This window comes from Nymphaea colorata, chromosome 9 (genome assembly GCF_008831285.2).
Source record: "Nymphaea colorata isolate Beijing-Zhang1983 chromosome 9, ASM883128v2, whole genome shotgun sequence".
Lineage (NCBI taxonomy): Eukaryota > Viridiplantae > Streptophyta > Magnoliopsida > Nymphaeales > Nymphaeaceae > Nymphaea > Nymphaea colorata.
Window position 1 is genome coordinate 22,068,523 of NC_045146.1, and position 66,915 is coordinate 22,135,437.

Sequence of the window (66,915 nt, forward strand, 5' to 3'; positions counted from 1 at the left end):
CATGTGGTGAGGCTGGTGAGCTTGGCCGAGCAGTTCTGCGATTGGACTCCCCGTGCCATATGCAACCAAATAGCCAAGAAGAGGACACCAGAGATGAAAGTAGACAAGGATCCGTGCCTCCCTGGTGCAGCCATTGCTCCCTTGCTCCACCTTTCTTTATCTTCGCTTCATTTATAGGATTAGTTCTATCATTTCTCGGCCAATTTTGCATGATCTACCTAATCGTGGGTTTAGTGTCCCACAAAAGCGACACCTCTCTATGATGACGCCGACGCCGATGATGATGATGATGATTACCATAAGCTGGTCTGTCAAGTACATACACTAAGACATACATTGACATTCATAAATGTGAGGTGTTGTCAAATGGGCAGCTGGTCATTGGTTCAAATCTCATTGTGACCCCTAACCACCAGTAAAGTCGAGCCCCTGATCGAACTTGGTTGGATTAAAGTTTTTGAAATGATCGAAAAATTTGACCCACTTAAGCCTCTCAAGGGTTTCATCCACAATCACATTCTAGTTTGGTCAACAAGTAGATACACTGCCAGAGGCCAAACATGCATTATACAAGAAGAACGTGGAACGACACTTGAAATTATGCGCCAAGATCTACGTACACAAATTAACACAAACAACAAATTACACCAACTTTATCAAGCTGACTATTTAGAGAATCTTAATTTTGGTGCATCTGGAACATAATGCCTCGAAACGGGATCTACAATCTACTTATCTCGAGACATAGTATCAAGTATAATGTGCATTTTGAGATACTTCATTCTGCTTTTCAAACACACCTTTTAAGTCACCAGTCGAGTGAGTGGTCATTGAAGGAGATTGAATGCTCGGCACGCGTGATCCAATTAAAGCGGCCCTTGGGTAACGTTGCATCCTAGCCATCATCAAACAGTCCTTACTACGTGTAGACACACACTGTCCTGAATGTAAAGCGTCACAAAAAAGTGTTCATTCTAAGTTGTGGTTGAAGTTGTATGAAACATCCCTAGAGATTTATCTCACCTTCTACAGAGAATTTCATGGCCATTAAATGGGTCCCAAGTGAAGAACGTATTCTTTCTTTTCACTTTGCTAAAATTAATTATAAAATCCAAATATGAGAGAGAAAGAGGGGGAGAGGACACTACATAAAAGGATGAAACCCAGCCCACCCCATCCAGAACGAACCGAACAAGGAGGCATTGGCGGGAAACTGAGGCGGGGATGGGAAACGAAATCAAACAATAAAAAATCAGTGCGAGGGCTTCTCTCTCTCTCTTTCTTTTGTTGGGCCGGGCGGAAAGGCGCGCGTCGCTCCGGCGGGAGCATGTTCCTTGAGCTCCAGTGGTATTTTCTTCTTCGTGCTCTTTCGTGTTCCTTTCTTTTCTCCGGTGTTGGTTTCTATAGTTTCGGGGGACGCGACGGCCGCGCGGCCAAGTCTCAGAAGGAGGATCCTTGGGAGAGGGGCGCGGGCGCGGTCCAGTATGTCTTTCGGGCGATGAGGAGCTTCTCTCGGAGGAGGGGTCCGTCCTCGTGATCGACGATCTGGCTCTCCCATTGCATTCCGTCCACCGCCGACTTCACCTTTACGATGACGTCCACGTCGTCCCTCAACACAACTGCCCCTCCGGCCGCAGGATCCGATCCATCTCCAGCACTATGTCCTCCATTCTGCACCTGCGATTCATCAGAGAGAGAGAGAGAGAGAGAGATGTTCATGAGTCCCAGAAATGGGGAAAATCGCATACGATGATAGGGTAAAATGCCGAATCGTCCGATCGTTTGGTATTGCGGCATCGAGGCCGTCAATTTGGTCGTCTATGACCTGCTGATATAATGAATCGCTAGATCACCGGTGTGCAGGCGTCGAAACCGTCCATTCCTTTTTGACAAACGGGAGGGTAATCCCTGAGCTACTGTCACCACGTGCGACGCTATTCCTACGTTCATCTCTTGAATGCATGATGACGATGATGTAAAAAGCCCACAAGGCTGGTGATTCTACATAATCACCTTCTTTCTTCGACGACTAGCTTAGATTCCTCATGGAAGACGAACGGCTGTAAAAGCTTAGTACCTATGTCGAGGCAACAAGGAAATGACTAATGGCGTTTTGTTAGAGGGAATTCCGGTGAGAATAAACAGCTGTTCGCCATTAAGCTCGACGCAAGCTTAGAACTCTGGAACGCTTACGAGTCTCTGTACGTTGCAGTTAAGATTGAGAGAGAAATACAGGGGCCTGGTTTGAACACAGGGATCTAAGGAGGTCAGTGGGAGGTAGACTGGAGACATGAATTATGGCGCAGTAACTGAGATTCACAACATCAGCAGTCCACAAACAAAAGAAGATTGGAAAGGTTGCTAAGAATTTCCAATTTCTGAGGAATTTTAGGAGACAGGAATGAGCAACAGATGGTGAAAGACTTCAAAGGTCAGTAATTGGACCAGATATGAGGAATCAACAGGTCTGGTTTCTGTAGAGCCTACGTTTTTTAATTGATAGGAGCTCGAATCAGATGATAGCTCAAACCCTTTGGGGCTCTGCATCTCCTCAAGCGGGGAGAGGTGGCTGAACTAATTGAGAAACATGAGGTGTTTTGCTTGGTTTTCCAGGTATCGCTTAATGCGTTACAAACGCAGTAAGCTTGCTTTACTTGGCAGAAAGGAGAAGCAAACAACTTCTTTTGTACCTGTCTTTGTATAAAGAAAACACTGAATCTGCATGTATGAAATCATACGTCCTGGGATATGTAGACATTGCTTCACACCTGAAACGTTTCAACCAAAAAGAAGATAGAGAAACTCATGTTGGTGTATAATTTTGAGAATTCAAGAGAAAACATGCAGTTATGACAAAATTCTTTAATGTGAGCTCGAGAACTCGATGAGCTGCTTAGCTACATAACTTACCAGCTCATATAAGTTCCAATCAACCCTCTCTCGTAGATTACTCCCAATGTATCAACTTTAGCCTCCACGGGGACAACATTCATAACCCATAGAGGATCTTGAATCAGAGCAGCTGCGAATCCACCAAGGTGAGCATTCATATCCAATATATTCCTGTATCTCCCCTTCTCTTCGAGCTGGTTTATCACTGCTCTGTAGTGACCAATTCTCTTCTTCCACAGGGCTGTATCTGCTCTGTAAACATCCTCTGTAATCCCCTGCACGCTGCCACTGCTGATCCTAGGTGGCAATGCTGTTAACCTATCCGGCCATTTCTTCAGCTCTCCTCCAGCAACCTCCTGTATCCCGCTGACGTTGGGAAGTGGCGTTATGCATGTCTCCATATTTTTGTACCTACAAGGGGGAAAGCGCTGCCAGCTTAAGCCGGAGGTACAAATAAATTTCCTGCATCACTCTTGGAACATTAGGGGAAAAAATTCCTCACCATGCAGAGTCAGGATCCTGCCCTTCACAAAAGACTGGTCTCTTGAAGACTTTCCTGTTGAGGTTGCAGTGGACGTGGTTGGTGGGTTTCTGCCAGATCGCGATGTCGTTCCTCTCCTTTATCTTCTTCCAGCAGAGACTCCTGGCGACTGCTTCGATTGCAGACTGTTCTGCACTCAAGTCCTGCTTAGTCCTCTCCCATCCTTTCCAATGGTTCTTCCAGTTGATGGGAGGGCCAGAAAGAATCCAGTAACCACCAGGCCGAAGAATTCGGTCCACTTCGATCAAATACTGGCCATCTGCATCAAGAATTACAATCAGAACACTCGTCAACAGGTTGATAACCTTTGGTTTCTTACAGTAAATAAAAATCTGAATGGTATTATTCATAATGAGATTCCTCTTATTAGTGAGATTTCTCTTTTCCTTACCATACTGGTGCCAGGGAATCAAGCAACGGGAGCAATGCGCCATGTCAAAAGCTCGAGCTGGGTAAGGGAGCCTCTTGGACGCCATGACTCCGATCATCGCCGGAACGCCGCGTTCTAGTGCGAACTGAACCTGAGCTTCGTGGGTGTCTCGCGGAGCAAACGACATAGCCAGAATATCCCTGGACAGGAGGTACGCTCCCCAACTCGCTACCTGGGTTTGAGAAAAATGGAATCAGCAAATGCATGCATCTAGTTAACTGCCAATATGCCAAATCGCTAGCCTAAATGGAAATGCATCACCTTGATTTTCCATTTCAGGAAAGTATGTCAAGGACCAAGGCACCCACCAAGCACATCACTAAGTAGGAAATGGAAAGGAACAAGGACAAGACCAACCATTTTTTCGCATGAATATTCGGACTTGGGTAGTCCAGTTAGGAAAGAAGACAGCGAAATCCTGTTTTCTCGGCAAAAAATTCAGCCCAAAATCTCGCGATTAAAAAAACACGACGTTACAAAATCGAAACAACGAAGACCACGCAAGCATGACACTGAAAATGAATACCATAGTTGTTCAGATTCATTGACAACAAATTGGCAAAATTCCTATACCTAAAACTGCAATGTACTTGTAACCCAAATGCAAAGAATAAAGTTTTGCTGCCACGATCATTATATTTAACAGTAACACATGGAAGGTAAAGAAAGAAACTAAATGACAGAAAAGAGGTTACCCCACAACCGGTGTCAATGGCGGTTCTGATCGATCCATCGCGGAGAGGAATCAGTCTCTCTATGTCATCGATGTACGCGTCTGCTCCACGGGGAAACATGGTGCCGCCGCCAGGAAACCGGAACCGATCGTCCTCCACACGTATCCAGTTCTGAACGGCCTTCTCGACAGTCAACTCCCGGTGGGGCACGTTGGCGAACCAGGCCCAGTCCCTGCTCTCCGGCCACCGGAACGGCATCCTGTACCCGTAGGGCGCCGGTATCCGGCACTTGAGGAGCTCGTTCGGTTCGGGGCAGTGGCGCTCCCGGTAGATGAGGCGGTCGCGGTCGAAGCGCAGAGAGCGATCGCGGTCCTCGCATGGGGTGTATTCGCTGTAGCGAGCGTCGCAGGGAGGGACGGAATGGGGTTGATCGCCGGCGCCATCGGGATTAGTGGAATGGTTCGGTTGGTGGTGCGCGGCAAAGTCGAGCTCCACAGACCGGTGCCCCGAAATGTTGAAGCTTGCTGGGAGAGTTGTGCAGGAGATGTCGGAGACGATGGAGGCGCCGCCGGTTCCGTGCTGGTAGAGGCCCAGGAGGTAAAACAGGGAGCAGAGGCCGGCGACGAGCACGACGGAAAGGAGGTTGGCCTTTTTCTTCCAGTATGGCTGGAAGATTCTGGACAGAGGTGACGACGCCATCTTCATGGCCACTGAAGGAAACGAAAAATTTTCTGCTATATTGGCTTGACGAAAGATGAAGAGATTTTTCGGTATTGACGAAATCGATTCAGAGAGGATGTCACCCGTCTGACGAGGAGCCGTTTGATTTCTCTATTACACTGGTTGGCTGTTGACTCCCTCCCACACGATGATTGTGCGAGGGAGGAAGGGATAGGGCGGCTAGACTCTAGAGTGGGGAAGCCTGAACCCACCCTCTTTGGAGCCTTTACGTATTTATAAGTGTCTCTCATTCGTTTCCTTCACATGATGGCCATGCGAGAGGAGAGCGAGTAACAAAGCTACGCTAGTCATTATCTCGGGTTTAAATGTCTATGAGTAAGAGGGAAAGGGAGAGTCGAAAGCAGGGGAAGAATCGGTAGCGGCAGAGTCATTTGATGCTGCATTAACGGCCTGTGAGCCTTGGTTGTTATGGGGTGGACTAGATAACTATGCTAATTAATATGCGCCAGCTATTGCTCAGATGTTTCCTTACAGGGCAGAAGTTGCCTGATCTGGAAAACGTCTTCTTTGCTGAGGGACCAAACTCGAGTCGATTAACTCTATTCTCCGATTCCCGGTCTGTCCACCGTTCGTTCATCTCTTTGCATCTAATCTAGGAAAAGTGTTCATGCGGCCATTTATCTTATCGGATTCTATCCTAACTTGGACTTCTTGTATTCTTTGAAAAAATTTAGGAGGCGGTGTAAATCTCTTATTCGAGTATGGACATAACTAATATGGTTAAAGGGATCTTGTGCTCAGACTCGGACTTGTGCTTCTTACGCCGGATCTGATTTCGATGCCTATTAAAATTGGATATCCGTCCAACTAAAAAAGAGGCATATATATTAATTCCAAATCAGACTGTTAATTATTGGATGAGTAAATTCTCTATCCAATCTAGATGAATTCAATTTTGAATACCGTAAATAATTATATTCGAGCGTTGGCATTCCTGCTATTTGTGGTGCACCTCCTTGATTTCTGGTTTTGCGCGTATTTCATCCGCCACTGCCACCGGTCAGCTAATAAATGTAAGCTTTATGTGTCGACACCTTGTAATTGTTTGTATCGGTAGTGGGGGCCGAGACTGTTGTTCAGGTTTGGTAGGATTTGCTCGGACTTGTTTGCTTTGATTGCGATCCAGAACCATCTTGTTGGATTGGCGTGGTGATGACTGCTAGACTAAAGTGCTCTTGGATAATGCTCAGTTGCTCGCAAACAAATTCCCATTACTCATATTTTAAGTTACTTCTTAACGGCTTGACATTTAAGTAGGACCCTTTTACTGTGTGCTTGGGACCAACGATGTCCCAGGCCCTGCCTGGTTTCCACTGTTTGTTAATATGGAGATTAGAAAAAAAAGAGAAAGAGAGCAATCTGGTGCGCTGTCAAGCCAGATTGCTTGCCTGCCCGGTTACTCCTGGCCAGGGTTTAGGTTCCTTTCTTTCTTTTGGGTCGGAATCGATCAAGGGGTGAGGGCCCAGAAATGTGTTTATTTTCCACTCTCTTTTTGGATCTTTTTCTATATTTTTATAGTAGTCTTTTTCCTTTTCCTCCTTTCTCTCACCCAACTTTAGGTATATTTTAAAGTTGAATACCTTGCTGTTCTCGCAAGCTTACGGCGTCTAACTGCGTGTTCACGACTCTTCCCTTGTCCCAAGAGTCTAGCCTGAGGGCCTGCAATAAAATGCTCGTTATCTGCTTTCCCTTCCAACGCCCCATTGACCTTAGGGTTTGCTGTTCCATAAACAGAGTAAGCAGATCACATAATCGTGGTACGGTATTTTAAGGTCAAACGATCACTGTAAACTGCAATACTAGCAATAATATGCTCGTTGGTGGTCGGGCTTCACCCTCAATTAAAAAATATAGTAGCATGTTTGTTCGTGAGATCCAAGTCAGCTTGGGGTCGAGGACCCCCACCCCCATGGATTTTCTAAAAATAATTTTGCTTGTTAAAATTTTAAAAATTTTATTTTGATGGCATAAATATTTTGAAAAATACAGTAGGCTCACGTGATAGTTGGCTCCTGAAGCCTTTGGCTTTTCTATAAAAATCCTAGCTCCGTCCTTCTATTACTTGTTTAACATTGAAAAGCATGCCACAGGATTTTGTTAGCGTGCTTGATTATTTACGTTTCCTAATAGACAACTTTTGAAACGCTCTCAATAGTCTTCGCTTTCATTTTTGTATTGCAGTAATATCCGGAAAACCTGCCAGCAATAGAACTACAGTCAAATATGTTTCCACTTCAACCACCCAAACTCTTTGGTGCCTTGATGTTGCACGTATCAAAGAACATTGCACTAGTTTCGAATAAAAAATAAATATCCAAAAAACCTTAGTCAAGTTACTCTGCTTAGGAAAATGACATGCCTCTCCCTCTCCCTTTTCCCCCCACCACCTCTCTCTCTCTCTCTTTCTCATCCTACCTTATTAACGACCAAGCTTTGACACTTCCATTCTTCTCTTCTCATTTTCTTTCCATCGTGCCGCCGTCGCACTCTTTCGCGCGGGTATCTTGTCCTTATTCCTTGTCTGTTCAACCCTTTTCATCTTTCCCTTTGTAGGGGAAGATCTTTCCCAGTTGCTCTTAAACCTAGCACGTATTCTAGCAGGGACTATGAGTGCATCTTCAACACAGGAAAATTCAAATGACTAGTCTTCCTCAACTCCACCTCAGGATTTCGAGGATTTCTCAATTGGTACATGCTTTGTGCACTTCAACCCTCGGGTTGGACATTCCCTTGCTCAATAAAATACTCGCCACACATGTGAACATTGGCCGTGTTTTCTGAACTCGTAGTTAGATGATGGAAGCTCACTTTCATTTTGAAGTTGCGGCAACTATTCGTACATTTTTTACAATAGTTTATTGCGTATCCAATGGGGTTCTGGTTTTCAGCGAGAGGAAGTGAGAAGCCAAAGCTACTTGAAGCCAAAGCCCCTTTTGTTCCTCTGTCTCTCATGTTTAGAATTGCTTTGGCACTCATGTAGTTATATAGTAAACCCTTCAATTCAAGTGTTGTGCGAAGAATTGTACCTATGAGAATCAAACTAAGGACACATTGACAGCCTTTATTTTTTATCCAAACGTATATGCAGAAAACTTAAATGGATGCTTTCTGCAATTGACACCTGGCTTTAGGTGCGACAAGTAGCAAAATTCTCATTGCTCCAGGCATGGAATGCCAAACTTGGGGGAACAAACATGCCCTTATGGGGCATAATTGAAACTCTTTGTCGTCCCGTCCAACATTCGGAATCTCAATTGTTAGCGCCACGGGGATGTCAGGATGAGCTTTCCTTCTTAAGTAGGGATTGAAGAATGCATGAAATGGAATGAAGGGAAAGATCCAACATTGCGTCTTCAACTCGGTAATGGAAATAGTTCATTTTTCCACCAAATGACTTAGGAAAACACTGTCATTTTCCACCATGTTTCCTACCATATTTTGCCGTTTCTCAAGATGCAGCAAAACTACTGTGGTTCTTTTCTAATCAGAGTCCCACAACCATCATGACAATTCTTGTTTTAGTACATTATCCTTGCAACTAAAAGACTCTTATGGTTCGCAACCGGTTGGCTTCCCTTGATGCTAAAAATTGATAGCAATCGTGCTTCTGATTCCACCCCTATAACTATTCGTTCTTCGCTATGGTCACCTTGGATTTAGATATACGTATTCCTCATCCTAATGTTCTTCTAATGACGTCAGGATTTCACGCCATTGGCGGCAGAGAGTGCTGTTTATTTATTCAGTGTTGGAAATGAAACAATATTGGCGGGCCAAATCCATTTTTTGTTGCCGTGTAGATGACCGCTATCAAATATATGTCTGGTCTTCCATTGTATTTTGAAAGGCCCACAACCTCGGCGTGAACTCCAATCCAAGAATCAATGTATTAGAGTTCTTCACTATAGTCGTTGCGGGAAGTGGAAATCGAACAAGAACAGGAAGCAAATGAAAATACAATAAAAGGAAGAGAAAACATGGAAATTAGGGCTAAACTTAATTGTCCATTTCGCTTTAATCACACAGGAGTCACACATGCCCTTGAAACAAATTTGGATCTTGGATCCAAAACTACAAATAACAAGGTCTGAACCCTAACTCATAAACGAAAACACATAAGAAATCCAATAAAATTAAAATAAAATGGATCCATTCTCCTCTGTCAGAAATCCAATAAAAAACTCAACCTTTTCAACATTGGCACATGACAGATGAAAAATCTTTTCCAAGCTAGCCAGCAGTATGCCGATCGAAGACAATATCAGGTGGCATAAGATGCGACCATAACTAGGCTTGGTAGCGCAATGATTGACAAGCGAATGTCGAACGACCAAACAGTGCATTGATTGGCAAGCTTTGAGTAGAAGGCTTAGCCTTCAACTGGTCGGAACAGATTGAGGCTCTTTAAGTCTTTCAAAATGAACAAGAAGGCGCTTGTTGGTGAAGGCAACAATTTGGCAATAGATCACGAGTCTTGATACTTGATGGGAGGTGATCACACTTCCCACCGAGAGCTCGTTGGTGGCAACAATTATGTGGAAGCACATTGCATGAGCCTTGGCGGGGTGGTAAAGTGAATGAAAGTTGATGCCAATGGCTAAGCATAGAACTTAGTAAGAAACTCTAGATTAGGCAATGATAATTTGTCTTGATTCTCCATTGATGGTGGCAATGTGGCACGATGTAAATCTTCAGTGGATTAGTCTGACGGATGTAAATGACTGGGGATGTGGTACGCTTTGTAATACGATGTTAGCTGGTGTGGGACAAGCAAGCTCTTGTGCAAATTGGTAAGATTCAGTTGGCAATGAGAGAGAAATTTGATGGGTACATGAAAATCATTTTTGTTTTCTGTTTGTTGTAGATGCTGACAGCATGCCAGTCGGAAAGTCCTGCAAAGAAATTTGATGGGTAGATGAAAATAAAATCAAGTAATTGTAGTCGGATGGAGAAACTGGTAAAAGTTTTACCAGTAAAACAATCACGAGACATCTACCTACTTTTGATAGGCTAACACCATAGGAAGAGACCAGGGAAAGGTCAAAAACTGAAGCGGTGAGATACACGTCTCTGTAAGAAATGTCGGCATATTTAAAACAAGGCTGCAGCTTGTAATGGTCTTGCAAGAAAGACAAGGCCATAAGGACAGAACACGTTGTGGGTAATTTTAATAATGACAAAAGAATGCTTATGATTAATAAAAAAAAATGTAGGGATAAAAAGAAAATCACAAAAAAAGGTTTTGATATTCAATAAAGTTAAAATTTGTCAATTCATATATGCATATCGTTGTCACCAATATATCTTTTTGAGCGGCAAAAAAGTGTTTTCATTTTTTTTTGTCCCATTTATAGTGTTTTCTCATAAATATATATCTGGTAGCATTGTGATTATCTCATACCCAACATTATCTCATACTTTTGTCACTATTTCATACCCATTATGTCATACCCTTGTTATTATCGCATACATCTGTCGTTATTTCATACTCACCATTATCTCATATCACTTCATTTCATTATCTCAGACGTTACAGGTATGAGATAATGACAGGTGCTATAGATATGAGATAACGATACAAGTCTGATAATGACAATAGTATGAGATAATGAGTATGAGACGTTATGAGTTAATTAATATGATAGAGTCATGAGATAATGGGTATAAGATAACAACATGAGTATAATATTGACATGAGTATGAAATAACAATATGTATATGATAATGACAGGGGGTATGCTATAATGTGTATTAAATAACGACACAAATATAAAATAATGATTGAGATAATAATGAAGACATGAGATAGCAACATGATTAAAAATATTCTTTGTGCACATGTAATGTTTGAGTATTAAAGTAAATATGCATATTAGTATTAAGTTCACATTCGATGTACGCTCACATTCGATGTACGCTCGTTATGTAGTTGGGGATCAGCAGCGGTTTTCTGAAACCGTATCTTGGTCCAATAAAGCTTAGATCCAGTTTACATGCAAAGAGTCCGATTCCTGAACTAGCAAAAAGTTTGGTGCATTATAAGTCATTATTGTACTAGTTGTGGCTTTTTTTAGTGACTTCATTATGATTGGGGCTGTTGTTGGTAATTGGCTTCAATTTTTGAGATTGCCGTTATGATTTGAAACAATTGTTTGTACTTCAAGTACTTTCAAACTATTTATCCGGAGTTTCTGTTTGGTAGTAACACACGCCGACAAGAATTATTATCGTTTCTTCCCTTAAGTTGTTTAGGTAGCCACAATTAACTTTCTTCCTTGTTCAAAATAATTTGATTTTGTAGTTAATTAGTGCCTGCTACATTGAATGGTCGTCTTCAATATGTTTTTGTATAATATTTGATCTCTTTTGTACTGAGACGATTAGGATCCAAACGTATACGACGTACACTACATGCACTTGTGGACGACTTTCATGCAGTAGTGGATGTAGCCAGCTTTCTGCTTAAACGCATAGAATTCGAAACTCATACGGCATTAAGCACCAGGAAATTGCCTCTCTGGATTTATCGTGGGGCGTTTTCAAGGAAGAAAACCGAGTTAAATTCTGCCCAAAGTTGAATCATGTCACAGAATGTGTGATTCAATTGGGAGATTATTTATACTGTGATTGCTCCAAAAACTGAAGACTACAAATCCAGCCATCTCGGGATAACAAAATACTCTAATTTGTTCGGTTTTGATTATATCATAGGGAAATACCTTTCTAAAAAGTGGTGTCCCTGGTGACACGATCGAGCAGATATTCTCGGACAACCATGTGATTCTATTAAATAAAATCATGTGTTTGAAGCAAAAGATCCCTAACTTTCTCACGTATGATGCAGGACATGTTTGTTGCTTGTACTGACTCCACAACTACTACAATAGAATGGGCAGTAGCAGAGCTCATCAGGTATTCTGAAATCATGGCCAAACTTCCCAAGGAACTCTCCGACGCCTTGAATAGCGGCGGTGGCACAAATGACTCAGCCCTCGATCAAAAGCTGAAAGAACTGCCTTACCTCCAGGCTTGCATAAAAGAGACACTGAGATTGCGCTCCTCTCCGCCGCTCCTCCTGCACCCTGCTGCTGATACGTGTTCACGCATTCCTTTCGGCTCGGAAAGGAAAATGTGTCTCGGGATGCGGACTGCGACTTGGTTTATGGAGTTTATACTGGCAGCAATGGTGCACAACTTTGAGTGGTCACTGCCACCGGATATGGACCCTACCCAGTAGCATGGAAAAAAAGTTTAGCCTCACAACCCCAAGGGTGCAACCACTGCAAATCGTACCCAATTTTTTTTTCCTCTATCCAAATGTAGGAGGTGAAATCTTCTGGCCATTCAGCCCTCCATCGATCACGGCCAGTTAATTAATGCACTACATGGTGTATTGTGGATAGGCTAGAGGATTTGTCTAACCAAACATGGATGGAGAATATATATATATATATATCGCAACTTCCACTACTTGACCAAATCCGACCTAAGAGCTTTTGGTGCTAAGCCAGTACTCTAGTAACACGTTTGATAATAGAAACTCCACATTAACCTTTATATTTTAAAAAGGTAGATACATTTGAACCTTATTAACGAAGACTTACAAAACTGTTACTGTTTCATGAATATAGCTAAGTTGAAGCAAATTTATGGAATAATGTAGTCTTGAGGGCAGACTTATAAAACAATGTAGTTATTGTGTTTTATGAACCTGCTTCACACATAAGTAGATTTATGAAATAGTAATTATTTGTTACTTTATAAAAATACCTTATAAAGAACACCGTTCCAAAAAATACAACATTCTTACTACCAATCACCCTCTACAGGGCCGTAAATTCAAGTTGCTTCAGTTGCTTGAAAATAAATAATAGTTAGATTTATTGAATACAATTAATTTGCTAACTCATGGAGCAACGCTCATGCATTGAATTTGGGTGTCGATTTTTGAAGCCTAACAATTGTCAAGAACCTGCCATAGACTGCCTTAAGAACGGCCAAGGCAGATTGAGTTGGATATGCCATTATGGGCACGCAACCAACATACACAGTAAGAGTTGGGGGATATTTTAATCATTTTTAAAAATGTACATCGTTTATAACTTTTTTTTACTTTTTTCAATTTTCATTTTTGTCTTTTCAAAAAAAAATTAAATAATATTTTTATCATAACCATACTAACTCACCAAAATTTGGTGCATCAATATGGCGTATAGCTGCCACAAATCCCTTCACTTTCTTGTCAAAAGAAGTGAAGTGGAAGTGCAATGCATCACAGCAAATGGTGCCTCGTGATAGAATCACCTGCAAAATGAAGCTTTCTTCCTACAATTTGACTTGTCGTGGCAGATGCAACCTCCCCATTGGATGTGTAAGTTTGCCTCGTTTATAACATGTTTGTCTACTTCGAATGTGAAGTTCAGGGTCAGGGTGCATGATATGAGATCACCGAAGATGTGAGATTGTAAGATACAAGGGTGGTCAGAGATGTTCCCCTACTTCCATAGGAATCTCAGATTGAAGTTCATATCTCTTAAAAAGTTAGCTGTAATTTGCTGAATTAGTGGGTCCTGCAAAACTGCAGAGTTGTGATAAGGCTGAATGTCACTACCAAACACGCCCTCAAAAGTTCTTTTGTTTGTTTGTCTTTCGTTTGCTAGTTCAATAATAAAATGCTGTCAAGTCCATCAGGTTATGATTCCTCGTTGCATTTTCTTCAATCCATTTATGGCTGCAAGTATGGACACGTCTCCTTCCTACAGCAGTTCTATTTTTGCTGTCGATAATGACAAAAGGCCAAAGCATTATGGCTGTCCAAGCTACAATCTCAATTAGCCGGAGATTTTGTCTGCAAGGACATGCCTACTTTTGGAGACTCACCAAAATTAGCATTAGTTTATATGTGAACGTCACAAGAATGTTGGCAGGAATGACAGCATGTTCGTCTCCAGTGGCATAAAATCACTGGTCGGTTAAGGGTACGTGTGAAAAGGAAAAAAAAAAACAAATACGAAATAACAGCATCTCCCTCAAAACGGACAACCGTCATACGCTCTATCTAGAAACTCCTCTAATGCATTTCCTCCGGTTGCTCTTATTCGTTCATTGATGTTGTTAACATCAAAAGGTCTGGTTTTTACCTTGCAAGCATGTGTTCTTTATGTTGTTGTGCTGGAGAGACTACCACTCACCTAGTGTGGATTTGTCAAGTATCTCAAATTTTTTATGTGTTTATCTAGTTTATGCTTCTAATTAAAGTCACAGACATATCTACAATTCAAAAGCTGATCCACGAACCAGTTAGAGTGAAAAACAAAAAGAAATGTTGTATCATTTAAAGAATTTGGTTGTTTAAGTTTTGGTGGGTCAATTGGAACTCCATGAACGATATTAATTATAGGAATGAGGTTGTCTCAGTTCAGCGCATGGCATTCTCCATTTTGTGTGATGTTCGGTTAGTTTCTCTTAATTTATAGGGAAACAGTAGTATCTTCAACTTCTTACAATAATTAAGAGTTGACTTTTAGATGTAATTTCTTTTTCAGGTTCAACATTTTGTTAGACTTATGTTAATGTTATTTTCCTTTCTTTTTTTCTAATGCTCCTAACCATTTATACTCTCTCTCTCTCTAAAAACTCCTCTCGTGCATCTCTTGATGGTTGCTTCTGTTCATTCATTGATGCTGCTGTGGGAGATCCTGTGCCGCTCTCATGCGTTTGGAAGGCTTGATAGGTCGTGTGTTTGGTTTTAGTGGGTTTTTCTTTTTGTAACTCTCAGGGCATGAGATGTTTATTGTCGTTGATGGGTGCGTTGCATAAATTCCTTCAAACTTATTACTGGAAGTGATTATTTTAAAAGAAAGTGATTAGTTTTTGGCAAAGTTGATGAAAGCAGTCAGTTGTCTCTCTAAATTTCTTTTCCAACATCAAATCCAATCCTATATATGAATGTTCTTTTCTTTTACAAAAGATGGAAAAGTTTAGGCGTTAATGACTTACTGCCGTCATCCAATTAAGACGACAGATAACGTTGTTTTCTTTTTGCCTGTTTGTCTTTTAAATTGGCCATGATAGCAAATGAGGTTCATAAACAAGAATTCATGAATTAATACAACAGGAACGCATGTTATGCATCTAACATATATCAACCATTCACTCTATCTGAGCATTTCTTGAGATAAATATACACTTTTAACCATTTTGTGGCAGTCATTGGCCCTAGACGCACCATATGGGCAGGGCCAATGACTGCCATAGGAATTGCTTGGTGATATGAAACCGGATCAGCCTGATGATACATTAATTTAAAAAATTAATCGATTGTTAATTTAGTATTTTAATTAAGTTGTCAGTGATACGCATTAGGTTTTTCAAAGTTTTTAATTAATAGGAAAGAGAAACTGAAATTTATCACGTTGCTTCCAAATTTATCTCAGAAAATATCTAAACAGATTGTGAGTAGTTCACCTGCAAATTAGACGGCTTCGGACAAAGAAATTGCCATTCAACAACTGATGGTTATCATGAACAATCCAAAGAAAATGATGTGTGAACGGTTTAAATTTGTCCCCCCACATGGCCACATATCTTCATAAGCTAAGGATTATTTTTAGTGCATGTCAAATAATTGAGTGCGTCATATAAGTGGAAAGCAAATACACGCATATGGTAGTCGGCGGCTTTTCCCTCAGTCGACATGTACTGAACCGAACGTTCAGATTCAGAAAATTTTCTATATACAAGGACCTGCCTGCCTGGCTCGCCGGACATCAGGCGTAGACGGCCATGGATTGCACGCTGTGGCTTGCCTGTCCACTGTTTCTGTCACTCGTTCTCTTTTTCTTCCACACCCTCCGGCAAGGGAAAGGCAACCTCCCACCCGGACCAAGGGGGTAGGGCTGAACAACGAGCTGAGTAACTCGAACTCGGCTAGTTAAAGCTCGGCTCGAATTTGAATTCGAGCCAGCTTTTATACTCAACAAGCCGAGCTCGAGTTGTCCGTTCAACTCGTTTATTTTATCGAGCCAAGTACGAGTTCGGTTAAGGAAGCTCGCTTAACCCAACTCGGCTCGCTTAACCCAAGAAAGGATATTTATTTTTTTCCTCATTCGCGCACTTCACGTCTTTTTTTTCTCTCTCTTCACTTTCTTCCTCCTTCTGGCGACCGTGGAATCCTCAAACCCTTGTTCCTTCTCTTCTCTCCTTCTCTCTCTCTCTCCCTCTCTATCTCTCTCTCCCCCTCTCTCCCTAAATCAGAGAACTGAAACCCTCTCCCTCAAACGAGAGAGGGTCTCAAGAACCCAATGATTTTTAACTTTGTTTTGCAGAAGAGAAGAAGAAGAAAGAGAAAGAAGCGTCTGATTTTTTTTTTGAGAAGAAGGCGCCCAAAAAGCGTTTGGTTATGGCTCTGTGAAGAAGACCAAGGGAGAAATAGGGTTCTCCCTCAAACCCTTGCAGCCTCCCTCCTTCTCTCTCTCTCCTCAAACCCTCCCAGCCTCGCCTCTTCTCTTCTCTCCTTCTCTCTCTCCCTCTCCTCAAACCCTCGCAGCCTCGCCCCTTCTCTTCTCTCCTTCTCTCTCTCTCTCTTCTCCCTCAAACCCTCGCTCTCTCTCTTGTCCCTCAAACCTTCACAGATTCGCTCCTTATCTCTCTCTCTCTTCTCCCTCAAACCCTCGTAGCTTGGTGGGGGGAACAGGCTACTTGGGCCAACATCTGCTTCAAGAGCTCGTCGAAAAGCCGTATGACGTAGCTTTCACATACCACAGTGCTCCCAATCCTCCACCATCCCTCCTCCAGGCGCTGCCCCCTCACCACCACACGCCTTCAAGCTCGACCTCCAAACCGGCGAAGGACTCGACCTCATTGCCGATGCTCTGGGACAATGCCTAAACTAAACGAGTTAAACGAGTCGAGCTCGACTATAATAGTCGAGCTCGACTATAATAGTCGAGTCGAGCTCGAGCTCGTGTTAGGGAACTCGACTCGAGTTCGAGCTCGAGCTCTTTGAGCCGAGTCGAGCACGAGCTGGCCAAGCTCGGGCTCGACTCGGCTCGTGTGCAGCCCTACAAGGGGGTGGCCTATCGTGGGAAACCTCTTCCAACTGGGCTCGAAGCCTCATGCCACCCTTGCGAGCCTAGCTCGCACCTACGGCCCTCTCTTCTCCCTCAGGCTCGGCACTAAACGCGTCATCGTCGCCACCTCGCCCTCCGCTGCTGCCCTCGTCCTCAAGACCCACGATCGCACCACGTCTTCTCGCCCCATCCCTCAAGTAACCCAATTTGATTTATACTTCCCCTATTCCTTCATTTGGTTTGACTGCACCGGCTCGTGGAAGCAGCTGAAGGCCATATGTCGGACTCATCTATTCTCTGGCAAGATGATCAGCGACAGTGAGGGTTTAAGGTGACAGAAGGTGGAGGAGATGGTGAGACGCTTTTGCTCCAGTGAGGGCAAGGAGGTCCACATTCCAGAGCTAGTGTTCAACACCATCTTCGGAATGTTGGCTTCTAACATTTTTTCGGACCACGCGGAGAGAGCCACCGGGAAGACCGGCAAGATAAAGCGTCTCTCACGCAGGATGGTTGAGCTGTCGAATGCACCAAACAGTTTCGACTACTTTCCGGCAATTGCTTGATGGGAGATTCCCCTCATGCATATACAAAAATAATATGCCCTAAACAGGATCATGTTCATGCTAAATCATTGAAAGAAAACTTTAACTTAAGTGGAAGCGTACCTGAATCTATCTGAACTGCACGAATGATAGATCGCGGTAGGATCTTTCAGGATCTGTGCGGCACACGTGTGGTCTCTCTCAGATAGGGAAGAGACAACCCTATGAAACCAACATTTCAGGCAACCATTCGCACGACCCCAGGGACCACTACCATTTTATATCAAAAGCAATTACGGATTCAACCTATCAAAGAGTTTATAATTGCGTACATATATCTATACATTATAAAATTACCCCATACCATATAAAATAACGTAATATCTCAAAATGCAATCACTTAAGCGGATATTTATATTAATACAGTCATAATGTCTGAAATTTCTCATAGACATATACCGGCCCACCAAATGAACCTTACAATCTTTTACTTGGGCCAAATATGTCTTTATACATTCAGACGTTACATAAAACCTTAGGAGCTCATAACTGCTATTTTATTAAACGTCATTTTCACCAATCTTGTCCATGATCATATCAACACAGAACCAAAGCGGCTTTCGCTATATTAAAATTAGTTAACCTTCATTGATCACAAATATTAACACAATCAATGACATAGATCTGATATGAATATATAATATGAGAATTACATGTAATGTGATTACAACATGTCTATTCTCAACTGGTCCAACTTTAAAACCTTATGGAGATCAAAAACACAAATACAAAATGGAACCAAAGAACTTTAAATTTTATTCTGCAGAAAACTGAATATGTGTCTATACATAAAAGCAAACAAAATACAAACTCCTACTAGACCAGCACATCATCCAAATGTAACACCCCCATATGAACAACATGTACGTGAAAGACCTTAGGTGTTGAACCATTGGTAAGCGGATCCACAATAATAGAGTTTGTCTCAATATGCACTAAAGACATTTGACCATTCTGTATCATTTCTTTAACAGCAAAAAACTTAATGTCGATGTGCTTCGACTTTGACAAACTTTGGCTGTTATTAGAGTGCATGACTGCTGAATTATTGTCACGCAATAACCTTAGTGGTCTTTCTACACCATTCATAATGCGCAGTCCCGTGACAAAATTCTGCAACCATAAAGCATGATTGGATGTCTCGTAACATGCTATGCTACTTTATTGGCACCCAGCAAAGTCAGAATCATGCTATGCTACTTTATTGGCACCCAGCAAAGTCAGAATCTGAATACCCAACGATCTCCAACTGATCTGACTTCCTGTATGTGTGCATACAATCTTTTGTTCTTTATAAGTACTTCAATACCTTTTTTGCTGCTTTCCAATGGATTTACTTAAGTATCTGCTTAAAATTTCAATGATAAATGCAATATCTGGACGAGTACAAACCTAAGCATACATAATGCTTCCCACAACAGACGAATAGAGAATTATTTCCATTTTCTTAGATTCGATTTCACTTTTAGGGCACTGTTTGAGACTAAACTTGTCTCCTCTAGCAACTGGAGTATCTCTTTGTTTACATTCCTTCATGTCATGTTGCTGAAGCACCTTATCAATGTAGGCCTTTTGTGATAATCCAAGAATACCCTGAGAACGATCTCGAAATATCTGGATCTCTAATACAAAAGAAGCATCACCAAGATCCTTCATGTCAAACTTAGTTGACAAAATTTCTTAGTTTCATGCAATATGCCCACATCATTACTTGCTAACAATATAATTGCGGCTCGTGACTCGGTTTGTGGAATTGATATTGGCAACCTTGGTGCACAATTTTGAGTGGTCGCTACCTCAAGGAATGAAACCTAGCCAGCTTAGCATGGAAGAGAAGTTCGTCATTGCAATCCCAAGGGAGCAACCACTGCAAATCATACCTAAGTTTATCGGGCAATAATAATTGTGGGCTGCAATTGAACGTAAGTTTGTGTGGTGCAGTTTCCTTAGCACCTCTCCCTGGTTGCAACATATATATTGCTAGGGTTTTTCTTCTTCTTCTTCTACTTCTGTTGAGTGATTTAAAATCTAAGCCAAAAGATCATCTGGTAGCTTAACATCTACTATCTCATATATTAATGGATTTTCAATCTAGAGATGTGAAAAAGCAATGGCCAGATTATTGCACAAAGACTGTGCTTCAGTTCGACTAAGCAAAGGGCTATGCTCTTATATTGCATAAAAAAAAGTGTGGAAAAAGCACCGCCTGATACCGGTGCAGCACTAGATCTTAGAGGTAAGGGGAAGGAGGGAGGCTTCAGCTAGCTGTTGTTGAGTTTGTGAGATTAACCTTTTGCTCACGAAAATGAGCAGGTATAGCAGGTACTGCCACATGTCAATTAATGTGAGTTATTTTTTGAATATTCTTAACGTTTCTCTTTACTTGAACATTTATTCTCATTTTTCAAAAACCAATTTTTAAAAAAAATATTATTTTGCCGATTCACAAGTGGTCGCCTCCATGTCAATTAATGTTGATGTTTCATTTTCTCCGCTTCATGCAACTGGACAAGAAGATTGACTATTTATCCGCAGTAACTTCCACCGTTCATTTTATATTTATCCGCAGTAACTTCCACCGTTCATTTTATGGTAGTGAGCTTTCCTTTGAAAATCACTTCAAGTTACTTGTTTATAGCAGAAAAGGTTTGTTTATTTTTATCTTCCATATCCATAGGAAAATCATTTTACTAGTTTCTGTGGATCTTTCCGCCATTGAGATTTTTAGTGCACCTAACTACTGTATTCCTTGTTGGCATTTTGGAACCTTCTTTTTCTTCTGTTTCTTTAATTAAAAAAATAAATTCGATGGAAGGATCCATGTTAAAAATGTTCTTGAGCATACATCCAATGGTACCTCTCACTCACTTCTTTTTCTTTCAATTACGAAATTTAAAGCGTTTGGAAGGATGTCTATTCTGCCTTTTTAAAATGTTTCTTTTTTCAGGATAACTCCTTTTTATCTCTCAGCTACTCAGGAGTGTAATAATATCGAAAGAAGCAGAGTTAGTTCTTTGGATATGATAATCGTTCTCGTTGTTCATGAACGTTAACTATTTATCTGGAGAAACTTACGTGCATCCAGCACACGGTGCACAGTAAAGCAGGAAAGGATATTTTGATAATTTATTAAAAAGAAATGTCCTTCATAGTTTTTTTTATTTTTTTCATTTCAATTTTATCTTTACAATATTTTGTTTTTTTAGTGTGAACTAAAAGTATTTTAGTCATTAACTATATTAAGGCATGAAAAATCATAAGAGAGAGAGTTGGCCACCCTTGTTTTAGGTCGTGTCGGGTAACAGTTAAAATTAAAATTGAAAACATGAAAAATCATTTCTAAAAGTACTATGAATCATCGTAAACTACTTTTATATCTCTTATGATATGACAATTGACTTTTGAGCCCCCTTTGATGCACAAGGGTTTTTTTGTTCGTAAGATAAAAGTTGCGGTTCTTATACGGCTTTTCATTTTCAAATCAAGCACAAGGAAAATTATTTTACAAGGTAATTTTACCCTTAAAAAAACAACCCTCCCAGGTCTGACTTTTTACCATGTACTTTTTTTAATGGTAAATTTACCGTTTCAAATTTTACCCTGCCATGAAACGGAAACTTTGTGACAATTTTAATTTTTACTCGTCTTCCAACATCTGTTACGGCACAACTTTGAACTCCCCATTTCTATGAGGCATCAGGCCCCTGTACAAGTGAAGGTGACCTCAGGACAAGAGAAAGAGGGAAACTTTGGAAGCTTTAGAGTCGGTTATCAGGAAGGTAGTCCATCTTGTGTAATTATGTGAACATTTTACAAAGGCATGCTGATTTTTTTAGACGGTACAATTTAAAGAGTCTCTTCTGGTGCTTCTTTGATAATTTCTCTTTCGAAAATAAAAGCAATCCGAACCGGCAAACGATAATCACAATTGCTAACTTGTAACCAACAATTATGAATTGAAAAGCATTGTGACATGTGAATATATAGTCACTTGCAGTGACAAAAACAAAGCCCTAAAATTGTAGATTTGTTAAACTAATATACATTAGGCAGCTTATGAGTTTTGCCAAATTAATTTAACCAATATGATCAGTCTTTCACAATTGCCTGTTAGAGTTGGCAGCTCCCTGCCAACTGCCAGTTTTCAAGGTGCCAACAATGCCAAACTAAATAGGTTGGAGTTGAGAGAAGAGAGAGAGATTAGAGGATATAAGATCAAAGTAAAAGTTGCCATGCACAACCTATATATGAGGTTTTAGCTGAAGCCATATATATTGCAAAATTCTTGGCATTACCATGTGATCCCGTCTGATTTCCTTAGATTTGCACATGTATAATGTCCTTGGTGATTAGAATTTGTGAGAAAGCTCTAAGGGATGTAGCATAGCTGATCGGGCTAGTGAGCCGATGAGAGTCTGACTTTCAGTTTTGATTTCTGTAGACCTACCCTTGGCTTGCAAAAAATAACATGCACTACTTTCGAGCTGAAAGGAGTAACTGTAAGTTCAATCAGATCTCGACCCAAACCTAGACCCTAGGAGCAAGAGTAAAAAAGAGGGGCTTCGCCTCTCACATGAGTAGTAGGATAATGGATCATAATTGATGATAACAAAATCTAATCACTGCATAGTCCATGCTCGACATACAGGTGCCATTGTCCAGTCTACTATATGGCGGTTGCAAAAGTAGTTTAATATACGTGTTAATGTTTTGATATATTTGATTGTTATACATATAAGTGCCTCAAAGACATTAAAGAAATTGAATGAGTACCCAACCAGAAAAAAAATCTGGCTTCGTTAGTGCAGTCAAGTACCTCTGTTCAACATATATAAGCATTTTGCATAGCCTGACTGAATCACAATAACTGACATAATAAAGGTCTTCAAAATGAATGATTAATTACATGTAGTAATCATTAAAGTTAACAGCGTGCACTTCGATTTCAAATTTAAATAAACTCATGATATAGCATGATCACGATCACATCCACATATAAGTCAGTCTCGAGCCAAGATGGATCCATATCCAAATCTTTCTGCGCTACTATTCATACATAAATCTATATACAAAACCAAAGCAAATTGATGACAACAAATAACTCATATATTCTTTCTATAATACAATGGTCCAGATGCCCACCATGTTATCTGGTTGTAACACAAACAGATATATATATACAAGCATATGCATATATTAGAATAAATTAGATCAATATCCATGTGTATTTTACAACTAATATGCACAGGCGTGCATGAAAGGACTTCGATTCATATCTATTAAAATGCAAATAAAATACGTGGGATTCATACCCATATCTGCTTGTTTATCTCAATTGTTGCCTTGTACATGTTTAACTAACTCGATCAAATTAGGTTTTGCATTTGTATATGAACAAAATCTGTTTGACTAATAATGAACAAATCCAAAATGCATGTATTCTCAAAACAAATCAAATCAAATTTAGTCCCAAACCCAAATATAAATAGGTTCCAAACAAGTAAAATCTACATTCGAATCCATTTACACCCAAAATATATATTTTAAAATAAGTTAGATCTAAGTCCTAGTCGATCCATATGAAGATCCAAATTCAATCCGACTCAATAAATTCATGCATTAGACTGTTGATTCCTGAGGCCAATTTGACCTATCATGAACCCTTCACAACGTGATACTAAAAAATAAGTGAGATAGAAAACTAACAAAAAATATTCATAAATTTAAAGAAAAGCTACGTTTTCAAGTTTACGTAAAACAGGTGAGCAGCAGAGTGATCAGATTGCTGAATCTCAAGTTGTCGCAAAACAGACTTTCCAAGCGTAAACCCCTTTTCGAAGTTTAAAAGAAAGTAACATCTCTATTTTTACAAAAGGAACATGCCAGAACCCCCCTTTTTTCGGAAATTTTAAAACTCAAGTATACGGCGAACTGAAATATTTTTATATTTTCCAAAGCTTGGCACCCATTTCAATAATTTGTAATCGTGTAAACGTCTCGGAATGTCAGGAAGAAGGATTAGAATCATCTTTCAAAAAATAAAGTCTGCCAAAGTGGGGTGGAACGATCATTCTCTACTTATAGGAGTATTATGAAAAAGGACAGAAAATCTTGGAGCGACCTTGAAATTTCACTAGCAAAGCCCTCTCCCTCGATTCCTCTCGTTTTTCTCTAGATTGAGTTGAGTGCGCAGTAAGAATAGAGAGATATTTTAGTAACTTTTAAAAACGATACGTATTTTATAGTCTTTTACTTTTTTAAAATTTTTGCCTTTTCAAAAAGTCTTCTTTCTTTTTTCTGTGTGAAGGTATTTATGCTGCACTTCTTTCCCACATTTTCTCTCTCATTTCCTTTATTTCTCTTCAAAACTGTCAGGCCCACGAACACTTTTGGTCTCCCGCAATGCAGAACACTTTTGGTCTCCCGCAATGCATGTGCGTGTCGGCAGGTGCGGAGGGAGGGGAGGGTTCAATGAAAAAAGAAAATTACATTAAAAAAAAATAAAAAATTTTAATTACATCATGTATTTTTTTAATGTATTTTTTTAATTTGAATTCAATTTGACCTTATTGAATCCAGAAGTTGGACTGTCGACTCATTCTTTAAGATCCTAATTCTTCCCCTAAGTGTCGGTGATGCTATCGGCAACCACGAGAGCACCGGTGACGGGACCGAAGGAGCATCCTCTTATCTCTTATCTCTGAATCTCCGCCTCATTCAAGGACATGAATGACCTATGGTGGATTCGGGCCACCTCAAGTTCTTGGCGAAGCCCCCCGACCGGCGTGCCACAGTGACTACTCCATTCCGGCCCAACAACCAATCACCCTTTCATTCAATTTCATTCTGCTTTTTTTTTTCTTTTTTTCTTTTTTTCTTTTTTCTTTTTTCTTTTTTTTTTGTAAAGAGAAGATATAACAAGTGGTGGGCGTCAGTCTCTATCAGACATGCAGAAGGTATGATGCTTCATCCATCATACATTTGTATTTGCACGCAAGTATAACGACAAATATAAAATATCATGCATTGCTATAAGTAAACGTGGTAGAACAAATAGAAACGTGTATGCGTGACGTAATCATCATTACATCTGAATAATGCTCACAACAATACAGATGCTCAATATCGGTTGAATTTAATCGTGCATGCAATGCAATAGGGGAGCTAGAAATTTTTTTGAAGGGGTTGAATTATAGTTTCAAGATTTTAACAGGGTTTGAAATGTATTTTTCAAAATTGTGATATAAGATAAATATTTTTTTCTTTAAATTAACATGTATATATTTTTTTTAATTTTGAGAGGAGGCCAAGGCCCCTGCAGCATTTTCAAATTTTATACAGGGGGCAATGTTAGAGTTTGAATTTTTTAATTCCCTAAAAGAAATAAACTGGAGTTTACACAGGGAAATCTTACCGTTTACTACTAAAGACAAAGGAAAGAAAGAGTTCTGCTCTTGCTCCAGCGGTAGGATCGATCATCCTGCTCACCCAAATCGGCATATCTAAGGGTACTGCCACGCATGAGTTTGAATTATTTTATAAATATTCTTAAGATTTTTCTTTATTTCATGTATTTCCTCAATATGTTTCTCACTTCTCAAACATTTTTTTTTTAATTTATTTTACCGATTGATGACTGGTTCACGTGATTTGCCACCATGTCAACTCGGTAGTTGAAAAATTCGTAGATGTTTCATTTTCTCCGCTTCATGCAACTGGACGAGAAGATTGGCTATTTCCCGCTGCAAATTCAGCGGGGAGATAAGCTCGCTTCCTGTAATTAGAAAAGAATGCAAAGAAACAAAGAATACTACAAAATGATCTTGGCCATTGAGACCCTCCACTCTCCAGAGGAACGCAACTGAGACTCTCAATGTCGAGAAGATCAATGACCTCCTGGGCTGGCTCCCCTTTCAACACAGCAAGAGCACCACACAAGCCATAGTAGCATGAAACTCCCTAACAGATATACTCCACTCCTTAACGCCAGATCAAAGGGCTTGCCACAATCCCAATTTGTCCAATAGTCCTATCAAAAAATCGTTAACTTCCCACTTGCATTGAGCAGAAAACAACCCAACCCCAACAACTCCAAGTTGAATTCTTTTTTGAAGCTCAATCTGAAACTTGTTAGGAACAACACACAATAAACTCTCCTCTCACATTCTCAAGAGGGGGTTAGAAGCAACAAGGAAGAAGACAACGATTTACGTGGTTCGGAGCAATAATCTCCTACGTCCACGGTCGCACAGATCTCTTGTATTCTCTCTCTCAGAAGAACACACAGACAGACACAAACAAGCGGCGGTCATCCTCAAAACATAAGGATTAGGGCAAACCCGTATTTGTACAAAATGACATATATGCCCTTACACCAATACACCCGCAAATCCGCGGTATTGTAAATGAGTGTCCAGTATGGATCAAGTTCCATACACCAACAAAACTTTGAATTTTCATGGCCCATCTAAATGGAGTGGACCTGTGTTTAGTCACATAGGCAGCCATATGAGACTTTAAATTTACATGTTTCATATTAGTTGGATCTGCGGTATTGTAAATGAGTGTCCAGTATAGATCAAGTTCCATACACCAACAATCTCCTACTTGGAATTTGATCCATCCAAGTGCTTGTACATCATATACTCAACCTGTGCGACGTCTCCTCATCAATCAATCTTGGAGACCAACTGAGGTTAAACATAACCTCAACTTCTCAGCAGTCACTGACTTTGTCAACATGTCTGCTGGATTCTCTGTTCCACGAATCTTTTCAAGAGATAGTATCTTCTCTTCCAACAAATCTCTAATGAAATGATACTTCAATTCAATATGCTTTGTTCTAGCATGGAACACTGGATTCTTGACTAAATGAATTGCACTTTGACTGTCACAAGAGAGAACACTCTTATCTTCCTTTACATGTAATTCTTTTATAATAGACTTTAGCCAAATCATCTCTTTGCTGGCTTTTGTAACAACAATATATTCAGCTTCTGTGGTAGACATCACAACAACCTTTTGAAGCTGTGAAACCCAACTGACACAGGTTCCTCCTAGGGTGTAAATGTACCCGGTAGTACTTCTCCTACTGTCAAGATCACCACCCAAATCTGCATCCACAAAGCCATGCAAAAGTAATTCATTTTTCTTAAAACAAAGGTTCATACCTGAAGTTCCTTTCAAGTAACGTAATATCCACTTCACAGCTTCTCAATGTTTCTTTCCAGGCTCAGTCATGTATCTGCTCACTGCTCCCACTACTTGTGTTATGTCTGGTTTAGTGCATACCATAGCATACATCAAGCTACCCACTGCTGAAGCATATGGAATCTTTGACATTTCTTCATGTTCTTCATTTGTCTTGGGTGACAAATTCTTGGACAATTTGAAATGACTAGCAAGAGGCGAGCTAACAGGTTTAGCATCTTGCATCTTAAACCTACACAAGATCTTCTCAATATAATTTTGTTGAGACAAATTTAAGGTACCTGTCTTACTGTCCCTACTAATTCTCATCCCAAGGATTTATTTCGCAGCACCTAGATCTTTCATTTCAAACTCCTTTGATAGTTGTTTTTTCAGAAAATTAATCTCTTGCAAATTTAAGCCTCCAATAAGCATAACATCCACATTTAATAGTAAAATGATATAACAACTATCAATGTTCTTAAAATAGCAACAGTGATCCATATCACACTTCTTAAAAGCATTTCTCCCCATGAAGTTATCAAACTTTTTGTACCACTGTCTCGGTGCATGCTTTAAACCATAAAGACTCTTCTCTAACTTGCATACAAGACTTTCTTTTCCTAATACTTGGAAGCCTTCAGGTTGCACCATATAAATATCTTCCTCCAAATCCCCATGAAGGAATGCAGTCTTTACATCTAGCTGCTTTAAATATAAATTTTCAACTGCAACTAAACTCAATACCAATCTTATAGTAGTTAGTTTAACAACAGGAGAGAAAATTTCTGTATAATCTATACCTTCTTTCTGTTGAAAACCTTTCACTACTAACCTTGCTTTGTACCTTTTTCTTCCATCTGCTTTTTCTTTAATTTTGTAAACCCATTTGCTTTGCAATGCTTTCTTCCCACAAGGAAGCTCAGTTAATTTCCATGTTCTGTTAGCATGTAGAGAGTTCATCTCCTCTTTCATAGCTAACTCCCACTTAACAGAATCTGTAACCTGCATTGCTTCATCAAAACACTCGGGTTCTCCAACATCAGTTAACAACAAGTAATGTAAGTAAGGAGAATACCTTCGATTTGGTTTTGGCCTTCTACTTGATCTTCTCAATGGAGGTTTGGATGTGCTTGCTTCTTGTTCCATCTGACTGTTTCCATCTTGACTCTTAATTGCAACATCATCTTCAGAGGCATCTTGAAGTTCTACAATGTCTTCACCTGTGTCATGGTGTTCATTCTTCTCAGACATAAGACTATCCATGTCTTTGTACAGAGCCATTTCATTGAACACTACGTCATTATGTCAAATGATTTTCTTCGCTTTATCATCCCAAAAACGATACCCAAACTCATCATTTCCGTAACCAATGAAATAACATTTCCTGGACTTAGGATCTAATTTATCCCTTTTATCCGACTCTATATGTATGTAAGAAACACAACTAAAGACTCTTAAGTGTGCAAGATTTACCTCCTTGCCCATCCAGGCTTCTTCAGGTATTCCATAGTCCAAAGGAACAGAAGGCATACGATTTATCAAGTATGCAGCTGTACTGATTGCATCCGCCCAAAACATCTTTGGCAAGCCTGAATGCAGTCTCATGCTCCTTGCTCTTTCACAAAGGGTTCTGTTCATTCTTTCAGCAACCTCATTTTGTCGTGGTCTTTTAGGGACCGTTCTTTGTGTTCAAATTCCATGATCTGCACAAAAATTTTTAAACTCTTTGCTGTCATACTCACCTCTATTATCTGACCGCAGACATTTAATCTTCTTTCCGGTCTTATTTTCTACTTCTGCTTTCCACCTTTTGAAAACAGTAAACACGTCAGATTTATGTTTGAGAAAGTAAACTCATACCTTCCTTGTACAATCATCAATGAATGTGACATAGTATAGGGATCCTCCAAGAGAACGAACTGGAGCTGGTCCCCAAACATCAGTATGCACCAACTCTAGCTTTTCCTTCTTTGGAGGCCGTCCAACTTTGGAGAAAGTGACCATTTTCTGTTTTCTGAAAACACAGTCTTTACATAGCCCAATGTCTACAGATTTCAAGTCATGCAACTTGTTATTTGTTGTCATGATCTTCATTCCCTTCTCACTCATATGCCCAAGCCTGTAATGCCACAACAATGATTTATTCTCACATTTCGCCACAGCCACTGTGTCTTTCACATCTGCAGTCATGTACAAAGTGCCAAGTTTGTGACCTCGTGCTATAACCATAGCACCTTTGGTTATCTTCCAACATCCACCAACGAAGGTAGTAACATAGCATTCGTCATCTAACTGTCCGACTGAAATAAGATTCCTCTTCAACCCTGGGACATGTCTGACATCTTTTAACTTCCATACATTTCCATTCTGCATTTTTATGTGAACCTCACATTTTCCTACAATATCCAGAGGTTCATCATCTGCAAGGTATACTCTGCCAAATTTTCCTGCAACATAGTTGTGCATACTTTCATTAGAATACGTTGAATGAAAAGATGCACCAGAATCTAAAATCCAAGACTCTATAGAGCTGTGTATACTCAAGACAAGTGCATCAGCTATATCTTCTGTTGCTGCATTTGCTTAATCATCTTCACGATTTGGGTTCTTCTTCTTCAACAACCTGCAATCTCTTTTCCGGTGTCCTGGCTTACCACAGTTCCAGCAGCCATCACTTCGAGGTTTGGATTGACTCATTCCCTTAGAATTGGACCTTCCACGCTCTTGGTAGCGTTGATTAATTCTGCCCCTATTTTGAACATTTAGGGCAGAACCGAGTGGTTCTCCTGCCTCTCTTCTGCGAATGTCCTCACTAAGTATTAAATCTCGAACACCCCTGAACTTCAATTTGCTTGACCCCGATGAACTACTCACGGCGGTCACAGTGGCACTCCAACTCTCTGGTAGAGATGACAGTAAAATTTGGGCTTGAACCTCATCATCAAACTTAATATCCACAGAACATAATTGAGAAGTAATAACATTGAACTCATTTATGTGATCTATAACAGAGGCACCTTCAGCCATTTTCAAATTAAATAATCGACGCATCAGATATACCTTATTCGAAGCAGAGGGTTTTTCGTACATACCTATTAGCGTCTTCATCAGACTTGCTGTCGTCTTCTCGTTAACAATGTTGAAGGCGACATTCCTGACCAGCGTCAACCGGATGACTCCAAGGGCTTGTCTATCCAGCAACTGCCAATCTGCATCAGCCATTGTTGCGGGTTTCGCTCCCATGAGCGGTTCATGTAGTTTCTTCTGATACAAGTAGTCCTCGATCTGCATCTTCCAGAATCCGAAGTCTTTACCGTCGAACTTCTCGATTCTGACCTTTCCTTCTTCCAGCGCCATTGTTTCTACCGCAAACGAACCTGGCTCTGATACCAGTTGTTAGGAACAACACACAATAAACTCTCCTCTCACACTCTCAAGAGGGGGGTAGAAGCAACAAGGAAGAAGACAACGATTTACGTGGTTCAGAGCAATAATCTCCTACGTCCACGGTCGCACAGATCTCTTGTATTCTCTCTCTCAGAAGAACACACAGACAGACACAAACAAGCGGCGGCCATCCTCAAAACATAAGAATTAGGGCAAACCCGCATTTGTACAAAATGATATATATGCCCTTACACCAATACACCCGCAAATCCGCGGTATTGTAAATGAGTGTCCAGTATGGATCAAGTTCCATACACCCACAAAACTTTGAATTTTCATGGTCCATCTGAATGGAGTGGACCTGTGTTTAGTCACATAGGCAGCCATATGAGACTTTAAATTTACATGTTCCATATCAGTGCACCTGTGTCTAGTCACATAGGGCAGCTATGAGGCCCAAGTCACTGTCTTAAGGTCAATTAAAAATTAACTATATATATTTAATGCCCCATGAAAAAAAAAAATCTGACTCCAAAAAAGGAAAGTTCTGCTCCAATAGCATACCACCTATAAAGATTGACATGGTATTGAACTTTCCTTTGAAATCACTTCAAGCTATTTGTTTATTTATTTATTTGGCCCAACCTGGTTTTGCTGGGTAGCTTGGTTCACTAATCCTTTCTGATCAAGCCGGAATTTGGCGTTATCAATAAATCTAACAAAGTAAACATTTTGAGGCTAATTTAACGTGTTTAATTAATGGTAAAAGAAAAAAACATTTTAAAAGGCATAAATTTTTATGCTCTCGTTCTTCAACAAGCCTGAGTGTTTTTTTTTTTTTAAACGGGTCAGCCAGGGCCGGGTTTGGTCCGGCCAGGCCCAGTCCAAACCCAGCCTTGCATTAATGATCGGGCCCGATCGCCCCACCGTGGCCGTCGCAGACCCATTATGACGAAGACAGTAGAATGCCTCTAAACGTTAATGCTAAGACAGCTCCTCCGAAGACAAAACGAGGAAAGCGACAAAAAACAAACCCTTACCAAGATATCTTGCATTGTCGCGTGATTGTCTTTGTAAGGGACCACGCTTCAGAATCCTTAAAACTTTTAAATCTGTGAACTTTTAATATTTTAAATCAAGACGGAATTATTACACTTGCCTTTGAAAAATAGCATATTAAAATGTAATAAAGGATTATGATATTAGAACCTCAAACTCGTTGAATGTGAATCATTTTGGCGTCCGCTCACAACTGTAGTTTCTCTCGACAATAATTTTGTCATTAATTATTTGCGGGCTCTACATCTGATACGTTCATGTTCCCCAGCACTGAGTCCCGTCCACCATTGACGGAAAATTGAAAATGACTTTGCAGATTTCATACTCTGTGTATGTTATGTCCACACCTAAAGCCCGCAGAAACGGCAGCAGAATCAACTGATGCTCCGTCCATAGCCAGCCCCCTGTTCGCTAATCATTTATCGCAGAAAGAGGGAGGAGCTCACCGAAGAGCCTTTGAGGCATGGGGATGGGGTGGTTGGCTTTCTCTCTTTTCATATCGTTGCTGTTTTTCTTCTTCTCTTTACGCCGGAGACGGGAAGAGAATCTCCCACCTGGACCCAGAGGCTGGCCTATTGTGGGCAATATCTTCCAACTGGGTTCCAAGCCTCACGCCGCACTTGCGAGCCTAGCTCGCACCCATGGCCCCCTCATCTCCCTCAGGCTCGGCACCCAGCGCGTCGTCGTTGCCTCCTCGCCCTCCGCTGCTTCCCTCGTACTCAAGACTCACGATCATTCACTGTCTTATCGTGCTCTTCCTCAGGGTGGCAAGTTTCCTGAGTACGCCAACCACAGTCTGGTTTGGGCCGACTGCACCGACTCGTGGAAACAACTCAGAACCATATGCCGGACCCAGCTGTTTTCCCGCAAGATGGTTGACGATGGTGCAAATCTCAGGCAGCAGAAGGTGGAGGAGATGGTGGGGCGCCTCCGCTCCACTGAAGGGAAGGCTACCAACGTCGCCGAAGTAGTGTTCGATACCATCTTCGATATGTTGGCTAGCTGCATCTTTTCAGAGGACGCAGAGGCGGCACTTGGCAGTGTCACCAAGATGAAGGGGCTGACCAGGAAGTTGATTGGCTTTGTAACTAAGCCAAACGTGTCGGACTACTTTCCGGTGGTCGCAGGTATTGATATTCAGGGAATTCGTCGGAAGTCAAGGGCTTATACCTTGCAAGTATATGAGGTATGGGAGGGCATTCTTGCGAAGAGGAAGGAGCAGAGGGGGGACGGAGCAGTGATGGTTAAGGACAACGATTTTCTTGACGTCTTGCTTTCAAGTGGGTTCAGTGATCTCCAAATCAAAGCGGTGCTTTTGGTAATTGCTCAACTTTTCTCCGCTCTGTCTGTTTGACCCTAAGGTTCCAAACGGGCGGAATTTATGGGATGGCTCACCAAAGCCTTATTTTGATTAATTAGTTGGGTTTTGACAAGGAAATTCAATGCAACTAAGTAGTCATCTCATGCCGATCTAGTTTACAATCTCCTTGATTCGAACTTCGTGCATATTTGGCATGGGAAATTACACCTGATTGTATGTTAATTCTTTGTATGAAGTAAGAGGCCTTCTTTTTCTGATAATCAAACTGGGTTTTGGGAGACTCCTAGCAGTTTGTAGCGAAATCACCAAACAAAAGATGACTACAAAAATGGCCACACAGTAGAAGGCCTGTCCGTCCACAGAACACTTGTATCCATGAAGGCCAAGTGAGTTAGAATTTTGATAGATTGATGACAGGTGGATTCAAATGTGCAGGACTTAGTGAGAGAGAAACAATGCAGAGTGTATGCTTCTATAGGTCTCGTGCCAGAACTATAAGATGGTGAAACAGAGGGGTGAACGATTGATAAGGATGGAGGTTGCAGGCGCATCCTCCTCTTTCTCTCAAGAAGGATGAGGAGTGAGAAATCCTTCTAACAACATTACGTGCATCTAACAAGGCTAAAAGAACTTGTCTTCACCATATTCAGCATTCCTCATCCTGGTTGTGCCTAGTACGACTCCAACCAAGATGTCGACTGCTGATTATGGTGAAGTAGCAATTCCTTTAGCCTTCACTCCTTTTAGATAGGAACCTTTTTTTCCTCTTTCAATATTCTTTCATTATATAGCTTCTGGGGGATTCATATTTGTTTTTCAGCGGATTTTGGGCCCCCTTTTCTTCTTTCGATCTTTCTGGCTTACCAATTACTCAGCATTCGACTGCTGATTATGGTGAAGTTGATGGAAACTTAGAAGAAGTATAGCAGCGGAAGGTATCGGTGATTCTTCAGCCACGATTCCACAGCAGCACCGTCGACAAAATAGAAGAGAAAAAGGAAGAAGCAAGAGTAAAATTGATTTTGGGGGTTTGCTTCTGAGAGAAGCACAATTCATTTCTCAACCATCCCTTTTAGATGAATAGAGGCTGGGCTATATAGACCGCCTCTCAGGGTTTCTCCAAATCCCAGCTACGGTTATGGCATGAAGATTTATGGTAAGAATTAAAACGGAAACTTTAATATTTGATTTATTTCCTGCTTTAATTCCATAACTGCAGGATCTCCATTGCAGTTATAGAGGGAAAGGGATCGGGCTCAAGGCCACTACCCAACAGAAGTAGCAGTTCCTTTAGCCTTCACTCCTTTTAGATAGGAACCTTTTTTTCCTCTTTCAATATTCTTTCATTATATAGCTTCTGGGGGATTCATATTTGTTTTTCAGCGGATTTTGGGCCCCCTTTTCTTCTTTCGATCTTTCTGGCTTACCAATTACTCAGCATTCTTTGATTCTTTTTTTCTTTTCTGGGAAACACACCTTCTGGCTTCTAGCAACACATGGTTGCTATTTTGTTTTTTTTGTCCCGCCATTGATTAATTTATCGTTCCCTTCAATCACTGGTAAGAAGTAACGTTTAGTGAGGAAGTCATAGAGCAGATTCTTTGGATACGTGTCATTGCCATCTGCTGCTACATTTACACTTCCAGTTCCTTCCATAGTATCATGAAACTATTTAACTATTATGCTTTCATTAGAATATGTATCCATAAGTAAAATGAGTTGCTCGTCTGATTAGGAGAAGCATCTTTTGTTCGCATACACCTTGGAGATTCATTACACATATTTTATCAGATTTTCCATTAATAAGTTTCTCTGTTTTTCATTTTCTTGTTTTGTCTGATTGGACATTAATAAGTTCCCTTGTTTTAATTCTCCCTTTCATCTCATTTAAGCTGCGTGCGCAGATAACCTGTTTGTTTTAAGCTTTTCTTGCAATTGGCATTTTTGGTGCAAACGAATTACCCCAAAAAGTCTGAAGGAAATGCAGTCTAAACTTCCATCTTGAACTTCTTTCCTGACAAGCTTTCTCTTCAAAAAACTACTTTCTTTCATTCTGCATGCAAATGAAAATATCACAACTTATTGTTCAGTTATTGTACAGAAACAGTGTGACAATACTTGCTAATTTGCATTTGAAGTGTTTGAGTGGATGTGTCTCAGTGTGACACATGGGAACCAACTCTGTTCCGTCCTGTAAGTTATTTACATCATTTTTCACAACATTCACAACAACCCATTCCTAAACTGTACATTACATCGACAACATATTCCAGGGCCAGCCTCTGACAAAAGCTTTGCACAACATCACATTTTTTTGTTTCAATTTCAGCTTCCCAAGTAAGCAGTCCTTGGTGTTCTAAACGCTAGCATTATAACTTTAGCTCATTTACATGTTGCTTCCTATGTGTTTTCATCTTTGCATCTGCTTTTCTTCCACTTCCTCATAAAAAAGCTTTAAAAAACTAAAAAACAGAAAGTCAAGTCACAGGAAGCCATTCATCCTTGTGTCAAGCTTACCCCTCGTCATCAGAGAATTCCATCTGTGGTTGAGGGCCTTCTTCAGTCAGAGCTGGGGCCATTTACATTCATTTTTCCCTTGTCATCATTCCTATATTCATATATACTTCATGGGAGAAACTCATAGCTCCAAGTTGATTTGATTTCATGCAATTCTGAGCCTTTATGTTAGCACAATTTTGGCTCTTTTGTTCAATGCAGGACATGTTCTTCGCTGGTACAGACACCACAACCACTACAGTTGAATGGGCAATGGCGGCACTCGTGAAACAACCAGAGGTCATGACTAAGCTTCGCCGTGAACTCTCCGATGCCTTGTGCTGCACCAGCAGAGCAGACTCGACCATGTATGAGAAACTGAGGGACTTGCGCTACCTCCAAGCTTGCATAAAGGAATCAATGAGATTGTACCCACCTGTGCCACTTCTCTTGCCACATCGCGCATCTGAAACCTGTCCAGTTCTGGGCTACACGATCCCAAAAGGCTGCCAGGTGTTGGTGAATTTATGGGCTATAGGAAGGGATCCAACCACATGGGACGATCCCCTAGCTTTCCGGCCGGAGCGCTTCAGTGATTCTCCTAACTTGGATTTCAAGGGGGCTGATTATGAACTAATCCCCTTCGGCTCCGGACGGAGAATGTGTGCCGGTTTGCCACTTGCTGTTCGAACTCTGGAGTTGATATTGGCAGCTTTGGTGCACAACTTCGAGTGGTCATTGCCATATAGCGCAGACCTCGGCCAGCTTGGAATGGAAGAGAAGTTTGGCCTTACACTCCAAAGGGAGCAACCATTGCAGCTCATACCTAAGTTCATTGAACACAAGTAATTCTACAGGGGCATTCGATAAGAAGAACACTGTGTTCTTATGCATCTAGAACATTGTCTTCTTACTTAGGAAAAATACGGTTTGATTGGGGACATTGTTTCTAAATTTAACTATCAAACATCTGACACATGATCATCGTGCTCTTGAAACATGGTCATCGTGTTTTTGAAACATATGTTTTAGAAACATGTAATCAAATGAACATAATGTTTCTTGTTGATGCCCTTTAAGAGCTGAACTCATTGTTGTTGTTTGCCCCTGAGGGACTACATAAGTACATTATGATACGCGTGTATTAGAAAGCTCATAAGTGTTAACTGGCATTACTTTCTTGAAAATGAATATTATTTATGAAAATTTTTCATCGTGAAGCCAGGAGCAAATTAATATCCAAGTTACAGAAGTATATGCCACATAAACAATTAGCAAGTCCTTTCTAGGTCAGCTGTGATTCCTTGGAGACACCCACTTCATGCTACACTTCTTGAACACATAGAACCTTACTGTAGAAGTGGAATTTTAGTTTAATGGTAAGTTTCAGCTGCATAGAGACATAGAACTTTAGTACCGGTGGTAAAGATTCACTTGAACAGGTGGAATTTTAATGCTGAAAGAAATGTTTCATCTGTTTACTTCTCAAAGAACGGAATAAAAGTTCCTTGCAATAAAAAAATGGGGTAAGTGAAAGATACTCTAGGTAGAGTAAAATTTTCAAAAAAAAAAAAAAAAAAACTCAATACTAAATATCCAGCAATTTTAAGCCCGAGTTACAGGCATCAGCCAAGCCAAGGTCACGTCGCACTCAAGAGCCTGACCGATTCAGGATTATCAGATTTGAACCATGTCTGGATCTGTCATCTTCCATATTTAGAAATCTGAATCGCAGTCTAGGCAGTCATCTGGATCCAACTTCCGATCATGACAAGAGCCTTTAGATCAACATGGCGGTCCGCTCATTGATCACGACATGAAGTACTCCAGTCTTGATTGCTACCACTTTGAGTCGACATCAAAAAGGCTCAACCTGGCGGTTCTAGGAAGCTCAGTGTCGCTGGTCAAATTTCAACTTTGCTGGTTAATATTAAAATTTACTAACGTCATTCAGCATTTGTTCTCCAATACCAAGCTGAATTCTCGAAATTTACCAGTTGGTGGAAGTTCTGTATAGTCTCATCAAACATGTCAGAAAACTCACTCTTGTGGCTTCGTTTTGATCAGATTGAAGCGTACAGATGGATTCGGCACAGTTAATTGAGCGAGGTTGATGTTCAAAGTACTAAAATATACTGTTCATTAGGATTTTTTTTCCCTTTTATTGTGCGCGAGAAAAACTTTCAAGGCCTAGGCCCCTTAATGGGCTTTGCTTCTTATGAGAAAAATCTCGTTCCGTTCCCCATGAAAGCAGCAATATAAATATGGATCTGATTCATTTGCATCTCGTATTTGTAATCCGGGATGCAAATGGTTGGGAACAGGACAGTAAACTATAATATTGAAATTTTAAATTCGAGTTATAATCAGATCAGGTATGGCCAAAAGAAACACAAACGAACATACCAGACCCGACCCATATGTGATTCTAAATGGGTGAGAAGGGGAGATCCAGACTCGGAGAAGCAAGAACATAAATAAAAGAATCAACCACCTTAGTGAAATTTCATGAAGTTGTTGGTCTTCCGATGATAAAAGAGAAATAAAAGACGCCAATCCTTCTAACGGCTAGTTGCGACGAAAATCCGAGGGGGACTCGGTCCAGAAAGGATTGCGAGGCCTTGTACTCTCAAGAATCTTTCACCATTCCCCTTCCTAACGGTCACATACCCGTTAAGCTAGTTCAGGGTACCATCTATCCGTTGAATATATTCCTGCTTCCCTCTAATGAATTAGTTTTTTTTTCTTTTCCTAGGGTAGAGGCTCAGGAATGGAGCTTGATTCTCGACATTTGCCGCCTTTCTCCGTTTCCCATCTATAGCAAAGTTTCTGTTTCCAGCTTAGCCTTTCATGGGTTGCCCGTGCTTTTAGTCATCCATTTTTGAAGTTATGATGTTTTTCAAACTACTACCAATGATGCTCTTGTCTGTAACTTTTAGGCGTCCGAAGAAATTTTTGTCATTGTGGGCGTGATGGTTCCGCCCTCAAATGTTCATCAATATGAGGTAATTTTGTCTCTGAGATTCAAAAACTAGTTTTATATATGAAAATATTTCAAAATTCACCTTGTTTTGTTAGTATGTAGGAGGAAATGGTGGGATTGATGTGAGACAGCATTCATAGAAATGGATTCCTTGGTTTTCTGTTGATGATGTACTTCTCCTTTTCATTATTTGTTCTTAAAAATTTTTTGTTATTTTCATCCTGTATCTCACTCTTTGATTACCAAAACTTTTGCCCTTTTCGATACTCTCTTTTTTATTGATCTCTTAGGACTGGAAAAATTTTGACTTACAATCCAAATATCACATCATCCACCTGATTTTGTTTTGTGAACCACTCTGCACTTCATGTTGCATACTTGAAAAGGCTTTTCTACCAAAAGAAAAACGAAATGGGATCTGCACTATTTATTGGAGGCGCTATACGAAGATGGCAGGCAGGAGTAGCATCAAAGTCGGTAGTAAGAATCAAGTAAGTTCGCTTTGTATATCCGAAAGCTATGATCTTACATGTCCACCATGTAATGTTTCTGGATCAATTTAAATGCAGGGTATGATGGGTTTATTTTGAAGCATAATCTTGCATGTCTACTGCGTGACGTTTCCGATCGATTGGATTGCAGGGCATGATGGATTTCTTTCAAGATAGGAGAATCAGAAAGCGGGTAGCCTCCAATTAGTTGTCAACAGTCCAGTTTGCAGATTATGCAAGCAAGGTCGTTAATCTTTTAGCAGCCAGTACAGAAAAGCAGAAAGACAAGCAAGAAGAAATAAAGAATAACGGACATGAGTACCCAAAGACTAGATTTCTCCTGCAGCTTCCCTAGATTTGAAGTCCCCATACCTCAGCCAGCAAGGCCTGCTGGCTTGTCAGTTTTAGATCGTCCACAGTTCGAGGGCAAGGCGAATTGCTCGCTCAAAGAAGTCCCTATATTCCATCAGCGATTGCCGCGCAGACAGCGATTTGGGTTCCATCAGAGAGGTGGGAGAAGAGGAAAAACTTAAAGAGATTTTGTGAGCAGAGTTCTTCGGAGGAATCCTGCGTAAACAGAAGGAAGCGGGTAAAGGAAAGCTCACCAGAGTGTACTGATGATGGTGAATTCCCCGCTGATATATTGGGTGGTGTAGATTTTTACTTCACTGAACCAATAAAACCAGAATCTGTGGTAGGAATTCCCATTTCATTCTCAACTCCAACAACTGCAGAAGATGTTCAGTTCACACCTTCTTCCATTGTATCTTTGTTGCCCAATGCTACTTGGGTGGAGTCCGTAGTCACAGAAATATCAGATAGGGGTGACTACAAAGATGAGGTTGCCACAAGTGAAAACCCAAAGGACTCCAATTCGAATTCAAGTTCGTCGGAGACACAGAGCTCAACGCAGCAGGGGGAGGAATCGTCCGAGAAAGGTACTGGCAATGGCTCAGAGCTTCCTTGCCAATCAGAGGGCACTGAAATTGGCAATGAAAATATTAGTACTGGTCAAGGCCTCGAGCTTGTTAATCTACTAGTATCTTGCACAGAGGCGATCTCTTGCAAGAATTTTGCTCTAGTAAACCATTATCTATCTAAACTTGGAGAGCTTGCCTCTCCTGAAGGAACACCGATTCACAGAGTAGCAGCTTACTTCACCGAAGCCATGGCACTTAGAGTAGCCAAGCTCTGGCCTCACATCTTCAAAATTTCTCCACGCGAACTAGACCCAGCTGAGGAAGACCAGTTAACAGCTTTCAGGCTTCTCAACGAAGTTAGTCCAATCCCGAAGTTCCTACAGTTCACAGCAAACGAGATGATTTTAAGAGCATTTGAAGGGAAAGACAGAGTCCATATTATTGATTTAGATATTAAACAGGGCCTTCAATGGCCTAGCCTGTTTCAGAGCTTGGTTTGTAGGCCTAATCCTCCAAGCCACATTAGGATCACGGGGGTTGGGGAGTCAAAGCAGGAGCTGCAGGATGCTGGAGACAGGCTAGCTGGGTTTGCAGAGGCTCTGAACCTCCCATTTGAATTCCATGCCGTGGTCGATAAATTAGAGGACCTGAGGCTCTGGATGCTTCATGTGAAGGAGAATGAAAGTGTTGCTGTGAATTGTATGTTGCAGTTGCACAGAGTTCTCAATGATAACAATGGCAGCTCCTTGAGGGATTTTCTTGGACTGATACAGAGTGTTAGGCCAACAGTGCTAGTGATTGCAGAACATGAGTCCAGCCATAATGACCCGAGTTGGGAGGAAAGGTTTTGTAATTCACTGAATTATTACTCCGCTGTCTTTGATTCCATAGATTCAGGCCTTCCTCTCGACAGTCCAGCTAGAACCAGGATAGAGGAAATGTTTGCCAGGGAAATACGGAACATTATAGCATGTGAAGGGATCGAAAGAACCGAAAGGCATGAGAATTTTGATAAGTGGAAGAGAATAATGGAAGGTGGTGGATTCCGATGTCTAGGAGTTAGTGAGAGAGAAACGATGCAGAGTAACATGCTTCTAAAGATGTTCTCATGCGAGAATTACAAGATGGTGAAACAGGGGGATGAAGGATTGACGCTTTGCTGGGCAGAGCATCCTCTCTTCACAGTATCAACATGGGCGTCATCGATGGAGGTTGCAGGCACATCTTCCTCTTTCTCTCAACCAGGATGAGGAATGCTGATTATGGTGAAGGAAGAAATTCCTCTAGCCTTCATTCTTTTTAGATAGGAACCATTTTCCCTCTTTTAATATTCTTTCATTCTTTAGCAGCTGGGGGGTCATACTTGTTTCACACTGATTTTGAGGCCCCCTTCTTCTTTCCTTCTTTCTGTCTTATTGATTAGTTAGCATTCTTTGATTCTTTTCTTTTTTCATAGGAAACACACCTGCTAGCAAAACATAGTTGCTATTCTTATTCTTTTTTTCCATCACTGATTCATTTATTGTTTCCTTCAATCATTTGTAACAAATAATGTTTAATGAGGAAGTCATATATAATATTCTTTGGATCAATGTGTCATTGTTGTTTGCTCCTACATTTACATTTCCCTTCATAATATCATATCTAGCTATTACACTTGTAATTTGTTACAATCTGCGTCTTAAAAGAGTTTTCTCAGCTGATGAGGAGAGGGGCACCACCTGGCATTTTATCAGGTATATAGCCTCTTCGTTTCAAGCTCTTCCTGTAGTTGGTATTCTCAATGCAAAAAGAAAATCTCAAAGCCGCTGAAGGAAATGCTTTCCAGAAAATGCAGTCAAGAAATCTTCTAACAAGCTTCCTATTCAAAAACAACTTTCTTTCATTCGGGACATGCCAATGAAAATATCAGAATTTACGTTCAGTTGTTGTATAGAAACAGTCTCATCATACTAGCTGATTTGCAATTCCAAATATTTTGCTCCCTTTCATCAATGTAGGATAAGCAAGCTAGGAATGGCCTGCATGTTGTTATTCGTCTTCTGGATGAGATGAGCAACTCATTGAACTACAGTCATTTATCAAAGTGCAAAAGCAATTGGAGCTGTTTGTTAGTCAATCTGAATATATTGGTCTAAGAACTGAGATTTGAATAATGTTTTCAGTAACTCAAGTGTTAACTTAGAAAACAGTGGAAAATGACACAAACCATCTGAGATTATCGATTGAAGCAGAGAACGTACGTTACCTTATCAAAGCAAAATAGTGACAGAAATTTGTTCTTGAAACCAAGTTCAAAATTAAAATGTTAACTTACTTAAAAAAAGTCAGAAATTTGTGTTTGAAACTAAGTTCAGAATAAAAATGTTATATCTTGTCGGACTCTTATGCTCGTACTCAGTTTGCTTGTGACAGTTGAACATGAGGTTTGTATACACCGAAGGGGATGCAGGGCTGGGGGTGGCTGGCAACTGACTGTAGCTTGGGCTTGAATCTATTATTCGGTCCATGTGATGCTTGTTCAATTCAGTTCAATAAGGTAATCACTGAGCTAGACACGAGTTCACCTGGTAGGACTAGTGAATTAGTCACAAATCGGTTGTGTTCATTGAGTGCAGCTCGCAAGGGCTTGTTAGTCAAACAAACTGTTAGCAAGAGGTCAGGTTGGTTATGTGTCTTTTGTTATTACGTTCTGCCCACAAATTTACATTTTTACTCTGTTGAATCAATCTATTCAGTGCCAATTTCTATAAGCTTGGCTGAACTGATACAGCCTCATGAGCTAAAAAAATAAGGCCTCCGATTTCAAGCTCAAGCTGGGTTTTATAGTTTCAAAGTTTGGTTTTACGGTCTCACGAGCTGAACCAGACCCCCAACCTAGCAAATTTTAGCCTAAGTCAGGTGTAAGCTCTGCTTGTTATGCAAGTCAAAAGTTCTGAGCCAACCTAAAGAAGATATCTCGCACTCAAGATGAGCCAGGCTCACATTATGACAAATATGATCAATTTAGGACTACTGGAGCATTACCTTTTTCGGCTGGTCTCGCTGATTCACAGTTCAAACTGTGGACATACAAAAAGGTATTTCTGCTAATCTTCTTTTGACTTGGTTATAATGGGTCTCTTGGTGCTCGAACAAGTGGAGCCGTGGGAGAAAACCTGTAATATCTGTTGCTAGCTTTTGACCATGAAATGAAATGTGAATAACCCATCCTCCTCTCTTTGAAACACGGGGTGCTGAATCATATAAGAAAGATTAATATATTACCTAAAGCAATGAAACCATCATGGTTTTTTTTTTTTTTTTGGTTCCTATGAGAAGAAGGACCATTTGCTCTCTGTGATCTATTATTGACAACTTCTTCCCAACTTGTTTCGTTGTCTGCAAAGCCGCATGGTTTCTTCTCCAGTCCTGGTAAAAGCCCTTCTTTATCTTATGCATGGAGTGAGTGCCCAACGGACTGAAACCTTCGACCACCTTTCTAGCAGGTGTTGCAAGGGCAACTACACCTCTTCTCCTTGGGACAGTATCTACTGATGACTTTTTCTGGAGAGAAAAGGAAACATACGATCACAACCTGGTTACCAAGTTCTCCTTTTCTTTTGGCCTTGATCCTGCTGTTATCTTTTAACGTTCCAAACCTGACCAACTGGAATAAATGCAACATTCTTGCAGGTCGGTGACTTTTACAAGTTACAACCAGAAAAGGACATATTGTGAGGTCCATATAAGATATGAATATGATCTTGTTTCATTTGTCCGATGAGAAAATTACAAGTTTTTGCCTCTTTCCAACGAACCGCACACCATAATGTGGCATACTGCAGCCGAATCCAAAGCTCTACTGTGAGATGAAGTGAATCCAATTTTCAAGCCAATCTTCGCCTTAAAAAGTTCCAACTGACCCGGGGAGACACACAGAGAGAGAGAGAGAGAGTGTGCCATCTTTGATAGGCCTGTTGAATCAATGTGTTACAGGAAATTTCATGTCTAAATTTGCTATGTTTCTTTTCACCGGGAAGCTTAAGATTAAGTTCTGCCATGAAAGTACCGACTTAAGATACACAACCATCCTGCTCCGAGCTGCCTGTCGCATTGTATCCTTAGTTCTAAGATTCTGCAACCCGTCCTTACTTCCGAGAGTATTAATTCTGCCACTCTTTGTGAAACCTAAAATTGAAGGAAGGTCTTGGGCTTCTGCACTTTGGAAATTTAAATAAGACTTTTAACTTGCCCATCCGTAGCATCTTTCACCTCTTCCCTCTCATGTCCAAACAGGAACCAGAAATCAAATCTCCGTAAATGCACGGCGTAATCCCAATATCTGTTCAAACTGCTGCCATAATTTGGATGCGTATTATGAAGTGATGGGGCTGCACGCTTGCTTCCTTTGTCCCTTTCTTGGCTTAAGACAATCGAGTCTTTCTCACTTAAGGGGCAATCCCATGTCACCATCTTAGTTAATAGGCATATAAACCAGCTTTTCAGGTGTCTTTATCTGACCTTTTTGTAATCCATTTTCTTTCTCTATAATCCTTCTCTTCATATTATGACAAAAGAGGCACCTCTTAAGCATTAATCTCTAGACCTCCATCATCGAAAGGTTTTAAGTCAATCCATATAGCCAGTGTTTTGCTTGAGAGGGCTCTTCAGTCTTGTTTTGATGCGATGCACAATAGATGTTTGTCTGACAGTAGCAAATCAACTTACTTGGAGTAAATAGAGGATTTAATTATTGAAAAGAAGAGTTTCAAATATTTCTACCAAAAAACAGCGAGTTGATGAGCTCCACAATACTTGATGAGATCCACCTGCACATTATTTTACTGCTATAAGTAGAGAAGAGACATAATATGCTCAGTTCGATTAGGATAACCCTTTCTCTTCCTAGAATCACTTGCCTGAGAATGGATCTACCAATCGATCGAGTACAGCAACGGTCGCGTCCACCTACAAAAAAAAGATTGGGGCATGTGCAGATGGGCCCAATCAAGTATCAGCAGGACCCAACCCTCCGTATAAGGTGATGGATTGAGTAGTATTTGCCATTTGGCAAAGTTCAGTAAAAGACTAAAGGCGTTTTCACAGAATGGTGAAACGACCGTCAAACAAATGGCAACGGTTATACATCTGACAGACGGCCATGGTTCGCTCTGCTCTTTCAAGAACTCTCCCAATCAATATCAGGGACCGTATCTGCTTAGACAATGACTCCAGGAGGTCCCTTCATTAATGGAGGTAGAATCAGCTAGGGAGGGCTTTGCTGAAAGGGTATCCATGGAGTTCTTATTGCCACCGATTCCCCCATGAAATACAGCCTGCAAGGAATACCTGTGGAAGGTAGTATTGATGGGTCTCTTGTTTTGTTTCAGGAGTGAGAAGAGTATTTCATTCAAACTTTTCCCGAACACCTCACCTCCCCTGCCCCTAGCATAATGTGCTGGAATAAACCCCATTTGAAAGGTCTAAATTGTTTTCGAAGCAGGAGAAATATTTCATCCCGACTTCCCTAAGTAAAAGCCAAACACCCCATTACCCCATCCCCTTCAACAATCCTGGGCTGGAACAAACCCTATCAATGTGGAGACCCACGAAAAGAAATTTCACGAGCGCCAATCCAACCAACTAAAGCCTGTTCACCACCAAGTGGACAGCAAAAGGTAAGAGGAGACTTATATAAAGGTTGTTGAGGTAAATTCCAACTTCCATATATAATTTCATAGAACATTGTCCTCCTAAAGCACGGTGGTTGGGACTCCACCATAAAACTTCTTAGTGCGCAGTGTCTTCTATTTGATTTACCTGTTCGGTGCATGTGATTTCTCAAAGACCCCTTTATCAATCAACCAGATCAACTATGTACATAAGAATGCAACGTTTTACAAAATAAATAATGTTTGCATGTGTTTTCCTAGATATTCTTGTTATATCCATGTAACTTTCAGCTCATTCAGCATGACTCAGTAGTAAAGCCAGATGATGCCCAAGGTTAGAGAGCCAAGGGGGGCCGGTAGGGTGCTCCTCTACCTCTCCCCACTCTTAAAAAAAAAATTGTTTAAAAATTTACATGTAAGCTAAAAAATATATTTATCTTATATACAAATTTTAAAAAAATGATATTTGGGCTCTTGACAAAATTTTGAAACTATAATTCAACCTCCTCATGAAAAACTCATGGCTTCGGCTCTACAGATGCCCATGGTCAGGTTCTTTTTCTAAAAAATAGAAAAACCATTTCTGAGGAAATGGGAGACCTGAATGCAGTTCTTGTCCCTCCAATGGCAAGAACTCCAAAGCCCAAGGTCAAGACTTGTTCACCTTCAGATGTTGTTGGGGACAATTTATTCCCCTAAATTTTAGGGGAGTTCAACGGAAAGAAACCATCAACATTTGTCTCAAAGTAAAAAACAACCAAAAGAGAAACTCAAGAAGAGATTGGCACAATGGACAGGGTGGGCAATTGGTAGGCGTGTATTTTCAATTTCCATAATATCAATCTTATGTGTTGTAATCTTATGTGTTGTAAAAAGAATAGGAAGGTACCGATATGTAAGTTGAAGCATAGCAAAGATTCACCTCAAAACACCAAAAACAGCTTTAAACTTTAGAGATATGAAGGGAAAGGTCAGCCTTCCTAAAGTGGTGGGCCAAAAAAAAAGACGGTGTATTAATAAGGTGATTTGTCACTAACTACCAAAAAAGTTTCAGTTAGCCTTTCTCCTCAAACTCATGTGGGGAAATGAGTTTCCTTTCTTTCTTTCTTTTGATGCAAAAGTGGTTATATACACCTCCATGATGTGAAATAAGTCGGCAAGACAAGTGGGACAGTCTACATTTACATTCCAAGATGAACAAATAATTTAATTGAGAAAGAATCTTGGTAAAGAAGTGCTATATAATTGCCAATGGACGGTCCGTAGTAAATGGTATAGGACGGATTAGTAGCCATTGAATCAAGCAAGGAATTAGAGCCCATCTTAGGTCCTCATCCAGACCACATGCTGAAGAGATCAATTAAAGAAGTGTGCGGAAGAGGATACAAGGACAGCCAACTCACACATTGTGTGAACATCCATATAATTGTCAACGGACAGTCCACAGTAAATCGTATAGGACGGGTTAATGGTTATTGATTCAAGCGAAGAATTAGAGCCCATCTTAGTTCCTCATGCACTTGCTGAAGAGATCAAAATTGCTCCATGATTTAACATCATAACATGTGTAGACGTTATGCGAGCTCGCATATAGATTATTATTATTATTATTCTATCACCTTTTTCTTCCAAACTGGGTGCGTCCGTTGTTTAATTCGATTCTTAATGCCTTACTCTCCTTCCCTCCCCACTCTTTTCTCTTTCTTTCCCCCACATAATTCAGAGGTACATATAATAATTGACAACTCTCTCACCCTTTTTTGCGAGTGTTTCAGTGGGGTTTAAAAACTCATCATTCTCAATATGTTTTCTAACAAAAACGAAAACCAACTCTTCTTCCGGCGATTTCATGGCCGGAGCTACCAAACTCTCCTTAGATGGCAAGTTATGCTGGGCATTCCTATCAGCGGCAAACACAACCCCAATCCGGACTGTGAAATTCTCAGAGCAAACCAACAACAGCGCGGCGAAGAGCAACTGGAGGTTAGGCACCAAATTCATCAACGAGGAGGTCGAAGAAAGAACAAGATCAAAGAGAGATCCAGATACGCGGCATAAGAACCCACGACTTCGAGTAGCATATCAGGGATTTCCAGGTGCATATAGAGAGATTGCAGCCAAGTTGGCCTGCCTGAAGCCATTGCCGAAACAGGGCGAGCTGATCGTGCCATCATGCCCGTAGAAAGCACAATGGAAGGCACCAAAGTCAGGAACTACAATTTTCTGCTTGAGCATGATCTTTATATTACCCAAGAGGTAAATATGTTTGTGGACTACAGCTGAATGAGAAAGGAGGATGCCATTTTTTAGACCTGGCAACATGAAATTAAACCGAAGAGGAAATGCATCAACACACTTTCAAAAACAGATTGGGATTATCATCACCGCCGTCCCCACCATCCGAGAAGAAGACTTCAACTTACCTGCTGCCGCCAATGTCTTCCAACTCAGGAACGTGAATCTCTTTATATTTACACACATAGGGCGCGTCGCAGCCGACGTATGGTCCCGTCCACCTGCCATCATCAATGTAGCTAGCGTCCCAGACGGAAACGTACAGAAACATGGGCTTCGTCGGGAAGTCTTCACCTTTCTTCCTCGCCTCCCTCCTCACCACAACTCAGTCAACCGACCACTCAATCTCGCTCGGCGCCCACTTGATCCGGTATTCGTGGTACCCATCTGAGGAATGGAAGCCGGGATTGTGAATCTTTTCTCGGTTGTCCGTCCCATTGGTGTAGATAGAAGTTCGTTTGGACGATTGTTTTGTCCTTACCCAAGAATTCGAAGTCGATTTCGTCCTGCGATTTGTCACCCTCAAGGGAGGACAGGTAGATATTGAAGTTGAGGCCGCTTGTGTTGCCGCCATGGCACTTGATTTTGGCGCCGAAGGTTCCGAAACGATAGGGGCAAGTGGAGCGTCATCGCGAGCCACCCCTCATCCAAGTCAGAATTTTTTTTGCTATGGGCAATCTTATAAAAATTTTCCATTTTAAAGAGCACAATATAATTATAAAATTTTTTTATAAAAATATATAAAAATAAATAAAAATTTTGTTGCTGGCCTAAACAACTTCCCACGCCAATTTATATAGAGCTTAGCTACTGTGTCTATATAGTTATGTCTAGTCCGGTCGTCAATGAACACCGGCATTGGTGCTCCTTCCTCCACCATTGCCAAAGATGGCCCTCTCTCTCTCAAATATGTGAAACTTCTCTCTCAAATATGTGAAACTTCCTAACTTGAGGATGGAAATTATAACCTTCTTTTTCAATCTTTGGCTGTTTGAGTGATTGCAAAGCTTCACTTGCGCATTCTCTTTCCTTTCGAATTTTTATTATAACTTCTTTCCACCTATCCAACTCCATGTAAAGAAAGGAAAACAACAATGTTGAATTAGTTAAGTAAAAAAAAAAAAAAAAGAAAAGTAAAAAATTGGTTTGATTGCAAAAGAAAAAAAATAAAAAGGAAAAAATGAAAATAATGATTTAAATGTAAATTCAATCCCTTCAAAAATAGAGGAATTGAAAAAAAAAAAAAAAGAAAAGGTTTATTGCTTTATATTGTATATGTCTTCTATGCATGAATGACTAAGGTTTTACGACAGTTCATGCTGCCTCATTTTCCCTTTCTATCGTGTGTGCCTGCATGGATATTATGATAAAGTAATATAAATTTTGTCATTTCCTTTTTTTTTTTTTTTTATAGTCCAACAAACACTATTTCAGTAATTCTTCTTTATAATTATTTTTTTTACTTTCTTTCTCATTCCCTTCACCTCCCTTTTTCATGTCCTTTCCACCCTTCCCTTTTGGTCCCCTACTGTCTTCTTCCAACCGTTATCATCACGGCCCCAAGATCGAGGACTCAGAAACGATATTTTCTTTTATGGGTCTTCTGATGAGGTGACGTGTTTGGGTCATGCTTAATTGCAAGTTACAAAATTCCTGCAATGGCCTCTTTGTTTACGTATTAATGTGTTTTGACTGCGGCTGTGGCCGAGATATCAAACTGTTGAGGTCATCATCGTTTGTGTGGAAAGCCAAACAATTCTAGTCAAGGAAAACTAGTTATAAAATTTTAAAGGACACCAAATTACTTAAAAATATTAATATAAAAATAAAAAGTGTTTTAGAGCTCATGGACAGTTGCTCACACATATTCCACCCTCACAGGAGGCCGGACGATTCGATCTTCAGTTTGACAGACAAAAGAGGCAGGTGCAGCCTGGATCTTCCTCTCTTTCAAAGAAATTGTGGGGTTTCTCACCAAGTTCAAGCCTCTATCTCTCTACCTGCAATTTCATGGCTCCTTACATGGAACTTGTGAATACAAGGCAGCGAGAGTATGTGGACATAGGCAGTCCACGAAGATAGGCTTAGGCTTGTTCGTGGTCAAGTGTGGTGCTCAAATTGAAGATCTTTGTCTTTCTTCTTGTTTAAGCAAAAGGTTATAACATGCGTTACCAGAAGAGATTATATAATGGAAGTTTCCATTTGAAGCGCCGACCAAATTTAACACCACGGTCAACCATGCAAGAATTTCTGGAGCCAAACGGACCCACGAAAGAAAAGTTTCAATGTCCATCGTTTTCGTTATGGGCCACTGAAGATATCGATCCCTCCTTTATATGACAATTGAACCTTTTTGTGAAATGTTTGCGAAATAGCTGATAAAATGAAAATGCATAACAAAATGTAGAAACAAAAAGTTTCCTAAATACAAGAATAAAAGCACAAAAAAAAAAGAAAAAGACTGGAATAACATAAAAGTGAAGTATGTCGACCACATATTAACATTTCTTAAACCATTTGTAGGACGCAATGTGTTGTCTGCTTCAAAACGATGGGGGCGAGTGTAATCTATAGATACAAAAAACCAGAACGACGCAATTCGCTTATATTTTAATTGCTAGCGATCGCAATTAGGCTAACCTGTGGCTACACAAATCCATGGGATCTTGAAACCGTGGATTCGTACCCCGCTATATATATTTTACTTGAGTAAAACTAAAAAACCAGACCCATTAAAATTAAAATATTATAAGTATTTTTTTCTTTATAGGTGTGATTTTAAGAGTGATTTAATAAAAACGTACATTAAATTAATCATAAATAATTCAAAAAATGAGCGGATCATATAGCATGATAGCAGAAGAAACAAACTTTTTACAAAATAACTTAAACTAAAACATGATTTATATTTAGAATTTAAGGTAGTATTTATAAAGTCAATAAGATGTTTATAAAATATTTTTTATTATAAATTTAAAAGGCTAAGTGATTTGGTATTTACCAATTACAATATATATATATATATATATATTACAAGGGGCAACCCTTGCGCATATGCAAGGAGCCACTTTTGTAAATAACTGACAAGCGAAGGGGACTTATAAATTAACAAATAAAAGGGCGAAATTTCTTAGTTAGTAACTCCAATTTGTCAATAATCTGAAAACAACCTCCAATGTTCAATATTTTTAGCACTTGGAGGAGTTTTCGATGTTAGACATGTTCCCACCTTTTATCAAAGATGCATTTTATATAAAATGATTTTTTTTTTTCAAGTTTCACTTTTGCTCTTGTAAAAAGAAGAAGAATTCCATTTAAGTAGCCGAAACGCTTTTGTTACTTATGTTCATAAGACGCTAGGAGCCATAGCATATAACCAAATAATAAATGGAATTGAATCTCTGCGAAGAAAAACGTGAGGTCTTTTCTTGTATTTGTAAATGTGGTAGATAAATGAACATCTGTATCATAATTTCTTTTATTTGTAAATATAAAACATAAATGGATTCTTCATATGCTTTTACATGCATTTTTTCCTGTATTAGTATTTTTGTAACTAACTTATTTTAGTAAACTTTTGACAAAAAGCTATAGAACATGCAAAGTATGAATGACCGCAATAAAATATATTTATTTGCATACAGATGCCTTCAAATATTTGTTTATTTACATCAAATTTTGTGAGATAATGGCCTGAGGCTTGTTTCTGAATTTGATTAAAAATTGGGCTGGAACATTGTGTAACCGTCAATAAGTTCCCGGAAATTGTCAAGTGGTTTCGCGCGCTTTCCCTCCGCGTCCAAACTTTGTCTGGTTTGGAGACCCTGGCGACGACTTGTTCAATCCGTTTTTCCTTCGTCCCCAAGGCACTTCTTCTTCTTGTTCATTGTATTAATCTCTCGGATCAGCTATACAAGAGTAGTGAGACCTGAATCTCAGACTGAGCTTTCCTCGTAGGATGAGGCTCGAAGGAACTAGGATTTCAGTGTCGACTTCACCTCCTTCTTCGTCTTCTTCTCTCTCTCGCTGGTGAGCATCTCACGGTATCTCTCTTCTTCTGCTTCCTACTTCTTCCTCTTCTTTTAAATTGTTATTGTTCTTCTTCTGAATGATTTCTCGGAACCGTCCCAATTCCTTTTGAAAAGTTCCGGAAACGTGCTTCCAAAACCAGAGGCACAGTTGCCAAGTCGCTTCGTAGTATTTATTTACTCTGAACTGCTCTGAATCGCATCCGGCGATCATCTAAAGAAAACCAGCTCCCAGACGGGCTTGGTGGAAATAGATATCGAGTGAATTCTCAGGAACCTTCTCGGTTTGGTGACCCGGAGAAAGATGAATCGGAATCCTTCCTTGAGAAGAACTTTTGCGCTTGTAGCATATTATGAAGGAATCCAAACAGGGACAAGGAAAGAATCCTTTGATGTTGTTGCCCTTTCTATATGCGACGGTTTCCACCATTCCGTTCCGAGAGAACCAATTGTAGAAGTTTAATTCCTTCAAATTCCTTGCTATGCATATCTTATGGCAATTTACAGTGCTTTACTACTTGTCTTTTGCTGCTATTTGAAATTGTACCTTTAGAAAAGGCGATGGTTTACGTGTGTGACTGTGTAGCAAGAGCTGGAAAAAAAAAATGTTCTCTGCGAAGCTCAGTGATGTGATCCTCTGAAATTTGGCTGCATGGTGTTTTTTTTGCTCTTTGATTCTTCGCTGTCTGACCAATTTTGTACTCTGAGACATTAAATTTGCTTGAAGTAACTGATGGGTCTAGAGCCCTAACACAATGGCTATTATGTGGATTTTTCTCTTTATTGGTTTTAGTAGTACTAATTGCTCATTTGTACTGCATCTACGGGGTTCTTTAATTATTTTTATTTAAAAATTTGTGTCACCTATTATTTGTAGTTGCAAGTAACCTCCAGTAGACAAAATGACGATTCCCGCGAATCAGGAGGATAGCTCTCATTATGTGGGCCCAGGGCCTTCCCACGGAATTGAGGAGTATTTTGACGAACATCAATATCTTGATTGTGATGCTCTTGCACAGGTTCTTCAGGATCAGGTGACAAAATATCCTCGTACATGAATTTTGATTTTTCATTTTTCAGGCCAAAGTTATATTCTCTTTGTTAAGGTCGTACTTCTTCTTACTTTATTGTTTTTGTGTTTGTTTTCTTCGTTATTATTGTTCCCAATTCTCATTGCTTTCTTGATTTTTTTTGGACAATGTGACAATTGTGTTTTCTGATCTGTCATCTTGAGCGAAGAAAGAAATTCAAGTATTCCTTTTTGTCCTTGAGAGGCCAAATAATCACAATTGACAGCATCCTTGTAGATAGGCCTTCTTTTGGCTCGATACTTAGTCACTTTTCATTGTGCAGCCTCTTGACATTTCCGGCAGAACTCATGGAGATGACTCTGTTCAAGTGGATAGAATTAGTTATTGTCCTATCATTTATCGTTCCATCTTTGTTGAGCAAATTCTGGTTGTTGGTGAATTCCTTGCATCTTATTGTGTACAACAGTTGAAACTTCAAAGGAAGTCTGCTTGGATTTTCCTTTTCCCTTTCACCACTCCATTTATTTAACCTGCTGCCTGCTGGTGTATATTAAGAAGACATTGTTTGTTTTGCATTGGCTTGTCATCTTGTTTATGGTGCACCTACTGTTTTCTCAAGTTAAGCCAAATAGAATCACCAAGCATGGTGTCGTACAAGGGAAGCATTTTTTTTCCCTAAAAACTGATGCAATATCTGCACAAGGTATAAAAGGAAGTGCTTTTTCTTTTGTTCTTGTTTTTGGGATGGGGTGGGGGCGCTGCAGTAGCAATGAATGCACATATGGATGTTAGTTTCATGAATTTTCAGGCTATGTCACATGGGTGTGGGTGCGGATGCGGGTGCCATAAATTGCAAAAAAACCTGGGTGACAGGGTGAGGGTGTAGCGATGTACATAAATACTGACGTCTATACATACATAAAAAATACAAAATTGCCCTTAACAAGACAAAATTATCAACTAAGGAACAAAAACTTTACTGCCCAAAGTCACATCTGGGATGCCAAAATTTGTAGTATCTTATTTCTTCCATGTAACATACACATTCTAGAGTCTGGTTTCAGATTTTACAATCTTACTGATAGCATAAGTAGGCATTAGGCAAGTAGCTATTATACATCCAGTATTATAACTTTATAACACAAAAAACATGCAGCATAATATTATATATGTATAAGACTGATTAACGCAACTGGTAACACATATATGACTTATAAACAGAACATAAATACAACAAAACTTGTGCATGGTATACATATAAGAAAAGCATCATTAAAAAAAAAAGTGACAAGAGGGCAAAAATGTTCCCAACATGGTTTGACTGGCTCATTGGTTGAATTGAGTCGATGCTTATAAAAAATGGATCATTCGGTGTGCATTGACCACACCCAGTGCCTCACCCATGCCACACCTGCATGTGGTCACCCATGCCACACCTGCATCACATCGACACAGGTGCTGCTGCTGTTTTGGAGAGTCCTTGTGACATAGTTTTCGGGCCAAAAAATTGTGAAGATGAAAAGCTTTCTCTTAATAAAAAGGTCCAGATATTTCCATATTTAATACATATTTTAGAGTGCTTGCCACAAGATTTTCCAGTTGACGACTGGAAAGATTGCTAAAATATTAGTATTCAGAATGTCTAAGCCGATATTACAGTGAAGTTGCTTGTTCATTGATTGTACTTGTGAAAGAAAGGTCATATGGATAATTTCCTGGCAAATGAAAGTTTTATGTTGAAAGAGCACAACAGGGCTTTGTCTTCTGGAAAATCCGAAATACTGAAACAGTCAAGGCTTAAATCCGGTTGTTGTCCTTTTAGTATAGTCTTTGTATTTATAGGGACTGCACTCCCTATGCTGGAAAATTTCTTTCTTGCTCTCTCTAACAGGTAGGCTCTGGGTCCTACTCCTTCCTATATAAACATTACTTAAGCTGAACAAGATATTAAACCAAACTATGCTTTTATTTTCCCAACACTGAAGAAGAAAAATCATGTGATTAAGAATATCAGGTTAGGATTCAAGAAAAAGGTTCTAAGGGCCACCTTCTCTGTGCAATTGTATGATCAGGTCTTGATAAAAGCTATCTGATTTCCACATTGTGCTCCCTGGATCACCTTACTGTTCCCTAAGTCTCCTGTAAACACAACGGTCAGTTGGTCAACTAGGACAAGCGAGGGATTCTTGCCGTCTGTGATTTTATTACTGTCTCCTGTCCTCATTTTGTTTCTCTGACCTCTAATTAGTTATCTTATACACTTTACATGAGTTTGTGGTCCTTGCTCATCCTTATAGTTTACTTCAGGAATGTGTTTATCGTTCATTTGCAACAAACTATGGAAACCATAATCCTAGTGCTTCTTCTACTGCCAATTCTCATGGTAATCGTGGCATGGATGGAAATGAAAGAAGGATTTTGCCTAAAGGAGATAGTTTTGATGCCAAAAATGTTGAGTTGCAGTTAGCAATTGATGAATCACTAGCTATTGCTTTGCAAGAAGCAGAGTGTCAAGCTCTTCGAAATTCCTCCATTGATGCTGCTAGATCTGAAACTAGCAGAATTGCTTCAGGTACTATTTTTTTTTCTTACCTGAGTTTGACTTTCAAGTTGTTTATTGTATGTTCATTTTTAATGTGTGAATGTAACTCTTACTGTTTCCTAGGGCTTGATTGGTGTATGTATGTCAAGTTGCACATGTAAATGTGTGGAAAAATGTCTGTGCTGTACATTATTTGCAATGAGGATCACAATTGTCGGTTCTTCTTTTGCAGAGAAGAAGCATGATCAGCATGTAGTTAGACTAATCTTTTTTCTGTGGTTGTGTCAGAATTTTTTTAGAAAGGATGCTGTTTCTCAGATAAATGGCTCTCATTTAGTGCCATTTTCTCGTAATTTCTATTCCTAGAGTCTTTTGCCTGTGCTCTCCTTCATGTTTCATTTCCATGATCCTTTCACTTGTAATTTCTGTTAATTTTTCAGCTAGTGACAGGCGAAGGAACTCTACAGCCAGCACTTCAATAAGCAGTCAAGAACAGAACTCTATTGCTAACACTTCTCAGGTGAGCAGCTGTTAGCCTCTTTGACCATAAATTGGAAATTAATGGAAAGATTTTCTATTTTATCATCAAGAAAATATAACTTTAAGCCATATGTGTGTCAGGCCAATCAAGATGATATTGACCCTGATAGTATGACCTATGAGGTACTTTCAAGTTTCAATTACTGTTTTTCCTTTCAGTATCCAATGGATGCACTGCTTTTGCTGCTTTGCATGACTAAGAAATGATTTTATTGAATAAGAAAGGCAGAATTGTAGTTTGAAACCATTGTGTGGTTTGACATGACGCCCTGTTTGATTGGAAGAAAGTTTTCATGGAAAAGATATTTCTTGGATTACCTTTTTAAGCAAGCTTTTTCTCCTTGTCTATGAAAATACCTCTTCATTTGTACTTATGGTCTGTAGTCAAGAAAACCATTCACACTACAGTAATCAGTTTGTTGTGAGCAATATTTGCAAACTAGATCTAATGCTCAGCAAGATTTTCTTCTTGCAACCTTCATTGTGGTTGTAAACCTTCAATTTTTCACATCTTCAAGCTAGAGTATGATCTGAAAGTGTGCATGCACTAGACAGCGACTACACACAGAGATTAGGTGGAGAATTCGCCTGATTCCATGTTAAGAAATTAAGAAAGGGCATCTTCTTCAGTAACAAGAGAGGGAAAGGCCAAAAGGGATCTATTTCTCACAGAGAGAGAGAGAGAGAGAGATTGCTATGGTGTCACTACTGCATCTTTTTCAGGAGAAAAAAATTACTGATGGAGGAGGCTAAAAACAACTCCTTTTTTTGGAGAAAACATGAAAAGGTTCACGAATCTTTCCCCCGGTGTTTATTTGCTGTGTGGATTCCACAGGCAAAATGCTCCAATCAAACAGGGCGAGAATTGGCCTGATTTTTAAGAATTGGCTGCTTGAGTTTATATTCTATATTTACTTTTGTCTTTGCACATGATTGGAGTTTTATTCACAATAATTTCCATGCTAGGAATTACTATTCGTAGGAGAAGCCATCGGCACAGGTTCCCATGGTCTGTCTAAGAAAGTAATTTCATACTTGCCAACTTCAAAGTACAAGGCAGGGGGGCTGTTCTCCAGAAACAACAAACGTGAAGAGTAAGATGCATGAACATGCTTCATTTGTGCTCCATAGTCTTGTGGCTACTGATCCTCTTTTATTGGGATGGATGATGCATATTTGTCTCACGTGCTTCCTTTTCTGTGAAACGTTTTCCATAAGCATATTGTTTGGCTCGATTCTTTCGTTCCTGAGCTGTGTCTTGAGTTTTTCTATGACTTGGGAACTGTGTTCCACAACATGACCGCTGTAAAAATCACTTACCAATTTCATGAACATAAAGTTCAAGAATGTCTTCTTATGTGTGAGGGAACTGAGACCCATCTGGTGCCTCAGATTGGACAACCTACAAATAGCTCAAGCAACTAAGATCAATTAAGGAATTGGAGTTTGTTGGAAAGTTATGTGTAAGCACAAATAAGCACAAAAATGATGCAGGATAATTTTTTCAACAAAGTTCTCGAGTGAGATTTGATCTCTCTCTGTCTCCTTTCCTTTCCTCTCTCTCTCTCTCTCTCTCTCTCTCTCTGCACACACGTGCACATATATGGATGAGGATTGGACATGTCTATCCTTTTGCTTTTCCTGCGACATAACTGCAGGTTTCCTTGTTACAGTGTTTGGATTCTTCTAATTTTCATATTTTTATTTTCTCAAATAAAATCAAAGCTTGTTGATGTCAGTAGAAAGCTAATGATAACACCACAATCAAGTTGGTCATTCAATCTTCATATTTCACATGCAGTGTTGAATCACTGTTGCCTTTGGTTATGTTTTTGCAGATGTGTAATATGTTGTGTTGAATATAAACGAGGAGACAGGTTGATTACTCTGCCTTGCCAACATCTATACCATGCAGACTGTGCTACACGTTGGCTACAAATCAGAAAGGTACTCTCTTTTGTGTTATATGGAAATTGTTGCTACTTGCTAGAGTTATCATCATTAGTACCATCATGATTTCTTGGTTGTGTTGCCTGTATTGGAACCTTCTTTAAATAGTTTGAAACTAATCCTCTCTATGTATTGACGCTTGGGGGAAATGTTCCATGTGCTAGTCTTATTTTGCTGCAAGACTACCGCTAGAAATTAGGTGCTTATAGTGCTTCTTCCCCATGATGTTTGGCAATAGGAGTCCTTACAATCAGTTTCTACGCTTTATCTACAGAAAGCCTGCGATTTTGTGTTTCTTTCTTTCTAACATTTGTTTAGGACTTCTACTTGTTCTGACATTCCATGCGATGATCTCTCTCTCTCTCTCTCTCTCTCTCTCTCTCTTTGTATGCATGTACTCAGGTAGTGTATATTCTTTTTTCTCTTTCTCTCATGTACTTTTTGGTGGGGAAAGGGTGTATCTGCATGTGTGGACATGTCAAGGTATGCGTACAAGCTCCCCAAATACTACCCACATGTAGGAAATACAAAAATGATGCATAAACTAGCTTTACCATGACAGCGTGAACAATTTAGCAAGACCACAATTTCGATGCAGTTTTGGCTCATTGATAGGATCATTTTTTCTGCTTAAGAACTGGAAGGCCTTTCCTTTGCTATTTCCTTTGGCCTACCCACAATCTTACAATTGTGCGCATAAACTGAGATCATTTATGGTACTGGCTATTTTGTCATAAAAATCTCTAATCAAAGTCTCTTTTGAGTTTCATAGTCGAACCCAGAATAACTGCTTTTCGTTGGAGGCTTGGAGCTAGTAACCCTGCCATCTTAGTCTTATGTAATATGTGGATACATTTCTTTGGGATTGTCAGGTGATTTTTCATTCTAAATGCTCTATGACCATAGGAAACTCTTCTTTTATCGCCATCATCTTCATCAATGATGTCTTGCTTCTTGTTGTTTACTTGTTAGTCAAAGTTGACTACTTGCTTTCATTATCTTTTGTGGGATAATGAAATTCAGCCTGAGTAGTTTTTCCATTTATCATTTAGGTATGCCCATTGTGCTATGCGGAGGTATTCGGTTCATGACACTAAAGGATCTTCATCTTCTGCTCTATTATGACAATGTTCATGTTGTCTTTGTAATTTCTGTGAATCAAGTATTTTAGACAATTCTCGTGAAAGTATGTGAAGCTTGCTTCATCTCTGATCCTTGGTCAAGCTCGATGACTTGGTATACGAGGTAGTAGCACCACGTTGGATGTTAGGGAAATCTAATAAGCATTGATACTCTGGGTACGTGTGTATGTGTTTGTGTGTGTGCATGCGTGCCAATCTATTTTCATTTGCCTGCATTTTGGATCATAAGGAGCAACCAACATCTTCTAAGCCCCTGATCTTCCTGCAACTGTCGTCTATTTACATCTCTTGTCATGAATATCCAAATAAGAAAATTTGAGTGGCGAACAGCTGCATCCAAATGTCCAAACATTAGACTTGTACAATTGCATCCATATATGCCTGTGGTCTCCAATCTGCGTGGGATCAAGAAAACATTAGTCATATGTTCGGTTTAAATTTACATGCCCTGCTGCTGGTGAGCCATCCACGCCTTTTGAGAATACTACGATGGCCATGAACCTTACCTTCAAAAAGAAACTTAATCGTTTGGATCGTGGTCAATTAGTATTTTTCATAGATAACTTCCAGGCATTATGATTGGACAGAACACAACCATTTTGGACCATTTTTTAAGAGCCCCTATCTTCATGAATTCCGGACCATCAATGATGTCCCGATCTGTGAAAATTAGAATCTCATGTCGTATTGATGGTAACTAAATTTGTAAAATAGTAACTACATCACTCTACACGCATCCGTGCAGTGTGGTCTTACCATATTCTACATTACTCTACATTCACGAGAACAATGACATGTGAATTGGAATTTGCAGTCTAAGCTGTTCTTCTAGTCTATATTTTCAGTCTTTAGCTTTTGGATTATCCCAAAAAAAAAAAGCTGATGCAAGCTGTACTTAATATTTGATTTCACTACAATAACTGTAGATCACATCTGCAAATTTGGAATTTGAAGAAAATGAGAGTCCAATTAGAGTGCAAGTATATAGATATGGGCCGCCATCTGAACGCAGCCAAGTACGTCTCTGAAGAGCTGAGTTTGCTGTTCCTTTTACTGATTTATTGGGAAGCATGTACCCTTACATATGGAAAACACGTTGTGGGATTGCTTGACCTTCTCCATTGAATGTATCAATTAGGCTATATTTGTTTCCTCTTAAAACGACAGAAGAACAGGACGTTTTACTTTGCCTATTCTGAAAATAGTGAATCATATAAAGAAGATTTTACAGGTGCTTCAATAAAACCTCGAGACAGAGATTTTCTTTTTATATTATGGAGAAAATATCATGTTTGAACATGAACAAAGGATTCAAATATAACATATTCATAGGATAATTAATTATCTTAGATTTTCCACCTTCGCAACTTATGCACGGAGAGAACACGATTTTTTATCCTGTTCTTATATTCCCCACTGTGAATGTAGGTCTTTGCAGTTAGTTTTGTGGAAACATCAAAAGGACACCGATAAAAGAGTCCCATGTTTTAAAAGTAAAAGGTGAAAATTACGTTCAGGGCAGTGTTTCCAGAATGGGCCCAAATCAGCCGATTTGAATCAAATCAGTGTCTATTCCATAGCCATTATTTTAAGAACTGTTTATTTATTAAATTATTTTATACATTTTTTCTGTGATTTTCTAAACGTCTTTTAATGTATTTTTTGCAACTGCCACTCTATTTACAGTAATATACAAACGCATGGATGTGACTACTTGTACGGACAGCTTGAAGCTAAGTGGAATATTTTTTTTGAAAGGAGGGGTGGTAGATGAAAATACACAAATTAATATAAATTTATATTGAAAACCCTGTTCGGCCAAAAAAAAAAAAGAAAAAGATATCCTAGTAAGGCTCGATCCCGGGGTTCGACCTCAATTTTAAAATTTCAAAAAAAAAAAAACCAAAAAATGTCCCTGAATTCAAAGCTTCAATAGCACATGTACCAGAAAATTATTAGTTTAAACAAACCTGTTCTGTTGCGAAACGTGGAACCATTATAGTTGATAGCCTTTTGCACAATTACGTTTCGAAAGAAAACTTTTTACACATTTATTTTAAGTTTCAATCATGCAAATATAAAACAACTTTTAATAAACCCTACACCGCCCACTTGGCAATTGGCGCAAAATATTTAAAAGTCAAAATAAAAAGCTGAAAAATCACGTCCACACAGTTTATTTAGACAATTTTTTTTGTTTATTGGCATAGGTTTAAACAATCCAAACAATATATATATATAAGGCAGTTGTTGTATATTTTTTTAATTGCATTTTTTGTTTAATGACATTGCATGAGATATATTTATGAGGGTGAGGATGCAATGGGGCCCCCACTCCCTTGCCCCGTTGCTCCCACCCTCATCCTTTCGGCGCCTTTCCACCTCATCGATCGTTTGCTTGTGCAAACTAAGATACGCATGTATGACTAGGATTTCTCTGTCTCCTTCTTACTCTAATCATGTTTTATTTTTTATTTTTATCAGACCATGTTAAAAACAAGTACGTCTTTTTTCTTAGTAATTTTTGTTTGATAAAACGAAAGATTGAAGGCCTTTTTTGGAAAGGAGAAAGAAATTTTACCCACCAGACAATGTTACTTTCTTTTTTCCCCCACTAGAGTAAAATTAAGTATGTGTATCAATCTTTACAATGAGAGTAGAATTAAGAAGTGAATGCAACAAAATGACAAGATTGGAATTTGATTAGACTTTTAATCTTGAAACCCTTTCACATTCGCTTTTTACGCCCCTTCTTACCATCAAAATAGAAGATATAGTCACCTCTTTACTTTGAGTTTGTTACAATTAACAATATAATTTTAACTCTCGAAGCTAGAACTAAGTTGTCAAATGATATGATTTCATCAGTATTAAGTTTCATTCCCAAACAAACGCCTCCTGAAGAAATCAAAAGTGACTGTTGCCTTAATATCAAAATGTGCCTTTACTCTTCTTCTTGTTTTTCTTTTTTTTCTTCTTGTCTTTGCTTGAAACACGAGCTTAGAATCCACTCCGTTTAAGGAGCTTATCTTTCTTTCTACAAAGAAAACTAATCAACAAACAAAAACCCCAAAATGTGCATCTATATATATATATATATATGTGTGCACATTACGCACTTAATAATGTTTAAATCTCATCGAAGTGAATTGATATTAAATTGCCATCACTGGAGTCGGCCAGCGACACAAGATATGTGCCACTCATTTCCTTTGGTAGAGTGGTCAATATAAAAATGAAAGTACACTAACAATTGAAACGAATGGAGCTGATCCTCACTTTGTTGAAGAAAGATCTAAAGCTTCTCGATCTTCGTTCTTATGATGGGCTTCCTCACTCTATTGAAGAAAGATCTAAAGCTTCACGATGGACTGGTCCTCACTCTATTGAAGAAAAGACCTAAAGCTTCTGATCTTCACAATATAAAAATGAAAGTACACTAACAATTGAAACGAATTGAGCTGATCCTCACACTATTGAAGGAAGATCTAAAGCTTCTCGATCTTCATTCTCATGCTGGGCTGATCCTCACTCTATTGAAGAAAAATCTAAACCTTCTGGATCTTCATTCTCTGCTGGGTTGATCCTCACCCCTCCTTTATGGGTGATGCTCGAAGAGCTGAAACTCTCTTTCTCCTTCTCTTTTTGACTCTAGGGTCTAGGGTTGCGTTGATAGAATCCAAATGTGGGCAATTTTTAACTCAATATTGCTCTCACCCATAGGACTCGTACGACTCATGAGAATCGTACAAAACACAGTGGTCTGTATGCCCACCAGCTCGACCAGCTATGATACACATCTCTCTCTCTTTCTCTCTCTTATGCACACACCTACACTTGTAGATTTTTTAAAAACAACATGTGGTCTACATGCCCATCAACTCCACCCACTATGCTAATCCTCCACCCCACCTTCTCCTCCACTTGTTTTTTGTTCATGCTCAGATCTCTGTTTCATCATGCTTTTTGCTTTTGCTTTTTTTTTTTTGTTATTTTTCTCTTTTGCCGTTTACCTTTATATTTTATTACTGTTGTTTAGTGATGCATTGTCAAGGTTTTTGTGATGAATCGAGTTGATACATTACTCTACATAGAGCTCTCTAACAAAAGACTTCAACTTTGAAGCAGCAAAAAAGTATAAAAGCGACATGTACCATGCAGTATCGCTGAATTGGTTTTTGAGTGGACCTACTTAAAAAACGAAAAAAAATCCACTACCTATGTGTATTCTTGATTACATTATTCTTTACGTCATTGCACCGGCGGTAGACTATCAAATCGAACTATTCAGCTTTGAAGTCCAACCAGTTGTGCATTGCTAAACAAACATTTTAAAAATAACAAATAAATAATATATTAGAACTAATTAAAAAAAATCTAAAACTCTCGTATTCTAAAAACCAACCGCGACGACAGACGGCGTTCTTAAATCAGCTACCAAATTCATGAATCCGTCTGTGAAATCAAAATCAGCCAATTCAGGCCTCTGATATTTGGATGGAACAAGGGAATCTTTGAGAGCAGCAAGGGCTCGAAATGCTTCGCTTTTGCAGATGGTGGTGTTTGATTCCTCCTCCATTTCTTCAATGTGGAGTTGTGGTGGCGTTTTGGATTTAAGCATCCTCCCAAGGTCTACCACCGGCACCGGCCACGCTTTCTTCCCGTTGGCAAAAAGCAGAAGATGACAGGCGAAGAAGTAATGCAACATTTCTCTTCTGGGTATCTTCAGCATCCCAAGGCAACGTGGGGGCACCGACAATGACACGCCATTCTGTCCTTTAATGTCTGCAATATTTGTTGGTTCAATCTTCTATCTTCGTTACTGCTTTTCTTTATATATTTGTGTTAATGTGAGTTGTATCAATAGTGAATAAGAATGATGATTAGTATAGCGGCTTGGTCTTGTGGAAACTTACGGAAGCTTTTTCATTAAGCATGAGATAATAGTCTTAAGAAATGATCCTCAATAGATACAGATACAGTAATAGGTTCATGCCATCAAAGACAAAATGCTGCTATCTTTGAAGGAGTTGGCAAAATACTGCTATTTTTGAAGGAGTTGGTGCAATAGATGGGATAGAAGCTGGTAGATGGCTAGTTTTCATTTCAAGCTTTTAAAACGTCAACTTGTTGTATTGCAAAAGATGAGAGTATCGATTTGTAAGTTGAAAGTATATCAAAAATGTCGTCTCGATCATGCAGGTAAAGCAGGCCTGTTACCCTAGAGAGCTCGGAGGAAGGATTGAAGCTTTGTTTCGCTTGTCAAACGGTAAGATGAAATGCTCTTCTTGTTCATCCAACAAATAGATGAGATGTTGTTGCTCCGTAAACCACACAAATTAGGATCAACTTAAAACCAGCTAGTAGACCAAATGATTTACTACCCAAATTCTATGAAAATTTTAGCTACAAAAGGAAACATAATATATATATATATATTATGTGCAACAACAGAAAACAAAATGAATCTTAACAGGATAAAAAGTTAATCACTTTATATTTATATTTATGTTGAAACTTATTTTCCCCAGGCCACATTTTAGGACCATATTGGAGATGTCCTTAGAGGTGGCTTTCGATGGCTTTAAACCAAAGGGTGTATATCCTTGGTTGTCTAGTAAAGCGTGTGTTAGACTATGTAGTACTGTAGATAATTATGATGGAAAACTACGGTTTTTTTGTATAGCAAGTCCAAGTCAATGCACCTAGTTTAATAATCGGCAATAGGTAGAATAATAAGGCTTAATAAACAGTTATACGACTGTTTCTCTATATGTGGACTTTTAAAATATAAAACCGATTGCTATTTAAAATTTTTCTCTGAAAGTATTCAATGGTGAATGATTAATGATAAGAAATGTGTTCAACAATCTATGAGGAGAAAAATAAAACTGACAGAAGTTAAATGAAAGGACAGCATAAGACACCCTCCTCTCTTATGCCTTTGACACACAAGTCCTCTAATCATACTAGCGATTCACACAATGTTGTAAAAAATGGTTATCAAAGTTGTCATATTAACCAATATTTCATGTATCCTTTTATTTTCAATTAAAAACAATTTGGGTTTTCAGGGGCATAATTCAAAATGCATTGAAACTGATTATTTTCCAGGTTTTTCTTATTTTTCATTAAAATCTAACAATTTAAAAAAAAAGAGAGAGAGAACGGTTTAAGAAAAAACGCAACAAAAAAAAAATTATTAGACAGAGTGAAACATGAAGTAAGTACCCATCACTTTAGTGGTAAATGAAATCTAAATCAGAGCCCAAGCAAAAGCAATAGTGGTGTTAGATTGCCCTTCATCACATCAATGATTGCCATTTATTTAAGAGACCCCACTTGTTCAGGTCTTGAAAGAAATCATGAGAAACCAATTACTCAAAAAATTTACTGAAGAACTGCATCAGTAAAAACTTTAATAGGACGACTAGCATTTTGAAGGTTGTTGATTAATTTATCTTTCCTTTTTTATGTTGGAAGTTTGACTACATAGACTTGATAACATGCTCTTCTTAATGAAAATTTGCCATTACTTTATCACGTCAAGCAAACATTTATGAGAGCAGATTGTTTGTTATGGCATTCTATAAAAGTAAATGAGACAAACGAGGCTGGCCCAGTGAAAGGCAAGAGGAAATTGGACCTTTTACCTTTGTTTTTACCAGTCTTTGGCCTCTTATTGTGAATTTAGGATAAACTGATCTTAGAAATCACATTATAACATTAGGACGAACACAGAAATTAGAAATAGCATATAAAGTGGGAATGTAATCTAAAATGAGGGTATTTGAAAAATCATTCGTTTTGGAGTATATCTGAATTATCGAGGAATGATTGGGGGCTCCTTGAAGAAAAGGCGCGCTCTTTTATCAGGCACCGTGGTCTCCTGTACTGAAGCTCAGAGAGAGAGAGAAAGTGTAGGACTAGGGCTCTGCCGGAGGATTCTTCCTCTTCGTGAAGTTCCGGGATTGCCCCTCCGTCTTCCTCCGTCCGGCCTGTGGTACACAGGAATCGGCAGACAGGGGGACGAGGGCAACCATGGGTTCTTTCTGCGTAGTGGACTTGGGATGCGTCTGTGAGGCTGGTGGCTGTCTCCTTGTGGTGGGATGGTTCCTCTCTAAACGGCGTTTAGGGTGATGCTTCTCATCGTTGTGAATGAATTCTCGCGTGGAGGACGGATTTGGGGTGTCGTTTCGGCTGTTGCTGATGGGTATTTTGCGCTGAATTGGTCTTTTTCATCTCTCTCTCTCAATCGATGCTCGGATCCTTCGTATTGTGTGGAGAAGAGAGATTCTGGCTTTTTGCTCCGGCGTTGAATGAATTCTGTCGTAGGTTGTTAATTGTGGATAGTTGTGTATAGAATTACGGATGAACAGTAGTAGAGCTTGTGAATTAGCTGTGGTGGAAAACTAGCGGGAGAAAGTGGAGCTATTTTCCTCCTTTTCTTTCTTTTCTCCCTTGACTTTTGGTGGTCTAGTGGATGTAGAACTCGGGTATAGAACTTTGATTTTCGGAAGCGTTCTTTTCCTCTTCTTTTATGGGTTCGAACATATCGTGCTTCACGGAAGGAGATGGAGGTCCTCGGAGGCCCAGTTTGGGCGACATCCCCGAGAGCTGCATCGCTTCTGTGTACATGTACATGTGTCCGCCGGAAATCTGCAGACTAGCGAGCTTGAACCGGTCGTTCAGAGGCGCGGCGTCCGCTGATTTCTTGTGGGAGTCGAAGTTGCCGGCGAATTATCGTTATCTGCTGAAGAAATTGTTCTTGGATGATTTGGGAAGTCGCACAAAGAAGGAGATTTACGCGGTCCTGTCTCAGCCAAACTCCTTTGATGGCGGCACCAAGGTCTGTCCTTGCTTCTGCTCTCTTCTTCCTTGTCTTGATTCGGCTTCTGCGGTTACTTAGTTGTATAATTAGGATTTTTTGGGG

General features: G+C 39.7%; 6 protein-coding genes across 10 annotated transcripts in view; 4 read left to right on the plus strand and 2 right to left on the minus strand.

Moving 5' to 3' along the window:
• The window catches only part of LOC116261391 (protein MEN-8), an 883-nt gene extending 765 nt beyond the window's left edge, over positions 1-118 (minus strand). The window contains exon 1 of the mRNA XM_031640130.2: positions 1-118. This exon is cut by the window's left edge and continues 155 nt beyond it. Within this exon, the coding sequence (XP_031495990.1) occupies positions 1-59 (59 nt within the window). The 5' untranslated portion in view covers positions 60-118.
• Positions 119-1,063: 945 nt separating this feature from the next.
• Positions 1,064-5,957, minus strand: LOC116261390 (probable methyltransferase PMT15). Its single transcript, XM_031640129.2, is given in 7 exon segments — positions 1,064-1,625; positions 1,628-1,677; positions 2,691-2,768; positions 2,911-3,303; positions 3,395-3,692; positions 3,825-4,035; positions 4,559-5,957. Coding segments are annotated over 7 exon segments (1,899 nt in total). The 5' UTR covers positions 5,243-5,957; the 3' UTR covers positions 1,064-1,440.
• A 25,884-nt stretch (positions 5,958-31,841) lies between these two features.
• On the plus strand, positions 31,842-36,493 carry LOC116259811 (probable (S)-N-methylcoclaurine 3'-hydroxylase isozyme 2). Its single transcript, XM_031637739.2, has 2 exons — positions 31,842-32,907; positions 35,629-36,493. Exons 1-2 carry the CDS (start codon positions 32,053-32,055, stop codon positions 36,253-36,255), a joined length of 1,482 nt encoding a protein of 493 aa, XP_031493599.1. The 5' UTR covers positions 31,842-32,052; the 3' UTR covers positions 36,256-36,493.
• Positions 36,494-38,800: 2,307 nt separating this feature from the next.
• Positions 38,801-41,392, plus strand: LOC116260690 (scarecrow-like protein 28). Its single transcript, XM_050079613.1, has 2 exons — positions 38,801-38,880; positions 39,244-41,392. Exons 1-2 carry the CDS (start codon positions 38,801-38,803, stop codon positions 41,048-41,050), a joined length of 1,887 nt encoding a protein of 628 aa, XP_049935570.1. The 3' UTR covers positions 41,051-41,392.
• A 10,154-nt stretch (positions 41,393-51,546) lies between these two features.
• Positions 51,547-60,218, plus strand: LOC116259877 (E3 ubiquitin-protein ligase BIG BROTHER-like). 5 transcript variants are annotated; one of them, XM_031637850.2, is made up of 8 exons: positions 51,547-51,792; positions 52,655-52,811; positions 55,116-55,380; positions 55,791-55,870; positions 55,972-56,013; positions 56,857-56,984; positions 57,729-57,837; positions 59,909-60,215. In XM_031637850.2, exons 2-8 carry the CDS (start codon positions 52,680-52,682, stop codon positions 60,008-60,010), a joined length of 858 nt encoding a protein of 285 aa, XP_031493710.1. In that variant the 5' UTR covers positions 51,547-51,792; positions 52,655-52,679; the 3' UTR covers positions 60,011-60,215. The 5 variants fall into 5 exon arrangements, with proteins under 5 accessions (XP_031493710.1, XP_031493709.1, XP_031493713.1 ...); XM_031637849.2 differs by having other exon boundaries at positions 51,547-51,778; positions 59,909-60,214; XM_031637853.2 differs by lacking the exon at positions 59,909-60,215 and adding an exon at positions 58,893-59,823 and having other exon boundaries at positions 51,547-51,778.
• A 5,664-nt stretch (positions 60,219-65,882) lies between these two features.
• LOC116261218 (F-box protein PP2-A13-like) overlaps positions 65,883-66,915 on the plus strand; it is a 2,900-nt gene continuing 1,867 nt past the window's right edge. Inside the window, exon 1 of the mRNA XM_031639872.2 lies at positions 65,883-66,831. Within this exon, the coding sequence (XP_031495732.1) occupies positions 66,523-66,831 (309 nt within the window). The 5' untranslated portion in view covers positions 65,883-66,522. The remainder of the gene's footprint in view (positions 66,832-66,915) is intronic.

Bases quoted from the DNA above. Each gene is read 5' to 3' on its own strand.
- LOC116260690 (XM_050079613.1), top strand. From the start codon at position 38,801: ATGGGATCTGCACTATTTATTGGAGGCGCTATACGAAGATGGCAGGCA. The intron at 38,881-39,243 runs GTAAGTTCGCTT...CTAGATTTGAAG, and splicing joins AAGTCGGTAGTAAGAATCAA to TCCCCATACCTCAGCCAGCA.
- LOC116259811 (XM_031637739.2), top strand. From the start codon at position 32,053: ATGGGGATGGGGTGGTTGGCTTTCTCTCTTTTCATATCGTTGCTGTTT. The intron at 32,908-35,628 runs GTAATTGCTCAA...TGTTCAATGCAG, and splicing joins AAATCAAAGCGGTGCTTTTG to GACATGTTCTTCGCTGGTAC.
- LOC116259877 (XM_031637850.2), top strand. From the start codon at position 52,680: ATGACGATTCCCGCGAATCAGGAGGATAGCTCTCATTATGTGGGCCCA. The intron at 55,381-55,790 runs GTACTATTTTTT...TTAATTTTTCAG, and splicing joins AACTAGCAGAATTGCTTCAG to CTAGTGACAGGCGAAGGAAC. The intron at 55,871-55,971 runs GTGAGCAGCTGT...TATGTGTGTCAG, and splicing joins CTATTGCTAACACTTCTCAG to GCCAATCAAGATGATATTGA.